The 55,047-nt window shown below is 36.4% G+C and overlaps 4 protein-coding genes across 5 annotated transcripts; all 4 read left to right on the top strand.

Annotated features, from left to right (window-relative positions):
* Nucleotides 12,879-13,759, top strand: LOC109839713 (acyl carrier protein 1, mitochondrial-like). Its single transcript, XM_020408225.1, has 3 exons — nt 12,879-12,978; nt 13,016-13,201; nt 13,296-13,759. The coding sequence occupies exons 1-3, from the start codon at nt 12,973-12,975 to the stop codon at nt 13,470-13,472; spliced, it is 369 nt and encodes a 122-aa protein (XP_020263814.1). The 5' UTR covers nt 12,879-12,972; the 3' UTR covers nt 13,473-13,759.
* Nucleotides 28,458-29,634, top strand: LOC109838112. The gene is made up of 3 exons (XM_020406582.1): nt 28,458-28,809; nt 28,891-29,039; nt 29,478-29,634. Exons 1-3 carry the CDS (start codon nt 28,459-28,461, stop codon nt 29,632-29,634), a joined length of 657 nt encoding a protein of 218 aa, XP_020262171.1. The 5' UTR covers nt 28,458.
* Nucleotides 31,952-41,367, top strand: LOC109836457 (50S ribosomal protein L24). 2 transcript variants are annotated; one of them, XM_020404351.1, is made up of 6 exons: nt 31,952-32,098; nt 34,152-34,322; nt 34,405-34,500; nt 37,193-37,296; nt 37,401-37,537; nt 40,866-41,367. In XM_020404351.1, the coding sequence occupies exons 2-6, from the start codon at nt 34,263-34,265 to the stop codon at nt 40,946-40,948; spliced, it is 480 nt and encodes a 159-aa protein (XP_020259940.1). In that variant the 5' UTR covers nt 31,952-32,098; nt 34,152-34,262; the 3' UTR covers nt 40,949-41,367. The 2 variants fall into 2 exon arrangements, with proteins under 2 accessions (XP_020259940.1, XP_020259941.1); XM_020404352.1 differs by having other exon boundaries at nt 31,967-32,098; nt 34,226-34,322.
* LOC109836456 (piRNA biogenesis protein EXD1) lies at nt 45,647-54,064 on the top strand. Its single transcript, XM_020404350.1, has 10 exons — nt 45,647-45,782; nt 47,031-47,206; nt 47,823-47,954; nt 48,042-48,092; nt 48,441-48,537; nt 49,893-49,939; nt 50,421-50,637; nt 51,413-51,542; nt 51,647-51,689; nt 53,695-54,064. The coding sequence occupies exons 1-10, from the start codon at nt 45,764-45,766 to the stop codon at nt 53,767-53,769; spliced, it is 987 nt and encodes a 328-aa protein (XP_020259939.1). The 5' UTR covers nt 45,647-45,763; the 3' UTR covers nt 53,770-54,064.

Genomic DNA, 55,047 nt, shown 5'->3' with positions numbered 1-55,047 from the left:
TTATTTGGAGGAATCTGAGAAGGAAGGAAGAGATCCGCAATTTTCATACTTTACTCTAACAACTCGAAAGCTTATGAAGAATATGTGATATGATTTTATTCATAAACAGGGCTTAAACTTCGGCAGAGGGATCCGGACACCGATACGATCTGCGTATGTCCTGGAAGGAAAGTCAGAAGATTATTAGCATAAAACTCGTAGTGGATTGGGTTATGAATCTCCACCATTTATGTTGCGTTTCAGGACTAAAGGAGAGTCAGATGATGATTCTTTCACCTCATCTTCCGAATCCAGTTGCTGGGAATCTGATACCAGTATAGGAGCTATATTCAAAGTACTCATGTCTAACATGACCTCAGTGTCTTTGATAGAGAATCAGAAAATGATCAATTACTTTTGTTTGACAATCCATTAAGTCGACAACTTGGTATACAGTGGGAACACCATTTTGAATAACGCGAACCTCCTACTGATGACAAGGTGATTTAGGTGAACACGGGAGATGAGATTAATCCAAAACCCATATTCATAAGTGATAGTTTATCACCAGAAGAGAAAGAAGACCTCATTACCCTAATCCGAGAGTATATTAATGTCTTCGCTTGGAACTACGAGGATATGCCTAGGCTTGATCCCTAAGTGGCTATGCATCAATTAAATATCAAACCAGACATCAAGCCTGTTAAACAGCAGCAAAGGCGATTTCGGACCCAAATCATGGAAGCAATTGAAGCTGAAGTCAAGAAGCTCATCGAATCAGGATTTATCCATGAAGAGCAACATCTTATTTGGGTGGCCAACATTGTCCCCATCCTAAAAAAGAACGGGAAGATTCGAGTGTGTATCGACTTCCGTGACTTGAATTCGGCTTGTCCTAAAGATGATTTTTCGTTACCTATCACGGACGTCATTATTGATAATACATGTGGGTTTGAGAGGATGTCCTTTATGGATGGATTCTCAGGGTACAACCAAATCAAAATGTATCCTGATGATAAAAAGCATACATCCTTTCGAACACCTTCAGGGATATACTGTTATACAGTAATGCCCTTTGGGTTGAAAAATACGGGTGCCACCTATCAACACGCTATGACCTCTATCTTCCAAAAACATCTACGAAAGATGATGGAATGTTACATTAATGATCTGGTTGTCAAAAGTTGTGACAAGGGAAACCATTTACACGACTTGAAAACAATGTTCGATCTTATACGGACGCACCATCTCAAGATGAATCCAACTAAGTCATTCTTAGGAATGGCTAGTGGTAAATTTCTCGGGTTCGTGGTCACGACTAATGGAATTCATTTGGACCCAGATAAAGTCAAGGCCATCCAAGAGCTACCACCTCCCAGGAATCTGAAGGAGCTTCGAGGCTTACAAGGACGATTGGCGTATATTCGCAGATTCATCTCTAACCTGTCCGGGAAATGCCAACCATTCTCAAAACTAATGAAGAAGGGAGTATCCTTTACGTGGGACGAGGCTTGTCAGAAAGCATTCGAGGAGATTAAGCAATATCTCTCCAATCCACCGATATTGGTCGCACCAAAGTCAGGTAAACCTTTCTTGATATATATTCGGGCTACAGATCATGCATTAGCAGGACTCTTGGCACAAGATGATAAAAATGGCCATGAATAAGCCGTCTACTATCTCAGTAGGACACTATCAGGTGCTGAACCTCGTTATCCTCTCATTGAGAAGGAATGTTTGGTGCTGGTCTTCATAATTCAGAAAATGTGACATTATTTGGTTGGGCAAACCATACATGTCATTTCTCAGGTTAATCCTATTCGGGTATTCATGACACAGCCTAGTGCATTAAACTAGCGACTAGCCAAGTGGGCATTGCTACTTTCCCAATATGACATTTACTTCAAACCTCAAAAAGCAGTGAAAGGTCAGGCTATTTGTGACCTTATGGCTAATCATCCGCTAAAAGAAAAGACCGAATTATACCAGGACATACCTGATGAGACATATGAAGCAAACATCGTCTCTAGAGAACAAGTATGGCAGTTGTACTTCGATGGTGCAGCAATGACAAGTTCTACTGGTCAGGTTATAGCTGGAGTGGGGGTTGTCTTTATCTCTCCCCAAAACTACATACTCCCACGCGCCGTTTTTTTAACAGAGCCGTGTTCTAATAATGTGGCAGAATACAATGCTTTGTTGGTTGGCTTAGATATAGCCAAACAATTAGGGGTGAAACACTTGGAAGCATACGGTGATTCCCAACTCATTGTTAATCAAATGAAGGAAGAATATGAGGTTAGGAATGAAGACCTCGTTCCTTACCATACCACAGCAATCACATTGGCTGATTCCTTTGAAGGCTTCTACATCGACCATATACCCCGTCTCAAGAATACCTATACTGATGCATTAGCGTCACTTGCGGCTACCCTAGCTCTACCTGAAGGAATTACCTAGCAAGTCGCAGTGACAAGCAGATAATTATTTAAATCAAAGTATGCACTGCAGATCAATGCAGTTGAAGCGAAACCTTCAACACTCGAACCTAAAGATTGGCGATTTCCGATCATTGATTATGTCTTATACGGCTTATTACCGGAAGACATCAAAGAAAGAGAATCTATTTGTAGACGAGCACCTAGATTCTACTATGATTCTCAATCCCAGATTTTGTATCGAAAGTCGTACGATGGACTTTTTCTTCGTTGTTTGTCGAATAGAGAAGCAAAAGAAGCCCTTAAAGAGGCTCATGGTGGTATTTGTGGAGCTCATCAGCCCAGTCCTAAGTTGTGGGACCGACTACGTAGATTTGGTTATTATTGGCCTAACATGGTACAAGATGTTGTTACTTATGCCAAACAATGCCACGCCTGTCAGATACATGCTAATTACATGCATCGACCATCCGAGCATCTTCATCCTTCAACCACTTCATGGTCTTTCGAAATGTGGAGAATGGACATTGTTGGCCTAGTGACACCACCCTCTTCCAAAGGACATCGCTTTATTTTGGCGATAACTGATTACTTTTCTAAATGGGCAGAAGCAATCCCGTTGAGAGAAGTCAAAACAAGTGATGTTGTTAAATTCTTAAAACATCACATCGTATATAGGTACGGCGTTCCGAGACGTATCATTCATGATAATGGGCCCCAATTCGTTAGCCAAGCTTTCACCCGATTCTGTGACAAATTCAGGATCAAGAATTTGGCTTCAACAGCTTATAATCCTGCTGCTAACGGGCTAGCAGAAGCATTTAACAAGACCATCGTCAGAATTCTCACTAAAGTGGTTTCAACGAACAAAAGAGATTAGAACGAGAAATTGGGTCAGAGTTTGTGGGCTTATCGCACAACAGTTCAAACGCCGACAGGAGCGACACCATATTCCTTGGTATACAGATGTGAAGCCGTATTACCATTAGAGATCCAAATTCCTTCTTTGTGGATAGCACTCGCAATTGGTATGATGACGGAAGAGAGTCATCGCCGACGTCTTGACGAATTGGAAGTGCTTGATGAAAAGCGACTATTGGCTCAGCAACACATTGAGCTTTATCAAGCTCGGATCTCCAAGGTATTTGATAAGAAGGTTAAATACCGCACATTTAAAGAAGGCGACTTGGTTCTTACAGCTCGGCGCCTGATTATTTTGAACTCTAAAAAAAAGGAAAGTTTGAGCCAAAGTGGGAAGGGCCATTTGTAGTAGAAACTGACTACTCAATTAGAGCCTATCATCTTATCACCAAAGACGGCGACAAACTTATGATGTCTATCAACGGTAAATTTTTGAAAAAATATTACCCGTAGACTTCATCATCAAATGTACCTTCATGCGGGAGAAGAAGCAAATAAAGGTAATGATTTCTTTATTTCATCTCCTCCAAATTTTCCTCACTAATCCTCTTCAAATAGGATAGTGGGACTATTATCGTGTTAATTCTATCTCTGATTACTGGTTGTCTTCTAATAGTAACCTACTATGTGATATGTTGCTCTCCTAAAACGTCGTTATTTTTCCAAATGACGTTCGTTTTCCTAACTTAGGCCTACCAAGTGATGTGCCTTCGTTTCCACCATCGTCATACTTCTAAAGTCACTGAATGATGTGATTTTCCTAACGTCGTTATTTTCCCAAATGACGTTTGTTTTTCTAACTTAGGCCTACAAAGTGATGTGCCTTTGTTTCTAACATCGTCATACTTCTAAAGTCACTGAACGATGTGATTTTCCTAACGTCGTCATTCTCCCAAATGACTTTCGTTTTCCTAACTTAGGCCTACCAAGTGATGTGCCTTCGTTTCCAACATCGTCATTGTAGGCGTATAAAACTGCTTATAGGTCCCTTGACACAGCTCGGCGCGATGATTCGACAAATCGACGAACGTTCAAGCAACGAAACGAACTAAAGAGGAACGAACTGCATGTGAACAACGTTATTGGTTCGGGGAGTCGACGGGTCTTCCAACAAAGTGGATTTGAACTCAAACACCGACTGAGTTTACTGCCAAATCCGGAATCAAGTCAACAAATCAACAAAACAACCGAACAACGGACAAAACAACCGGAAACAACGGAAAACGACAAAACCAGCGCACCTGGGGGAACTCGGCCCGAACCGAACCACCCTAAGGTGGCTCGGCCCAAGCCGAGCCACCCTAGGGTGGCTCGGTGGCCGAGCCACCCCAGGGTGGCTCGGCCAAGGCCGAGCCACCCTGAGGTGGCTCGGCCAAAGCCGAGCCACCTCAGGGTGGCTCGGCATGAGCCGAGCCACCCTCAGGTGGCCCGACTCCCCCCCCTCTCTCTCTTGTGCACAAAGGCACAGTTCAGAGAGGCTATAAATAGGCCTGGTACTCGTTCATTTGGAGGACTTCTTCTGAAACTTTGGAGAGAGCCGAAACTCTGCCGGATTGTCACCTCAACTCGGAGATCTGAAGGCTTGAAGACTTGGAGACCCGGATTTGATTCTTAGCGAGCACCCGCACCGAAAAAGGCAGGAGTTCGAGAGAGTATATCACATATAAAGGGTAATGATCACAGATAAGGTGCAAATGTCACATATAAATCTCAAATATCACATATAAAGGGTAATGATCACAGATAAGGTGCAAATGTCACATATAAATCTCAAATATCACATATAAAGGGTAATGATCACAGATAAGGTGCAAATGTCACATATAAATCTCAAATATCACATATAAAGGGTAATGATCACAGATAAGGTGCAAATGTCACATATAAATCTCAAATATCACATATAAAGGGTAATGATCACAGATAAGGTGCAAATGTCACATATAAATCTCAAATATCACATATAAAGGGTAATGATCACAGATAAGGTGCAAATGTCACATATAAATCTCAAATATCACATATAAAGGGTAATGATCACAGATAAGGTGCAAATGTCACATATAAATCTCAAATATCACATATAAAGGGTAATGATCACAGATAAGGTGCAAATGTCACATATAAATCTCAAATATCACATATAAAGGGTAATGATCACAGATAAGGTGCAAATGTCACATATAAATCTCAAATATCACATATAAAGGGTAATGATCACAGATAAGGTGCAAATGTCACATATAAATCTCAAATATCACATATAAAGGGTAATGATCACAGATAAGGTGCAAATGTCACATATAAATCTCAAATATCACATATAAAGGGTAATGATCACAGATAAGGTGCAAATGTCACATATAAATCTCAAATATCACATATAAAGGGTAATGATCACAGATAAGGTGCAAATGTCACATATAAATCTCAAATATCACATATAAAGGGTAATGATCACAGATAAGGTGCAAATGTCACATATAAATCTCAAATATCACATATAAAGGGTAATGATCACAGATAAGGTGCAAATGTCACATATAAATCTCAAATATCACATATAAAGGGTAATGATCACAGATAAGGTGCAAATGTCACATATAAATCTCAAATATCACATATAAAGGGTAATGATCACAGATAAGGTGCAAATGTCACATATAAATCTCAAATATCACATATAAAGGGTAATGATCACAGATAAGGTGAAATGTCACATATAAATCTCAAATATCACATATAAAGGGTAATGATCACAGATAAGGTGAAATGTCACATATAAATCTCAAATATCACATATAAAGGGTAATGATCACAGATAAGGTGCAAATGTCACATATAAATCTCAAATATCACATATAAAGGGTAATGATCACAGATAAGGTGAAATGTCACATATAAATCTCAAATATCACATATAAAGGGTAATGATCACAGATAAGGTGCAAATGTCACATATAAATCTCAAATATCACATATAAAGGGTAATGATCACAGATAAGGTGCAAATGTCACATATAAATCTCAAATATCACATATAAAGGGTAATGATCACAGATAAGGTGAAATGTCACATATAAATCTCAAATATCACATATAAAGGGTAATGATCACAGATAAGGTGAAATGTCACATATAAATCTCAAATATCACATATAAAGGGTAATGATCACAGATAAGGTGAAATGTCACATATAAATCTCAAATATCACATATAAAGGGTAATGATCACAGATAAGGTGAAATGTCACATATAAATCTCAAATATCACATATAAAGGGTAATGATCACATATAAGGTGCAAATGTAACATATAAATCTCAAATATCACATATAAAGGGTAATGATCACATATAAGGTGCAAATGTAACATATAAATCTCAAATATCACAGTTAACTCACCGATAGCAAGGGAGCGCAGCCGCTAAGATATGTCAGCCCCTTCGTCGCTTTCTTCACAGCCTTGAAGGAGTCCCACAATTCCTTATAGATGATTGTCGCCCATGGGAAATGATCAACCGCATCTACTCGAGCCACATATTTGAACATATGCCGCGGTGCATTCATTCTCGCGGTCGGGGTCCATATCATTGTCAATTGATAGAGGATTTGAAGCATAACAAAATCCGAAACATCGGATTTCTTTTTGGACCGAACCAATTTCTCCAATAGGGCCTCAAGGTAGCCTCGGCCACTCTTGTATTGTGATTGTTGCTTGTTGCTGAAGTATGTGGTCCATATTCTATTATCCATGTCGCGATTGCCTTCGGGTTTCTCCCCTTCATCATTAAACCGAGTATGTTTGCGCACCCAATTTAGATCAAACGTGTACGCTTGTTTAGTCCCGGTTTGGCTATCATTGAAGAAAAACTTCCCCGTGGCTAAATCCACATTATCCAGCAGCAGCATGATGGTGGCCTTGTCGGATGGAATCATACCAAAACTAACATAGTTCTTGAAATTGGAGGATCCATAAGCCCTCCAATGTTCAGACCTCATTTGTGGGACAATGCCATCCATAAATTGACAATATCCACGGATATTGCAACAAATTCTTATATCATGTTTACTGTAAAAGACAACACAACAGATACTAAATCAACTGTCTGAGATGATGAATTCACAATGCCGAAACTGACTTAGGGTTCTAATGCGTATAAATTCACAATGCCAAACAAATTAAATGAACAGATGTGAACAATTGGGTAGATACTTACATCTCAGGCTTTATTGTAGCTGATTCAGATGATGAATTCGACATCTGTATTTTCAGCAGCGTCACTGTGGGGTTCGGTGAGGATGAGAGATTCTGGCGGTCGACGAGCTTGCGGTCGTCGGTGGGGGGGTCCTTGTCGGCGGACGAGAGTCGACGAAGTAAAGGAGAGTCACCGAAGAGGAATACGACGAGCGGCGACGGATTTCAGAAGAACAGGGTTTCGAAGTTGGCGACGAGCGGGTTTCGAAGAAGACGAGTCGTGGCGGCGGTCTTCGACGAAGACGACGAAGTCGAAGAGTCGAGGATGAAGTCGAGGATGACGATCTAAAGGGTTCGCCAAAGAAGAAGGCGACGAGCACGAAGTCGAAGAAGTCGAGGATGCAGCGGTCTTCGATTGTGACGACGAAGACGAACACGAAGTCGACGAACGAGACGGCTGAAGCGTTGTCGTCGGCGGCGGAGGAAGAGGGTTCCGGAAGGGGGAGAGATTCAAACTCTTTGACGGAGGTTTGAGGGTTTTGGTAACAGCGCTGCTCAGAAAATGACGGTGGGGATGTGACTTTTTCAGTTTTAAATTACCAAGGGTAATTTGGGGATTTATTTTTGGGTTATGGGTCTGTATACTATTTGGGGGCTTTGTTGCATTTTTTCTGTATAAGGGTTTTCCAGTTATGATTCTTAGGCTGGGGGTGGAGATGCATAGCCGAATTTTATTTGGTTCCCCCAAGCAATTTTCCCTTTTTTCAAACACGTACAATATTACATTTTTCAACATCTGTTGGTGGAACATCGTTGGATTTGAGCATTACAATGACTTTCCTATGTTTTAGTCCATTTTGTTTTTGCAATAGCTTTAATTATGAGAGATTTTTGTAAACTCTAAAGTTATAGGAAACTTAGTTTTACAAAGTGAATTAAAAAATACGGCCTTAAATTAACAAATATGGTTTTATGTTTGTGTGTGGATTCGGATTCTCTCCAATGATAATTAGAGAGGGTCCAATTATTCCATCTCTAACAAAAGTTGATCATCTTGCTCTTTTAACACCATCAACAATAGGATTCTAATAATTTTTGTTAGCAGCCACTAGTTCTTCATTGAATAACATATCCACCTGTCTTCTGAGCTCACATGCATTGTAGTATTGAGATTCAGTTTTTTTCTTTTAAGTCTATCATGTCATTAAGTGGCACAAAATCTCCATAGACAAGGCATTCACAACTCTCCATAAAGTTTTTCTCTTTGGTGATATATAGCATAGGAATGCATTTAGTAAATGTGGTTTATAAGTTCACATTGAAGGGGCTGATTAAACTTGATAGGTTTGGATATGTTTGCCTTTTAATTTGAATTGTCACTCCTTTTAATATGATAGGTTAATTAAAAATGATAAATGATGGAAGGGATTCAAGGATCCAACATAAATGTATAAGGGAAGAATTTGAGAGGAGAGAGGAGGAAATTATTATGGTAGTAGTCAGCTTTATAGTTGCTACCATTGGTGCTTGGTACTATACAAAGCACGTGTTAAATGATAGTTCAACAACACACAAAGAAGAGGATGAAAGGACATACCTTAGAAAGTCTTGGATTCGAACTCTTATTTGCAATGCAAATAACTATGTTGAACAACTAAGAATGAATCCTCAAGCTTTTAAAAAGTTATGTGATGTTCTATGTACTAGAGGGGGATTTGTAGCATCAAGAAATGTCACGATTGAAGAAATTGTCGCTATGTTTTTGCATATTTTAACTCATAATAAAAAATAGGACGAGCAAAATAGATTTTTATCGTATTTATCTGACTTATCTTGGATCTATCAATACCCAATATTTATTCCATAATATAGCATTATAATTTACAAGTATATTTTTGTGCTCGATCACTTTTGTTCTACTTCAGCATCCATAGAGGTTTATGAGCAAGATACCTCAGGACACATCATTTTGCTTTTATCCTCTTGATTGTTGAACCCCATGCTCCATTGTCTGATGTAATTTGAAAATACTTTCATATGCCACTTCAGCTTATTTGAATTAGTGACTAACCATATATTAAACATTATCAAAACTGACGATGTGGTCAATTGAAATCATTGGGAGTACTCTTGCATGACATGAAATCAATTTAATTGTTCTCCTACCAATTTGAGAAAGATCAATTTGGGTTTAATGCTAAACATTTTTCTTTGTGAAATTCTGTTCGTACTGCAAAGTTACTCCAATGAGTTTTATTTTCATCGCTGTCCTTTTGATATGAGCTGGCTGCATAACCCATGGATCATCTCTAGGAGTGTTAATATGAGAAACTTTAAAGATCTTGGCAAAAATCTTTGGTTTGTTCATTTAAATTTAGTATGTGTGAGCAGCAAATAGGGTGAAGTCTTCAATGACTCTTTATCTGGAGTAAGTCATTGGAATAAAACATGATTCCACATAAGCCCTTTGCAAGATTGTCTCCTTGAAATCCAGAAGATTTAATTCTTATCCACGTCACTTTTATGAATTCAAATTGATGACCTCAGATGTTCAACTATAGTCTTCTTATACATAAAGATGTCTCTCCATACTTTGTGACGAAATGGTGATACTTTGTTTCATATCTGGGAGATTCTGTCATTAGGATGGAACAATGGCAATGTTGATTTCTCAAAATCTTTTACAACCACAAGTTTTGATATCTTTAACATTATGTGGTTGAGGTTATACTCCAGTTTGATGCTAAATTAGTTGATTTGATTCTTGAATCTACACAGTGAACACTAATTTCAGTGATCATGGGTGCCTTCTGTGACTTTTGTGCGGAGCCAAGGTCTATGGTCTACTACAGTTATTTCTAATGTTGTATTGCGTCAACTTAACCTTTGCAAAGCCACTAGAGAACAAAGAACGGTAAGAACCAAACCAATATATGTTTTAGTAGCTTGTTTCTGACACTATTATTTGTTTGTCATGCATGAAGATCCTAAGAACTAGACAGCTATTTCTAAGTAATCCTTCGTGCATGATTTGCTAATTTTTTATTACTCATTCTGTGTCATTCACTTTGGTATGTATTAGGATGACAAAGAAAGGGAAACAAATTATATCTCAGTCGAGATCATATGTTGTTTGGAATCGTGATATGAACTCAACTTTAGTTAATTTGTTGTACAATCAAATGAACCAAGGATTAAAAGTCGACGGTACGTGAAAGCCTTGAGTGTATCAAGCTGCGGTGATGCACTAAAATCATTTAATAGCAACTTGAATAAAGATGACGTGAAGAATCGACTCAAATTTGGAAAACACATTAAATGTTATTTATGACATTAAAAATAAGTGGTTTGACGTGGTGGGATGATGAGAAGAAAATGGTGATTATACCCGCTAGTGAGCAAAAAGCATGGAGCGACTGTTACAGACTTACGGTAATATTGCACTTTATATTTATTAATTTGAATTATTAGTTTGTTGCATATATCTAAAACTATTTGTGAATGTTCTTATATTGCAGGCTATTCCAGATGCAAAAGGTTACCAGAATCGTTTGATTGAAATTTAGGATGACATTATGGTGTTATGTGCAAAAGATAGAGCCAATGGTGAAGGTGCAGAAACCTTTGAAGAGGCTGCTAACGCAATGCAATATGAGCAATTTGGGGGCACAATCTGAAACAAACGAAGGTGGAAGCTCTTCAAGGAAACATCTTCCTGGAGCATCAACTAGTGGTGAGACAAGTTCAAAGAAATAAAAGAAGAGGGATAAAATGGTTGATTCACTTACAGTGATGACAGCTTCTGTGAGTGAGTATTTTAATGAGAGAAAGAAGGAAGTAGTAAGAAAACCACCAACCGGAGAGGAGATTCATCAAGTGGTCTCAAAAATACTCAACTTAAGTCGTATTCAAATGTTCAATGCATTTGAGAAGATAATGGATAGCAACCCGGAAAAGTTTTATTTGTTGAAGTCACTTCTTGATAATGAAAAAAGATATTTTATTCTCTTTATTCTTAAGCAGTAGTGTCTAGTTGGATGACAAGAACCCCTAAATCTTTGAACTCATTCGAGTAAGTTATCTCTTGAATTTTTTCCTTTTTTAGGGCATATTTAACTCCCATTATTTTGTGTTTTATGTTAGGATGCACACTTATAGTTGTGATTTGCCTTTGTAGTAGATATTATTTCTGTTTTAGAGCGTATTTTGTTTCATGAACTAATTGATGCTAAATTTTTTAATGTAGGATTCAATAAGTTCTCCGAGACATGAGTTAGAAGCATAGGAGAAAAAAGAGAAGACTTTGAAGGATAAATAGACGATTCTTATTATGGTTTCTTTTAGTAGTTTATGCTGTGCTAATTTAGCTTGTTGTAGAAAATCATGGTTATCTACCATCTATAGTACGTTGTGTTTTAAATGAAGACTTATTGTGTAGCCTAAAGCTTCTTATGTGGATTGTTCGCTATACTCTTTTGTGTCGTCAAGTCTTATATCATGGCTAATTTTTAAAGTAGTACTCTTGTTATTTTGGAGATTGAAGGTCAAGGTGGTAGTGGATAAAACCATGAAAAAAGCTATTATAATGAATATTTTGGAGATGGAATGGTTAGATGCTTCTCTTGCTGATATATGTTTAGTATTATGGTGGCTTACGACTGCGAGCCTGTTAGTTGATGAATGTTGCTATTTTGATGGGGGCTTATTAGCACTCAAGAGTACCATATAGTTTGCCTACTTTGCACATTATGTATCTGGCGTGCTGTCCCGTGTTGAGGATGGATTGAGTTGCTGTAATCAATAGAAGGCTAGGAAGAAGAAAGAAACTAAAGATCTCTAGTGGGTGTTGTTGTAGCCCTTCTTCGAGTTCATTAGGAAGCTCTAGCTGAATCTTTCTTTACTTATTTTTTGTGCTAGTCGCAGGTAGTACACTCTTGCAAAAAGTTTTGCAGACTTTTTGACTGTTTTGCTGTTCTTCCGCTATTATATGTTACTAATCTTGTAATTTGATGTGAAATTTTATTAATAAATAAGCTACTAGAAAATTCGAAGATATTTTGTCAAACTTCTCAAGGGGTTTTGTGAAATTTATACTAACTTTTACCTTAACATAAATCTTAATGTACGCATAAAGTTTGAGGAGTTTAAATCCAAGTTTATGTAGAATAAAGTGTATCCAAACATTATATTTCAAATATTTGATTATAAATCCTTACATTTTGTAAAGACATCCAAACAAAAGATTCTATCCAATCATGGATTTTAAATCCTAGATTTAAATTGCTTTGATTTTAAATCTAACACTCCAAATTCAAAAATAATTGTTGTTTAAGAAATATACTCCTTTTTCTTCATAATTTCCCTTCTCACCCTCAAAACATCAGCGAAGCTTATATTTTCAAACCCTCTCGCAGTGACTGCAGCAGAAAGGGATCAATGGCGGCCGCCCTCAGACAATCGATCCTCCGCCACATCCGAGGCCGCCCTCAGACAATCGATCCTCCGCCACATCCGAGCCCCAATCCGAACCCTAACCCTAGAAAATTCCCGCCATATACCCTCACTCCGATCCTTCTCCTCCCACGACGACCACCTGACGAAAGAAGAAGTCATCGAGCGAGTGCTCGACGTCGTCAAGAGCTTCCCCAAGCTCGATCCCTCAAAGGTACAAAAACCCCAACCCAAATTTCCGAAAAAAAAATTCTCATGATCCGAACTTCAAAACCCTAACCCTAACCCTAATTTTTTTTTTGTTTTAGGTGACGCCTGAGGCCCACTTTCAGAAGGATCTGGGGCTAGACAGCTTGGACAAAGTGGAGATTGTGATGGCGTTGGAGGAGGAGTTCAAGCTCGAGATCCCGGATAAAGAGGCGGATAAGATTGATTCGACTGCGCTTGCGATCGAGTACATTGCGAATCACCCGATGGCAGGTTAATTTGGGGGTAAAAAGGTTGTTTTTTTTTGCAATTTTAGTAGTCTTTTTATTTTCAAAGGGTTAAGCTGCCGAATTGGTGGAAAGTGGAAACTAATGTTGCTTTGACCTGGAATTGTTGGATAGCTGTTTAAATGCAGTTTGAATATGAATATCGCACCCAGATCGCATTATTAAATGCAGTTTGAATATGAATATTGCACCCAGATCGCATTACTTTTACACGTATTCTGATCAATAACTGTTTCGAATTATGCTGCAGCTTTTTCAAGGTTTGTGCTTGTTGGCTTGCTTTTGTTTGATTGAGGAGAAATTATCACTTTGAACACATTTGGTGAATAATTCAAAGATTACAAACTGTGTTTATACACCTGAAATTTGCTGATCGAGTTTATAATTCAACGCGGCTGGCTTATGAATGTTAAAAATAATTAGTCCGTGCAGTAACTTCTTCTGGCTTTAATTCTACAAGATATATTATATATCTCTAGAAAAATCTGAGTGCATGCCGTCAGAGTTCAACATAGGCTGATAGACTTATGTTATTGTTCAGTGTTATGTCGATCCCTCTCTGATCAGAATCTCCTTGGCCAAGTGATTTCCAGGTCTTAGGTTTATTTCAAGGTCATAACAGGCTGTATAATATTTGGTCAATACCGTAGCCTACTCGTCATCCCGTGGAAGAAGACAGTGAGTAGATTGTATATAACTATAAAGAAATTATGAGGAAACATATTTGTCAGATGCTTGTCCATATTCTCTTGATCATTGGAGAAGACGAGAAAAAATCGTAAACGAACCTACCCCACCTTCCCTCCGGCCGCCACCTGAAAACAAAAAATAAAAAGAAAATTGATGACTTTGATTGACTAACCTTCCCCTTGTCTGGATATAGATACTTAGGGATTGTTGTTATTTTGCATGGATTTAATAGTTCTGCAGTGAAGACGAGCTCTCAGACTATTGCCTCTGGCATGAGCTTTATGAACTGGAGAGGTTGATGGGACTCTCAATTATTTTCTTCTATGATGTTGTTTTGCGCGACTGAGTTTGACATAAAAGAACATGGCAGTTGATCATAAGTCGCTGAATGTCCTTAGTAGGAACTGGATTAGTTTACATTGTTATGTTTTGATTCTTCGAGCTTATTGTTGTATGTTTAGTGCATGAGACTCTTATACGCTACTTTCATTCAGTGCCTTTAAACCAAGGATCCAACTACCTGACCTTTTATACATTCTCTTTAATTTCCTTTAAGCTTATCTTGCTTTATCCAAATTTAGTACCTACTTACTGCCTGTTGTGCACTCATGCAAATATTTGTACCTAATGAATCAGGTGCAGTGTATAAGAAGACGATCCCCTCTTCTATATATCATTTTTCACTTTTTCTTTTATTAACTTTATTCTCCATTTAGTCCCTTTATCGAGCTAGATTATGGTAGCATTATATTCAGGCAGTGGGATTCAAGAAGATCAATTGTTGTTAACCCCATTTATATTTATCCATATGTGAAGAATCAAGAAGAAACTTGTAGCAGTTTAGTATACATTATATTCAGGCTTCTGGATTAAGGTGGTTTTCCATAGGATACTCATTTTGTAGAGTTTGTTGTGTTGTATTTGAGTTGGCATTTACTTCCTACATGGCTGCAACTCCATCAATATGAGATCTTTATAGGTAAGGTTGACTCACCTGATAGGGACCTAAGATATACAACAGTTGATGGATTATCGCATCGTTGAAGAGAGGAATTTTTGTTGGAAGAGGATCTGATATATACATGTATTTATCCGGATGTGTACTCAATTATATAATATATGTTCTAATTTTAGTACACTTGTTATAACACTTCTTGGATGTTTATCCTACACTTAACATCTACTTCTTGAAGCTCATTGGACACGTGTCCGGTTCATTTCAGTCCATGTCCATGCCTAGTTCAGATCTATGATTAGAGGTTTGCGTATCTAGTTCAAAAACAAGCGGTTCAATCTATCATCTACATAATAAACGAAACATAAAAATGTTATAGGAATTTTTGTTCTTGTAACACGCGAATGAAAAAAAATAATAATGGACTTGTGTAAATTATTAGTTTTGATACTTGTATATAGCCGTGCTCCCATACACCACCTTTTACAAATATCCACGTGTCCGATATCCGAACAGTACCCATGAAAAAAATGATGTTGCTTGGTTCGATGCTCCCAAGTGGTCTTGTTTTCATCAACACTGTACCCAAATATTTTTCTCCAAGCATGCTCCCAGGCCCCAGCCCTTGTAGCTGTGGCTGAATTTGTGTTGGAGGCCACAAAACTGAAATCTAGGAAATCTATACATTACCGAAACCACCCACTCCCCCAGAGAAAATCCCAGAAAAATTACACTATGTATAGAAGGATGCTCTCCACGCATGCTCACACTTCTGGGATGCGTAGAGCTTCATTTGTGCGACACTGGTGCTAGAAAATGTGTCGTGCGTTACACCCTTTATTAATGTAGTGTATTTTGTATACCGAAAATCGTATTGCTAGCACGAGGCATTCTGCATTCATGTGCAGAACATGGACAGCTTAGCGGTGAATCGTTGGAAAAACTGGGGCCTCGTCAAATGGAGGTAAAGAGAGATGTAATTTTAAGAGTATGGAGCAAGAGAGAGAAGTTTAAGATGCAACAAGTTAGCATAGAGTAGAAGGATGTAGCCCCTGTATTTTATAGGCAAGAGGGGTGTGTGTGTGTGTGCTTTTTTTTTTTTTCTAGTGAGCAACATGATAATTTAGAGCGATGTTACATTTTCGTTGCGAAGAAAAACTTTGCGGTTGTAATTCTTTGCAGTAAATAAAAATTTAAAAGGTAATCTCATCTTAACAAGTCAGTGAAAATCAACTTAAAAGAAGGAATTTTTACCTTCTTCTTTTTGTCATGTGCATACCACTGACATGTTAGAGTTGGTGTAGCCAATTTGATGATTAAATGTTTTTATGTGAAATTAAGTAAAACAGATCATGAGCAATTTTTCCGTCTTCTCTTTTTGTCATGTGCTTACCACTAACACGTTGGAGCTGATGTTGCCAATTTGAAGATTAAATGTTTTATGTAAAATTTAGTGAAACAAAATAGTTCTTGGGGTTATGTACAACTCACCAAAAGTTCATGGGACTTAGTGTAATAAAAAAAAGTTGATGAGAGGTTTACTGCAACTCCCCAGAGGTATTACATGATGCTATTCAGGAATTTTCAAATGTATTATTTGATGCTATTTGCATCACATTTTCGGGTGTGTTTGGACTGAATAAAAGCAACAAGGCTACGGCCATTTCAAGAGGAAAAAAAAACCAAAAAAAATATCTATAAAATGGGAGAAGAATGTAGACTCTTAATGTTTGGGAAAAATGATTGTTCCCCAATCCCTCCCACAAAAGTACGTTCTATTTGGAGTTAATACTTTAAAATCTATCTGATGAAGAGACCAATAATTTGGAGTTAATACTTCAATATCTCTCTGATGAAGAGACCAAGGGGGTGTCATTTAAAACAGCTTGATATAGGTTTAAGATTGCAAATTAGAATGACATAAAATTAAGAAAAGTTTTAGGGCCTAATATGAACAAAAAACTTAAAAATTTTATGTAGATTGCTAGTAAATGATAGAACTTCTCATTGAATCAGCCATTCCTCATAAGAAGCTTATACATTTCAAATCTGTATGTTGAAATTTTAGTCTTTGCGCTCGGGAAAAAAAAAGGAGAATACGTTTTAGATTTTATTTTGGGAACTCCTTGTTTTGTGATGCATATTTTTTATGAGGATTTAAAAAAAAAAAGAATTTATATTCAATAGGATGGTCTATTTAGAATATGGTAAAGCATAACTAGCCTCCATATAAGCCTCTCACAATTTCATCCGATCTGTATACGTCATCTTAGTATGGGGGCTCATTGATCGCCCATGGGTACCATGGGATCCAATTCTTTTTTTTCTTTTTTTGAGATGAGCTAGTTGTTTTTCTCTAACTTTATTATCTTTAAATTAAGGATAATGCAATATCATTGCATGATCTAGTCTAAGTTGAGCATGATTAGGACTTTTTTATTCCGTCACAGGTGTAAATCGACTCTATTTTGACTACGCCCGTACGGATAGTTGACCTACCAGAGGACCCGAATCTATAAAAATGAAATTAAAAAAATACATTAAAAACCATGTATGAGAAATAATATATATGAAAGAAGAAGAAATTACATGCTTCAGCATATCGATTTGAACCAATTTATTATATTTTATTTTAATAATATAGTGATTTATTATTTTATACGCATTAAAATAGTTCAAGAGGATTCCTGGGAAAACCCCAATAATTTGGTGGGGTTTTTTGAAATTGACCCTTCTTTCCCTTTGGAAGAGGTAAAGAGAACATACCAACAACAAACATGGTGCAGCGAAAAAAAAAACGTATTGAAGAGGGCTACAATCATAATTTGAAGGATAAATCAGCAACTGTGATTGCTATTACAATATAGCTACAATTTTCGAAATACATATCAAATAAACCCTTAATGTTCAGTTTTAAATTAATTGAAGAGAGCTACAATCATAAAAAAAAAATTAGTATGCGGTATTACATTATAATTTACAAATTGCTAACTTTATTTAGACTAGTGTTGATGATTTTGATATACCCAAACAAACTCATTAGTTTTGAAGGAAAATAGGGCAGAAAGCCCTACCTATGATAAATATATAAAACTTGAATAGAACGTCTTACAAAAGTAGTTATCTACCGATGATTTAGTCACCAGCTCCGAGGTGGAGAAAAAGCTAAATCACAAGTAGAAAACTAAAATATATATACAAAAAACCAAAACAAAGCTTAAAAACCAGAAGATGGAGAAAACCGAAAATAAAGATAGAATGTTTGTTACAAAAGGCCATCTCAGTCAACAAACATAAACTCCCCGATCAGGTGATCATATTACTATCTTCACTTGATTCCATAATCTCCGGCAGCCCAGAGGAGCGGATTAGCCGCTACAGCTTGATTGTCTTCTTGGAGGAGGAGACACCTGACCAGAAAATGAGAAAATTAACTGCTTTGGAGATGATTTGCTGAGGAGAGTAAATCAGGTTAGAGAAGATGCGATCATTCCTAGCTTTCCAAATGACCCAACATATAGCCGGGAAGCAGATGCCCCAAAGAAGACGAACGGATGGCTGGATGGACATGTCAGAGCAAATGGCAAGGCATAGGTTGATGTTGGTAGGGAGGGAGTCAATACCAATCTTGGAGAGAACATGAGTCCATATTTGATTAGCATGAGAGCACTGCAGGAATAAATGGTCATGAGTTTCCTCATCATTGCAAAAAGGGCATGAGGAGTCTGTACGTCATCCTTGGATAACTAATCTATCCTTTGTCTTTAATCTTTGAAGGCTCAAGAGCCAGAAGAAAATTTGGACAAAGGTTGCCCAAGCAAACTCATTATTATTTAAAGGAAGAACTTAAAAAAGAAATAAACACTGGACAGTGTAAACCCATATTGGAACAAGAAGAATTTACAAAGCTTATCAAGCTTCACATGGCGAATGAAAAATCAATCATCCAAACTTTTAACATATATAAGTCAACCCGCTCCCACTTCTTCCTTGGCAAAAAAAATTTAAGTTTCACAGAAGTCAACCCACTCCCACTTCTTCTGGCAAAAAGAGAAAAAAAGTTTACATCGATTCAGTGGAAAGAAAAGCGATGACATCCAACTCTTGCTACAACTCTTGCTACAGCGTAGCCACTGTTTCTATTCCATTTGGGGATTTGCATTAAACCCTGTCAACTTTTTGATTATACTAAAACCCCAATGGATTTTTGTGGAGTTGCAGGTAACTCCATTAATTAATTGTTTTATTTCACTAAAACTTTACATGAAAATTTCTAATTTAATCTTCAAATTAGTATCATCAATTCTGATATCTCGTGTGGCACACGTGTGCCAGAAAAAAAGATGAAAATAGTTCCTTAGTCCTTAAAAATTACCTCTTTGTCTTTTTAATAAAAGTATTTTTTTGGGGGATCAAAGAATGAAATTTTTTTTCTTTTATTGTTTTGTCATGTGCTTATCGGTGACACATTGGAATTAATTGTACTACATTGAAGATTAGATAAGAAATTTTCATGTAAAATTTAGTGAAACAAAGTAGTTTATGAGGGTTATATGCAACTCACCAAAAAGTTCATGTATTTAATTGTACTAACAATAAAGTGTTTTTTTTTTGTTCATCTTTTTCTTCTTCTTCTTGTGTTTGTGTGTGTGACTCCCCAAAAGTTCATGGGAGTTTTCTATAATTAACCCTAAAACCAACTTAATAGATTTGAGCTTGCAAACGGTGACGGAGCTAGGATTTTTTCTAAGGGGGGCCAACGTATAACAATCATACATCAACCAAAAATTGATCAAGTATGACAATACCGACTGATCGAGTCACATGGATGGATTGCAAGCCTATTGACACTCCTATTGAACAGAATCATTGCTTAGCAGAGTATCCAGACCAAATACCGACTGATCGAGCCCGCTATCAGAGATTGGTTGGGCGTTTAATCTATTTGGCTCATACTAGACAAGATGTAGCTTATGTCGTCAGCGTGGTGAGTCAGTTCATGCATAATCCAAGTGCGAGTCACATGGATGTAGTAATCAGAATTTTGAGATACTTGAAGTCATCCCTAGGAAGAGGAGTGATGTTTTCTAAACACAATGATTGTCTCGAAGTTTGTGGTTTTACCGATGCAAATTGGGCCGGGAGTGTTACTGATAGAAGGTCGACTTCAGGGTACTTTACCTTTGTAGGAGGTAATCTTGTTACATGGAAGAGCAAGAAGATAAAAGTTGTGGCTAAATCGAGTGCTGAGTCCGAGTACAAGGGGATGGCTCATGGAGTATGCGAATGTTATGGTTGCAAGCTTTATTGTGTGATCTGGGTTTTGAACCTAAAAACGCTATGCGGCTGTACTGTGACAACCAGACAACCATTGATATATCGCAGAATCCAATCCAGCATGATCGTACTAAGCATGTGGAGGTTGATCGTCATTTCATAAAGGAAAAGCTAGATGTCAACCTTATTAGCTTTCCTTTCGTCTCCATCAAAGAGCAGGTTGCAGATATCCTCACAAAAGGGATTTCGAAAAAAGCATTCTACGACTCACTTAGCAAGTTGGGCATGGTTGATGTGTATGCCCCAACTTGAGGGGGAGTGTTAGCGTGAGTCGATATTAGGAAGTAAATAATATTGTAATTATAGATATTAATTACGTAGTTGATTAGAGGAAGTTTCCTTGTGTAATTAGGTAATTAGTTTCCTTCCTAAATTCCTTTCAAGCCCAATATAAAGGGTCCTTTGTATTATGTTAATTTATTGAATTCAATTCATTCTCTCAAATATCTCTCTCTAATATTTAACTCTTTACAACGTAAAGTCATATGATATTAAGAATCATTGTCATTACACTACAAGAAATCATGTCTTTAACGACCAAAATTAGCAAAGGGACTATTTGACTGTCATTAATGTGTGTAAAATAACGAAGATTTTAAAAACCTTCATCAAGTGATCACAAATATTAGAGTAATGATGTGAGATGAGATAACGGTTTTTAAATCCATTCATTGATTTGGTTCTAATATTGTTGTTATTGGGTCTCCTGAAAGGCGAAGGAGTCTATTACCTACATTAATCATAACAGGAGTATTAATCAAAATAATATAAAGAACCCGAAACCCAAACTTCCCTCTAACCGTAACTAATAAACTAACAAACCCTAGATAACAAAATCTATCTTATAAGCTTATCTAAATAAATTAGGTTTAATCAAGTAAATGATTTTTCTATACATATAAATTTCATAAAAAATTTACAAAATTCAAGAGATGTCAAAAAGATAACTTATAAGCTAAAAGAAATAAATCCTCCAAAACCAAAGCAAGAAAACATACATGGAACAATGTATGCATATCAATTGCTAGCATAATTGATGCAGAAAGGAAAGTTAAGAAACTCAGCATGTTAAGAAAGTACTCATGTTTGGCAAAATATTACATGTATAAAACTTACATGTATAAAAACTTAAAAGGCAGAAAAGAAACTCACAAGTTTTCTTTTTGTAAAGCATGAAATAAAGATGAACCCCTAACCAGGGACAAAAATATTTAATCCACCTTGCAGAAATCATTCATGCGGATGTTGAAGATTGTTACAGATAATATTCACCCACCTGAGCAATATCCTATAGAACATATTCGGGAATAATATTTCACTAATGAAAAAATTCCATACCAAATGAGAAAATTATCTCAGTTCACTTGAATGACTTATTGAAGCAGGCGGAAATTTTTTTTCGATCCCCCCAATCAAGATGGACTGGAATTTCCAATCTCCAACACTATCAGGTTATTTAATCTAACATTGACAGATATAGGCAGTATGCATTAAGGAGTAGCCGTATCAGAAAAATACAGTGAAAATTGGGGAGAAAAACTACTAATGGTTGGAATATATTCACTACCTAAATAGCTGTGAGTTTTACCTTCCAAACTTTACTTTTTTGTCAATATCTTCCGTGTTATACTGAAAGTTTCTTCAATAGAAGTTGACATACGTGGTGATCATAAATTCATTTGCAACGTGTCTACATAGGATCTAAGTTAACAAAAAATATTTATTTAATTTATTTCTTCTACTTGTTATGATGATTGTAGGAAGTTCCTAGGTGATAAGAAACAAAAAACATGACCGCGTATGCATGATACATTTAACACAAGGAACATCTTCAGTCTAAAATCGTCATAACTATCACCCTATATGAATGAAGCTCTTCAACTCTGTAAACTGGATCAATGATTTTACATAAGATTTGATTAGCGCGCATAGTTTATATTCATAAAACATGAAATATTTAGCTGTTCGCAAATCATAAACATAAAAGAAACGTGTCTTATTAATTGGTGCCAAACTTCTTAGGGGGGCAAATGCAATTGGATCGAAATGTTAATCTTAGATTATATTTGCAAAGCATAGAATAATCGAAGAACCGCTCAAACATCTGCAAAGAAACTGTCAGAAGGCTGATCCTTACATGGTCTATATATTTCTTGCTCAGGCTCGTAGATCCCATTTTTCAATGCAAAACCCAGAAAATACATGAGAACAAACAGCCCCTAAATGTAATTGAGGTGGCAGAGGAAAGACCTCATATTTTGATACAACATTCCACGATGTTGTTTTCACTATGATCGCATATGAGAATTATCAAGTTATTACCATGCACTGTAGATAATGTTAGCCCTTATGTTTTGATGATGTTTTACAATCACCATTATCAGTACTAATGGCTTGTTGAGTGAAAATGTAGTGAATACATATATCAAGCATGTTAGTGCCATGCATGGAGGATTGGATAGAATAAGCGCTACAACGATGATATCCAAAGGAGGAGGAGGCATAGTGATGAAGCAACGTTCATTCAAGAACACTAAATGCAATAAGAAGCTTCATCAAACTCAAGTTATATCAAGACTCAAAGAATTGTATTCTATGTGAGGATATTAGCTAGTTTTATTTTCTCTCTAGTGCTAAAATATAGGCAAGTTGTCTAGATTTCATCTGAAGCTATTGGGATATCACACACACGTTTTTATACTTATAGTTTTGAGCGTTTTCACAAAATACTATTTTTTCACAAGTATGATGACCTATTAGCAAAATTCTTTTTTCAAACAATTTGTTTTTAGTGTTAAAAATATTTTACAAAGTTTCACAATTTTTAGAAGTCAAATGAATATTTTACAGATTTTTTAAGAAAGTCAAAAACAGTGTTTTTGTATGTATCAGTTCGCGGTCGACCGCCACGGTCGACCGCGCCTGAGTTCATTCGTCAGTGGGCAGCAGAAACTTTCACGGTCGGTCGACCGTGAGCTTGAGCCCGCCACGGTCGACCGCAGAAGTCTTTGGACCTTTTTTCAGTTTCTGAGCTGTCTCGCGGTCAACCGCGAAAATAGCACGGTCGACCGCCGCTTTATTCAAACGGTCTTCTGTACACAATCTCAGCGCCGATTGTACACAATCTCAGCGTTGATTGTTTCCAGATTTTGGGGGATTAGGGTATGGATTTCAAACAGCTGTCTCTCTTCTATTTAAACTCATACACTCCTTCTTCCTCATTGTCCCAAGCTTTTAAAAAACCAGAGATTTTGTTTACAAACTTGTTTTCTGTGTTTTCTCAAGTTCACATCCCAGCTTCAGTTTAATCTTTCTCTTTGCCATAAGGACTTGTAAAGAGAGAGCTTTTACACCATTGCTACTGTTTGAGAGCTTGATCTTGTGAAGGTCAATTGTGTGGGAGTATGATCTAGTGGAGATCAACTGTGTAGTTGTGAGATCGTGAGGAGATCGTTGTGTAGAAGAAGTTCCGGCTTCCAAACCGGATTGTGTAGTGGATTTCTCCTCGAGAGTGGGGAGCGGGGATGTAGGTCAGCGGACCGAACCTCATTAACACTTCGCGCGTCACAAGGATAACGATTCCTAATTCTATCTCTATTTCTACTGTTGTTCATTTTGTGGTTTGTTGCTTGTCTCAATTTTTATTGCACTATTTTGACCTTGAGACCCTAATCAGTAATTCACCCCCCGCCCCCCACCCCAAGGGTGCCAAAAACTATTGCCAAAATTAGGGCAGAAGACTTGCAATTTTCAGGCACTAGCAAATTTTCCAGTTAACAGCAGAAGCCACGATTAATTCATTTTCTCCCTTTTAGCAAATGCCACCATTTTGATAGGAACACCACAAAAACCAATAATATGCATATATGTACTGTTCAAAACACTTTATTTGAAGTGAAAAACGCCTTATTTGGAGTGCAACTTGCTGGAATTAGTGTGCACCAACAAGACTTGATTTATCAGATACTTCGAGATCAAAGAGCTGTCGGGCTCGAGTCGCCGCTAATTTGTTTCGTCTTAGAAATATAAGAATATTATATTTCCATCCCGAGAAAATGAAATTAGGTCATAACATAACATACTGGGCAAAAGATCTATTTTTAGGTAGCCTACTTTGACTGTGTGTAGAGGAAATGATCGTAATGCCAAAGTTTTAGAGAAAGTTATGTAATACATGATGTCTATGGCTGTTTGGTTCATTTCCCAGAGAGAGTGTGGGGAAATCTAACAAAGAAACCATCTAAAATAGGTTTTCAAATGACTTCCTACAAAAACCTCTGAATTGGGTTCTCAAAAAATTGAGTCAAATCAACCAATGGGAGGGCCATCAACACCCCCTCCCACCCCCACCCCACCCCACCCCCCACGCACCACAACACCACACCCCACCCCACCTGCGGGGCGGATTTCAAAGTGGGAAGCAAACAAGAGTAAAGGAAAATTTATATGAAATATGTTCTATAATGTGATTTCTTGGTTTTTTTGCGCAAACCATACTGGCCGGAGATAACTTTGGCATACCTACAACGGATGGGAATCCTCATATGCTTATACATTCTTATCATTAGAGGTATACTATACCTTTATAGGCTTTGATTACCCCGAAACACAAAAGTACGATTTATTAAAACCTCTTACTTTGCGATAACAATTGACAAGAAAGAACTATACATCTCTGCATCTTATTTATGGCATATAATTTGTAGTGTAGTTGGCATTACTCAATATTATCAAACTTAAGCAAATAGACAACTAAAAGCTGCAGGCAAGAAATGTAATTAAGCAACAAGGTGGACAAATCAAATTACTGAAAGATATAAATTGAATTCATTGCATTGTGACAGTGTCATGAAACACATCATCTTGTCTGTGCACTATTCTTGCTTAATCTGATCCCTCTCAAAAACAAATCTTTGGAGATTGGGATTGGCTAATGAAGGAATGGCTTTGATAAGACAAGTACTTTGGTCCAGTGGGCAGTGGATGAGCACTTTCAAGAACAAGAAAGCCACTCTTAAGAGTGTCAGAAAAAGTTAAACATGTGCCCAAACTCAAATATTTTTGCTAGGATAAATCTGCGCAGGAGCTAATCCAGAGTTTACCAGGATCTGCTTTAAAATGAAAGCTCAAACACATGAAAGATGTGCATCTAGCATGCGTATCTGATGATCTCATGAATTTGTTCGTAATATACTACTAATTTATATCCACAAAACCTTGCCATGCTATTAAATTTCACAAACCCTGAATAAAATCTCAAGAGAAGATATTATCAATAAGACCTAATTCTCCAACGGTATAAAATATGAAGTAAAGAACTGACCCGGCTCCTCAAGATCCAGTCTTGGACTAACCAGAGCCATTGGATCCCGAACCCGAAGCGGATTCCTCAGCCTCGACGAGCTTCCGGAGCCTCTCTTGAAGGATCCGAACCCGACTCTCAGTTCGCCGGAGCTTCGTCCACCTGTAGGCTGATGTTACGCGCCGAGCCGCCGGTAGACTAAGATGTACGAGCCCCAAACGTACGGGTACGTCTCAGCGTGCTCCTTGATCTTCAGCCATCGATTCTCTACTCTCTCCTTCAATCCCCCGTTGGATTTGTCGGGCTCGAGTCGCCGCCGTCGGCTGCCGCCATTGATCGAGGATTGAAAAGTTACAATTTCTGTCCGTTTGGGGTTTTAGGGCACAAGGAGTGAGAAATGTTTGCTGCTCCACAGTGTGTTTGGGAGGAGGTAGAGAGGGGGGGGAGGTGCAAACTTTAACCTTTCCCCCCCCCCCCCCCCCCGGGGGTAGATGGAGGGGAACGGTGGAAAGTGTAAGTAAAATGTAATTACAATCTTGTCCTCCATCAAAATAAATAGAAGGACAAGTTTTCAAAACAAACACTTTTTGGAACTTATTTTTAAAAAACGATATGTTTCAACTTTAATTATCAAAACCGACCTAGTTTCAGCCCTGAGGCTGAAACTGGGTCGGTTTTGACGAAAAAAGTTCTCAAATTTCACGGGAGTTAAACTCTCATGAAGTTTTTTACATAACAAAACTTCACGGGAGTTGAGGCTGAAACTAGGTCGGTTTTGATAATTAAAGTTGAAACAGGTCGTTTTTTGGGGAATATTTTTGCAAAATGGTTGGTTTTGAAAATTTGTCCTAAATAAAAGGGTTGTGATCTACCCATTTTTTGCAGTCGCCTTCCTCTCTCCGCGCTCTCTCCCTCCCGTGCTCTCCCGGCGGTCTCACTCCCTACGCGGTCTCTCTCCCAGTGAGAGAGACCGCGCAGGGAGTGAGACCACCGGGAGAGCACGGGAGGGAGAGAGCGCGGAGAGAGGAAGGCGACTGCAAAAAATGGGTAGATCACAACCCTTTTATTTAGGACAAATTTTCAAAACCAACCCTTTTGCAAAAATATTCCCAAAAACGACATGTTTTAACTTTAATTATCAAAACCGACCTAGTTTTAGCCTCAACTTCCGTGAAGTTTTGTTATGTAAAAAACTTCATGGGAGTTCAACTCCCGTGAAGTTTTGGAACTTATTTTTAAAAAACAATCTATTTCAACTTTAATTATCAAAACCGACCTAGTTTCAGCCCTGAGGCTGAAACTGGGTCGGTTTTAGCGAAAAAGGTTTCCAAACTTCACGGGAGTTAAAGTTTTTTACATAACAAAATTTCATGGGAGTTGAGGCTGAAACTAGGTCGGTTTTGATAATTAAATTTAAAACAGGTCGTTTTTGGGGAATATTTTTGCAAAAGGATTGGTTTTGAAACTTTGTCCTAAATAAAAGAGTTGTGATCTACCCATTTTTTGCAGTCGCCTTCCTCTCTTCGCACTCTCTCCCTCCCGTGCTCTCTCGGCGGTCTCACTCCCTACGCGGTCTCTCTCCCCGTGCCCCCCCCATCACCCAGCGCCATCCCGCATCATTCAGCCTCGTCGACGTTGATTCTTTAGGTTTGAGCTTTATCTCTATTTCTCTTCGATTGCACACAATTTTGCTTCTGAACTTTTTTAGATAGATTCTGCTTGATTTAGGATAAAGATACAACACTTCTTAGAGTGTAATTTCTCATTTTGGTATAGTCCCGTGTCCATGCTTCAAAAAAATTTCATTAATTCAAGTCATATATGTAGGAAAAGTGTATAGCTTAATCATTGGAAGTTGTCATGTATGATATTGGCCAAAGTTGTTGTAGATACACCTTGTTCGGTCAGTACTCTTTTTAAGTGATAGACCAGATCATTAGGAACTACAATTCTAAGATCTGACAACAATTTGTCATGATCCCAATCAAATTAAAGATTGAGAGTAAATGACTAAAAAACTTTCTAGAAAAGAATTCGACATTGAGACAGCTACAACCGAATATAATCCATTGTCGATCTTACATCGAAGCTTCATACTGTCCAATAAATTTTTCTGGTATTCAAAATCCAGTAGAAGTCATCCATGGGAATTGTTCAACTTGTATATCAGTTACCATTAGCTTTCAAATAATTCCAGCCTGTAGGATGAATTTAGATCATTGATATTTCCAAGTTTAAATCACTTTGCCACGCCTTAAAATTTGTAAGTTGTTCAGGTTGTTATGCCATTTGTAATTACCATTTTATGTTGTTCTACTGGATTAGTGGTTATGATGTCGGAAAGGAATTTACAACGATTAGTTGACGAGACAATCACTAAACCATTCGCTAGTGGAAATTTCCGGGGCGTTTAAAAAAAACAATTACATGATAAGCTAATTCGTGTATTGTAATAAGAGCTTCTAAATTTATCATTAGTTTGTGTATAATTAAGGATTCTTAATTTTCTATTCTAATTGTGTTATTTTCATATCCTCACATAGATAATGGATGAAGCATGAGTCAAATTTCAACATGCATGCCATTGTGCAATTGGATATGCTCTTCGTGTGATTGCTTATTGGTTCATACAACAAAGAGAAAATAGAAGGAGATTAAATAGTGAACCCCAAGAGCCTAGAAAAGTAACTAATATGGTGCGAAAAATATTATCACAAAGGGTTGTATGTAGAGAAATGATCCGAATGAATCCACCGGCTTTTCATCAATTATGTGGAATATTGGAGAGAGATGGCGGGCTTAAACGAACTCAAAGAGTTACTATTGAGGAACAAGTTGCAAAATTTTTGTATATGTTGGGACACAACGTAACTACTCGTGAGGTTAGTAAGATATTTGGACGATCTGGAGAGAGTGTGAGTCGTCATTTTTATAATGTTTTAAGAGCTATGATAGAGTTGGAAGAGATATTTTTAGTGCAACCCAATGGAGCACAAATTCCTCCAGAGATACTGAACAATCCAAAGTTTGATCCATATTTCAAGGTGATGATAAATTTCACAAATTCTTATCTTTGTATAGGTTGTTAAAATTAGAATTTAACTAATTACTCCCTATATTGTCAGGATTGTGTTGGAGCAATAGATGGAACACACATCCGATTAAAGGTTTCTCCTACTGACGCTCCTAAATATCGTGGTAGGAAAGATCACCCGACACAAAATGTATTGGCTGCCTGCACATTTGACTTGAAATTCACTTATGTCTTACTCGGGTGAGAAGATACTGCATCTGATTCCAGAATTTTAAAAAACGCTTTACAACAACGATTTCCACTTAAAATCCCTCAAGGTAATCATTAATCCTGAATAATCTACTAAGCACAATGAAACCCTTTTTTTATAAGTTATTAATCACAATGAATTTTTTTAGGAAAATATTATCTCTCTAATGGTGGATACAAGTTAAGAAGTAGAATAATTCCACCCTATAGAGGGGAACACTACCATTTGAATGAGTATTCAAGAAATCCACCAAGGACTCAACATGAGCTGTTTAACCTAAGACACGCGTCATTTCGTAATGCCATTGAAAGAGCATTTGACATATTAAAAAAAATTCCCATCATAGTGAGCTCAACTGAACCGAATTATGGTGTTAAAGTACAAAATCAAATTATCCTAGCTTGTTGTATTTTGCATAATTTTTTAAGGGGTACCGACCCAAAAGATGATTTCCTTGAAGGGGAAGAAGATGATAATGAAAACTCATCGGTTGAAGATGATGTGAACGAGGATGAAGATGAACAAAGAGGGAAGTGTTTAAGAGATTCCATTGCAGCTTCTATGTGGCAATATTTTAATGCATGATTACGGTTTTGCCATCGGTTTTGTACTTTGTTACATTTTTGCCTGGATTGCAGGTATGGATGCAAACGAATGCCGTGTAATTATTAGTGGAGAAACTTTTAAAATAGATCAACTTTGTCTCAATATTTTCTTTTTATTATACTAGTATGTAATACGTGCGATGCATGTGAGTCACATTAGTAGATTATAAGGGTTGTAATATTTCAATGCCAAATAATATTGTTCACTTTGCAATCTTCAATTTTTTTTAAACAGCTTGTTTTCTTGTATGTAAAAGAAATTGTAAAAAGAATTTTCATCTGAAAACGTTAAATCTAAATTACATTAGATTGTAATAAAAATATTAGAAATAATTACTGAATTATATGCATATAGTAAACAGCATGCTCTTTGTGCAAAATTTAAGATGACAAGTTACAAAAATAAATGTGATTAGCATACTTCGGTTTCAGCAACAAGTTATAGTCCTATTCACCCATCAGTTAAAGGTTTCTTTCCCTCAGTGTCAATTGTTGAAGCCTTACATGGTTTATTTGATGTTTACATTTATTAATTACAGAAACACCATAACAACAGTCACTACAACATAATGAAATTATAACCCTAGGTTGCACAACAGAAAATGGAAGTTAATTATATCAAACACAACATCGTGTGCACGCCCACAAGAACCTATGAACTCTTAACGATGATATAGAGTTACAAAGCTTAGTTTAAACTTTAAAGCTCAATTAACCATCAACGTAAACGACAAGATCATTTTTTGAGCTGCAATCGACGGATTTTATTAAAAAAAAAATTAAAAATGGTTTTTTTTCATGAACCTGACTTCTCCTTTTATTCTAATTACTTGACCTTCAAGAAGAAGTCGACTGCCCCATTAAGTCATTCACGTCAGGGCCCTGATGCGGAGAACTCCCATCAAAGATATAACAAGTTCAGTCCATTTACAGATAACTCGGCAAATGTTTGGAAATATCACTTAATTCCCAAACTATCTTTTTTAGAATAGTCTTAAAAAGGTGGGAGATATCTTAAAATATATTCAGGTGGGATCTCCAAAGAAATATCACGCGTAGTGTGAGACTGACGAGACTGGATGGTGCAACATGTGCTATGTCGATATATGATGGTACCTGCAAAATTTTGTTTCATCAGAAATGGGCAATAATATATACAAAAATGTCCTCATTGTGTTGCAAGATGAATATAATAGAGTATCACTACACTGTCAAAGACATAGTGAGAAGGAATTTATAAATGATTTTTTTGATTATTCACCAATTCATTAGCTAAAGTCAGACTATCTAAAAAGATAGTGCATTAGATAGTACAGGTTGTTTGTTGAAATGGTTGTTCTCGGTTTGATTGAGGGGGGAAAAGGTTAGACATTCTTACCTTTTTTTTCTTTTTTATTTTATCCCTGCCTTTTCTATTTTATGAGGAACTTAGCATTAATTTTATGTAAAAATCCGACGGGGCAACCCATTTTTTCAGATTTTTCTTCAGCATTTCTATGTTGTTTTATCGTCCAGGCATATACACTCACACGTTTTCTGGTGAGCATTTGCATGGTTTATTTTCTGAAACTCGTCTGACGAGGCAAATTTTTTAACAGGTCAAGTTTGTACAAATAGATTTACTGCAATTTTGTTCTGAGTTGTTTTTAACTATAAACATGTAACATCTTGTTCGGTTGAACTGTTTTTGGTCCATTTCTGTTTCTTATAAGTAGAAGTTAGTGTTTCTTTTATGTCTGATTATTACGTATAAATGAGATGTAAATTGTTGTTATCTTTTGAAAATCTACTGCGGTATTTGTTCTGGTAGCGTTTAAGCACCAATGACAACTAAATTTTCACAATGATACTCTAGTACCAAACAAACTGTTGCAAGGGGTATGCATGCATTTGATGAGTGATAGAAATTAGGTTGCATACTGAAAATTTTTCACAATGGGCGCGCAACACGGCTTTTTAGTCACGTTGTCCAAACCTATGCAGTTGAAAATGATACATTACAACTAAATAAAATCAACTCAGAGAGCACAAGACAAGGTAATCAGACATAATATCTAAACTAATACTATGGAGTGCAGAAAGCCCAAAGAATACCAAAGTTACAATTCCTTTGGGCTGTGTTTGGCAATGCAGGCTGTGGTTGGAAATGCTGATTCGGGCTTGGATTTGAAATTCTGAGCATTTCAAATCCAAATATCATTTTTGGGCCCAACTTTTGACCATGATCGTAAATCATAATCATTTTATGGAGTGAACTTGAAAAGCCCAAAGGTGTGTATTTCAAATTTCACCACAATTGTTGGTTTTTGTCAAATCCTCACCCCCACAAAACCCGTAACCCCTCGAAACCCCGACTACTCTCTTTTTTTTCCCTCTCTCACGCTCGTGTCGAAGTCCTGACTCCTCAAAATCTCGATCTCGATCTCGATCTCGATCCATCGCAGGTAGTCTCTTCCTCCTCTCCTCTACTCTCTCTCTCTCTCTCTCTACTGTCTCCTCTCTCTTCCCCTCCATTTGAAACCCTAGATCTGAGCTTGGGTTTTGGTCGTGATCGTCGCGGCTAAAACCCTAGATCAGAGCTAGTACTGTCGACGTGGACCCCATTTATGGTGGTTTATGTCATCAGAAAATTATCTTACCAAAAAAAATCTAATTTTTTGATGATTTCATTATGGATATGTATTAGGGTGTGGTGATTTTGATGGGTTATTAGCTAATTCGGTTTTGATGAGAAGTGGGATAAATATAAATCCTAGAATAGGCTAAAATTTTTCAATTCAAATAATCAGCACAGTTGGTAAGTAATCAATGTAATTGCTAATTGAAAAACAAAAAGGTTACTGTTTAGTGAATACTCAGCACAGTTGGTAAGTAATCAATGTAATTGCTAATTGAAAAACAAAAAGGTTACTGTTTAGTGAATACCTTTGATATATGAACTCCAAGAAATGTAATTGCTAATTGAAAAACAAAAAGGTTACTGTTTAGTGAATACCTTTGATATATGAACTCCAAGATTTCTATGAACACCTGAACACTTGATACGAATGAATACTCCCAGACTCGATGACCTAATTTTAGCCATTTGATTATTTGATGTGGAGTATAAACACCAACTTACAAATAAATTGTGTTCGCTGACATGATTTTGGATTTCTAAATTCTCAAGTATAATGGAAAAAAATTGACATCATATCAAGTACATGAATAGTGAAATATTATCATATTCAAAGTAGATATACTTTGCTTTTTATGTATATTTATTATCTTCTGTATACTGATACTAATGCAAAAGGTTCACTAGTAGCAATGTTTCACTGCATGTTTACATACATATTTGCACAGTGAAATTCACCACAAGTAGAAAATATGGAACTTTGCAACATCGTAAATTGTTGCTTGTTATGGGTTTTGCTTTCCTGAACTGGTGAAATCTATATGCAAAATGCTTATGTTAGTGTTGGATATATCATGATTGACGGAATCCATATCGAAACGTTCTCTAGATCTTTGGTTGCTGAACTGATCATATTTATATGTCAAACTCCTGGAAGAGCCTTTTCCTGTGGATATGATCATCAGCGAAGGCCAGCAAGCCTCCCTTAAGACTAGTGTTCAACATTGTAAGCTCCATGATGTAATTTGGTGAAATACATGTTACTGAAGTGAATGCCATTGCCAAGTATTTTCCACCTTGGATATGATTTGTTAGGGATTCAATATTTCTGTGTGAACTTCGACTTTTGTGCTCAGGTCCCCTTTTTATTGATTAGATATGTCTGAATGTTAAATTAATGAAACGAAATCAGTAAAACATCAGCTAAAATGTCCTTTTTCAAATTAAGGCTTCCTTATTATTTTATACTTCTTTTTTATTGGGTTTATTATGATATGAAGGAAGGCTTTTACATTTTATTCGCATATGTTTTCTTTTTTGGGTGGATTACCAGAGTATCGCCCAAGAGAGCCTTCACCATTGGTGAATATATATAAAAACCTTTCTTATATTTTCCCCCTTCTACATTCTTTTCCTTTCCTTTTTTTTTTGGTTTTGTTTTGTTTTGTTTTGTTTTGGAAATGATGATGAAGTGGAGCTGTAAATATTTTACATAAATGAGGGACAAGTTTCATTGTGGTGCATTATTTTACTGTTGTTGGCTGAACATACACACGTGTGTCCCGTTGTAGCATAATGCCCTATGAAAAGTGTTCATTTTTCAAACTATGTTGGATTTAGATAGCTCATCATCCTGAAGTTCAGTGATAGTGAGTATACATTTGGTAGCAGCTTGGTTTATCTTGTTTAGGGAAAGGGGTAATTGTTCATGTGCTAGCTCCTTTGATTGCTTCTAGCATGGTTGCACATATTCTTGGTTTTTTTTATCAAGTTGGCATGTATGTAAATTTTCTTATGCAGTTTTTGCTGTAAGCTAAATTGAGATTGCACTAGGTAACTAAACTATCAGGCTAATAAAAATTCTCTATGGGCTGGTCAAGGACCATTTTCATCAATTAAACAGGGGTCCAATTTTGAAAGAATAGGGCCCATTTGCTCTTTGCTTCACTTCCAGGGGAGAAGAAAAGAAGCGAGGGCGAGAGAGAGGGGGAATGGGTTGGAAGGCGGCTCAAAAACTCATCCCAAAATGGAAAATTTTGAGGGGCGATAATGTTAGTTGCTAATTTCTCTCTCCATTTCTCTCTTCAAATTTTTAAATTTTTTGATTTTTTTATGATTTTGTTTTGATTGCAGGTGATGATTATAAGAGGAAAAGACAAAGGCGAGACCGGGATGATAAAGAAAGTAATCCGCTCCCAGAACCGCGTCGTTGTCGAAGGAAAGAATTTGGTAATTACGGTTTTTTTCTTTATTATTCTTTAAATATAAGAATATAGAACTAAAGATTGGGTTTAGCAACAAGCGACGTTGAAATAGATATTTGCTCAAATTTGTAGTCATGCCAGTAATTTTATTGAATATCGTAGGATAATCATAAAACAAGGGTTCTTTGGGGGATGAAGTACTATGTGCTTGAGTTCACAGTACAAATGAGAATAGATAATATCAATATAACCTGGGTTTTAGATGAACTGAATTACCCATGAACTGATTTTGAAACTTTTCATTTAAGTTTTTATGCTGGAAAGATTAAAATCATGAAATGATTTAGTTGTCAATGGCAAATTATCATATATTCCTTTATTCTGGATTCTTTCAAAGGCTAGGAGAACTTTAGAGTGTTGTTTCTTCGTAAGGAGCTTAAACTGCATGACCAATAAGGCAGTTTGTAATTTTCACAGGTTGCTTGGCCTATCAGGTTTATTGGGATTTGGAATTTGGCAATTGTTTAGGTTAAAACCTTAAATGCGCATTGATCTATCAGAAATAAGGATCAAATTTAATTTAAATAAAGTAAAAGGAAGTTTAAAAGCCCGCATTTGATGGAGAGATGAGCAAGACTAACCTTGCTGCCACCTACTCACCTTATGCAACATTCCAAGGAGATAATATTCTTTAATGCTATATCTTCTTGTTGTACTTGTCATCCAAGCTGTAGAAGAGGAGATTTTGGTAGATTAATGTTCTGGAGATTAGTCTAGAGAGAAGATGATAGTAACAATTCTTATCTAAAATTTTCCAACTGCACACTAATATATAAGAATAAGGTGTGCTTGTTTTAGGAATCACACATTCCATGCATTCCCAAATATTCTCAGGTCTACGTGTTGGTGGTAATAACTAGATAGATCTTAAAACTATCAAAACAAGCAGGTAAGTAAAAAGTGTAATACAAGTATTCTATATAAGCACACTAATCATGAATATTTTGTTTAATCCAAAATATTTAGTTGTCTCATATGATCAATCAGACCATATTATTCCTTAATTTGGACCTTTATTTTATTTCCTTTGGGGAATAAACTTAACATTCACTCCTGAAAGATGAATTTCCAAAGAGAAAATAAGAGAGAGACATGTGGACATGTTTCATGTGCAATAGGTATAAGTGGATTATGATCTTGAATCTATAGAGATTTATCACATTTCTGAGAATGCATTTTAGGCACTAGACTCTACTAGAAATTGGCAAATGTGAACATGGATAGGTCTACAATATTGGTCAAGCAGTTTGACATGCTACTATTGCCCTGTATATAGTAGCAGCTCTTGATTCTAACGAGGAAACGAGGTAGGTCTAATGGCAATTCTCATGCAGTTGGATCCTTTAGGGGGTTTAAGAGTTAGAAGAACCCTCTCCAAGTCTTATATTCATTGAGTTTTATAACTCATTCTTCAACTGATTTAGACATAGATTTTGCCTTGTAGGAGTTTCAAGGTTAATTAGACATGTATTGTTGCACATGTCTGACTTGTTTATAGCTTGAGCAACCACATTAGCTCAATGATATGTTTTAGTAACCATACTTTCATGATTATGCCTCCTATGGAAATTCATATTTAATTTTTTAGTTTTCTTTTGTTTGGCATTTGTTTTGACTGCACTGCTATCTCGTTAGTTGTTACCTATGTTGCACAAACACATAAATAAGGGAGGCATACCCATATTAGATACGTATCTGATATTTGGATATTTGATCGATACTCTGTAACTTCCAAAAATATGTACTATATCTCAAACATATCAAAGATGTCTTAGAAATTAACCTATAAGACCAAAGAGTTAAATATACAATGCACGAATGTTAGATCACAATTTAATTTAACTTATGGAGCATTCTATAGAACTTAGCCGCTTTTTTTAGCGTGGTAATCTTTTATATACTACCCAAGTTATCCCATCTTTTTCAAGCACTAGAACTTTTAAAATCTATGTTGCAAATATGTACCGTTTGTTTTCACATTTTTTTTAAGCTAAAAAAATTTTATTCGTGCATCCATTTCTTGGATTTCAAGATTTGTCAAATCTGCATACTTGTGCGGCTGTGCCACGTTTATCCATATTCCATGCTTATATTACTACAACCTATCCAACTGCTAGACGGACATAGCAGAGGTCAGATAAATGTCCCATTATCTTCTGCTTCTTTAAACTACTTTCTTTAACATTAAAATTTCCAAAATATCTTCTCTTCCTATACTATCTGCGGGCAATTACAGCAATCTCATCTCAGATCGTGCACCTGTAGTGATTCTAGAAACAGGAGAGTACTTCTAAAGGAACATACTCTTGGGTCATTGCATGAGGCTGTGACTGATTTTTTAGGGTGGAGCTCGCTCCTCTCCAACACATACTGGATTCTAATTTTTCCAACATATACTGGATTCTAAAATTTTCCTCTTGCTATTTATTAAATTAATCTTGATTACTTTTTTGATAGTCTATTGCCTACTGATATTTGAATCCAAGCATCTTGTCCCTCTCTTATCTATGGATTGCTTGGTCGGTTGATACCAACTTAAAAAGTTGGTGTCAGGATCATAGCTGGCCCCGAGAATTTCTGAGGAAGAGGATTATGTGATGATAATGATAATGATAATGAAAGATATGCATTTGACCAATGAAAATTTTCCCTTGCAGGTTAAGAAGCACATTAAACAAGGACAAGGACATGAAGGAGGAATCTTCAGCGTTGAAGCTCCTCTTCATGTGTCAAACGTGCAAGTTCTGGACCCAGTTTCTGGGTATGATTTTAAGATTTTTTATTGATATTCATCACAATGCAAAGTACTTGCAATTTTCACCACCATAAGTTCCATGTGCTTAATTTGTATATTTTCTCAATCAGGAAACCTTGTAAGATTGGGTTTCGCTTTATGGAAGATGGAGCCAAAGTGAGAATTGCTCGCGGGCAGGAAGCTTCTGGTGCCATAATCCCTCGCCCAGAGATCTTAAAAATGAGGAGAAAGCCGCGGCCTACAGAAGGTACTCTCAGAATTGAAAATTTATGCTGAAGTTGGCATTATGTTGTGCTTTTGCTTACTTTCCAGTCATGATCATTGCGTTTAGCATATACAAGCTACGAGTTTCATGACAATGCATGTATACAGCATCTAAAGGGTCACTTCATTATGGGTAGATTACCATGGGAACTGTTTTTAAGATATGAAGAGGGTCCTGTAGTTGTTGTTTGCTGTTTCTCATTTTAATTTTAAATTTGTGTGTGTGTGTGTGTGCGCGCGTGATACCTGCATGTTATGTCAAAATTAATGTTTTGTTGTCTGTAAGAAGCTAAGAGTGATAGGGATGAAGACCATAATGCCACCCCTAACATTAATTGTACGTTTCCTAGTGCTTTAGAGGTTGTGCTGCTAGAATTAAAAGTTTGAAGAGAAATCTAGCGTTTAAATTTAAAGGCATATAGATGAATACATCCTAATTCCTAAATGTTAAGGTACTTGATATTACTTGTGGCCTGGTGATCAAAGTGCATAAATTCACACATGTTGAAATTTTTGGGAACAATTTGGCTGCCGATAACAGTGAATTCCCCACAAGCAGATTTTCTGACCACATTTGAGCAATGTTTTAAATATCGGCCGCCATTTGATACCCTAGCCGTCACGATATCCTTCATTTCAATGCGTATTACGTTTCTGAGGTCATGTCGGGGACATGTCGGAAAATAGTTGGTATGTCGGGCGCCATTGCGGCCAAGAAATATCGGCCAAATTTCAGAAAAAGCGGTTTTAAGCTTATTGGGTCAAGTTTGAAAAACCCGACTCGGGAATCAGGTGTCTACAATTGGTTAGTGATCTTAACATTAATAAGTTATGTACTTTTTCATAAGTTTAGACAATATAATTATCAAGTATGTGAAGATTCCATTTATGATATTATATCAACCTATCCGATATGGCAATCCGATATTTTTTTCATGTCCCCCGATATATCCCCGATTTCCGCTATCCGACATGAATTTTGGCCGACCAACATGAACCCGACATCCGACATTTAAAACATTGCATTTGAGGTTATTGCATAGACATGGATTATTTGATATAAACAACTGACAAACCTAAACAAGAGACTCTGATGTGGATTTTCTATGGACAGTTGAGCAACTACTGGATTCTTCATAAACTAGTAGTTCAAAAGTGATCAACTACCATGTCTGTGTATAAGTTGTCATCTATTGCGTCTGTAGTCTATTATAAACTTATTGTATTATTATATGACTTTAATCAATGTGTAAAAGAAATAGTATATGTTGATATGCAATTTGCTTGCTGATACCGTATAAACCACATATGTGTTGGCATCAGTTTATAAGGAAAATTAATATAAATTTCAGAAAAATATGAAAAGCCATGAACTTCCAGGAACTGTTTTGAAATAAGTCTAAATTGCGCATGTTATGCATAGTAAATGCATATTACATGCTGCCACTTATTACTTTCGGCTGTGTAATCCATATACCTACGCATGAGCATGTGGCTGCTAATGCAACTGCATGATTTGTTTTCTGCTATATAATGATTGTCATTGTTTAATTAATAATTATCCTATGGGTTTATAACTTTCAGTCTAAAGTATGTCCATGAGAAATAGCAAATTATCTGACTAAACAAGTTGAGCAAAAATCCTAGCTAAACCCATACATCCAACAAGAACCCAATTGCTATCAATTTTGTATCCAAAAGTGGTTTAGAAAGGATATGATGCTGATAATGCAAGATGTATCATGACACCGTTCTTAGCATTTCGCCATGTACATGCATATCAAATTCAGGTAGAGGGGTCCTTTAAAGGACCAATGTATCAAAGATTTCAAGTCACGTGTAAATAGTTGCATTGGGCTCTATATAAGAGAAGTCACTTTTCTGATTGAGAATTGACATTTTGAGAATTGACATTTTGAGATAACAGTTATGAGGTAAATCATAATGTTTCAATAGAATTTATCTACTTTCAATATCCAATATCCACGCATTGAATTCCACAAAATAAGGGAGACTGAAAAAATGTATGTACCTCTCAGCATCCAATTTCAGGCTATCCAATTCTTTTAAAAGTAACTTTAATGATACGCTTTATAGGCTGTATGGTTCATGATTGACCGGGTCTATGAAGAAGATGAGGGATTTGGATTAGCATCTTATTAAGGAGACTAAAAGTCAACGGATAATAAGTTCAGAATAAATTAGACTCAATCATATTGCCTTGTCGTTTTAGAGCCAGAACCCATCTCAAACAGGTTGCAAACTTCTATGAAATGAAAAATGAGGGGGGATGGCTGGGGAAAAAAGATGACGGCACACAAGATCCACCAGTTAACCTCATGTTAGCCTAGGTTTACTTGATTACAGGATTGGTGATTATAGAGCTTGGATAGTGCTTCGTGGCTTAATCTAGAATTTGGTTCATGATTGACCGGGTCTATGAAGGAGATGATGGATTTGGATTAGCATCTTATTAAGGAGACTTAAAGTCATGGACAATAAGTTCAGAATAAATCAGAGTCATCAATATTGCCTTGTCAATGTAGTGCCGGACCCCATCTCAAACAGGTTGCAAATTTCTATGAAATGAAAAACGAGGGGATGGCTGGAGAGAAAACATGATGGCACACGAGGATCCACGCAGTTAACCTCATGTTAGCCTAGGTTTACTTGATTATAGGATTGGTGATTATAGAATTGGATAGTGCTTCTTGGCTTAATGTAGTGTGTATGGAACTACTTCAAAGGTTTTTTGTTTTTGCTGTTTTAATTTGGAAAATAGCATGGAGAAGAAATAAAAGGAAAAAAAGGCAAAGGAAAGTAGGAAAACGGATATACATGACCCCAGTCAATGACAGGATAAACTTCTGACAGCTCATGTGCATTGGTCTTGGATATGCTAGCCATTGTGTGCATTGTGATCCATAAGCTTATTGAGGCATTCAAAAAATTTCGGAGTCGATTCATGTGGGAGCTGTGGAAGAAAGGTTGAGAAAACTGATTGTGACAACTACTCACTGAGTAGGAGAGTGCGGATCATTATATGGGATTCCTGATTCCAACAAATTTTAAATGCTTTTGCTCATATATTTTCAGTTTGATCTAGAATATTGAAGAAATATGTAAATGTTCAACTATTTGCTGAAACACATGCCAGCTCTTGTCACATGAGTTTCTTTAGTCATTTCTGATTTCATTATATGGTTATTGCTTCTTAATCAGCAACTGCTACTGCAAACTGATTTTCTCTTTTAGTTCATGAACTGTGCTTCGCTTAATCAAGTTGCTGGTTTTATTTCATTATTGTGCAGTTGGCCCCAAAGATACACCTATCGAGGTGGTATTGGAGAAGACTTACGATGTTAAAGCTGGGATTGGTATGCCGGAGCTTTAGAGAACTAAAGAGTGCAATTCAGCAGTTTGGCTAGTGTCATAATCATGATCTCAACTTCAGATGCATCAATAGACCAATCTTCATTTGCAAGAAATAGTCTAGTTTTTTGTGGGTTTTTTTACACCATCTGTTCAGCTTGAAGAATTAGTTTAGCCCGCAGTTGCGGTTTGCAGTCAACTCTATAATAATCTAGGTGTTTGTTCCTCGTAATTGCTCCCTCGATGCAATGAAATTTGCCACATTATCTGTTTCTGATGCCCAGGAGGAGTTGTATACCCGCTGATCTATGTTTGTATCTGGGTATTGAGACCCAGATAGGAGTTTCTGTCTTTGTTCCCGTCTCTTACGATTGAATGTTTTTTGGAGAACAATAACGTCTTGTGGGATCGAAGTATTAATGAACTGTTTCTTTTTTTTTTATGAAAAGATGAACCGTCTCTTTTGTGTTAAATTTTAAATTGCATAGTAAGAATCCAACAATCGAGCTTGCGGTTTTCACAAATCACTCGTGGTTTTTTGCGTATACCGTGGTAGATTTTGCTTGTGGTTCTCGCATGTCATGGTAGATTTGGTGAATATAATTTTATGATAATATTAAAGTTTTTTTTTTAAAAAACTAATTAAATTGGAAATAAATGTATTCTTATCTCTCCAATTAGGCAATAATCCTCAAACTAAGAGACAGCTAAGTTACTATTTGATAATAGTCTAATAAATTGATTTATTATATGAGGAGGTAGTCATACTGTTATTAAACAATATAATTTTGGTTTAGAGATTACGTTTTCAAGTTTTTGTGTTTGTTTTGAGTAAATGTTATTTGAGGAGATAGCTATATTTGTGTTGGATTTTAGGTTATGTTTTTAATTGGAAAGTTGTTTCCTATTGTTTTAATTGGTTTTTTTTTTGGAAACATTTGATTTAATCATAAATAAAAGTATAGTGGTACTTGGAAAACTATTACCTTGGTTGTTGAAACCATATGCTGCGATATCTATCCTTTTGACATTGAAATTGAAGTTGATTATTGAAGGAATTAGATTCTCTGTAAATACAATTGAAAATAATACGAATCCTAGTCTGTGTGAACATCTATGAAATCCATAGTTGACTTGAATGGATAAAAATATGTTTGTTTTGGATTTTGGGGCTATTTGGTATCATGCAACATGACTGATTGCAACTATAATTGTATATAATTGATCATTTATTTCGATTATAAGTGTTTTTTTATTGCGATTCGCTAACTTCAGTTGCAACCACATTTTCTAACCCTCATTTCTAATGTGTGACTTACTAGGAAATTGGATGCAAGTTACACTTGCAACTAAAATTAACTTTTAATCCTACTGTAATAGTGGTTTGAGCTGCTTGGTTCTACTTGCAACTTCCTTTTGGCACCCAAAAAAAAGGTTTATAAAGAAAAAGTGGATCTTTAAAGTTTTCTAAAATGGATTTTTTTTATTGTAAGTTTTTCTTAAATGTTTTCGAACTTGTTTTTTCAAATTATTTGAAAATTCAAAGAATTCTTGTAGTTTTTCTATTTAAAAAAAAAATTCTTAAAACTTTTGAAAAAAAATATGACATGTTTTAAAAAAAATTAGAAATTTATATTTAAGTAAAATAATATTTTATTGGTAAGCTTTTTTTAGATTTAGATTTATTTTTTGAATTTTCATATTTTTGAATTTTCACGGTTTATAAAAATTTAATACATGTTTTTTTGGAAAGTTTTTGAACTTTCCTATTTAAAAAAATATAAATTTTATTATTGTTTTTTTTTAGATTTATATTTTCCCATTTTGGGAGGTTTGTTGCTCTTTAAAATATTTTTTAGATTTTATTGATGTTAAAAGTATATTTTTGCATGAATTTTTATTTATATCTTTTACAAGGTAATGTTTCTTTAAAGTTTAGAATTTTGACAAACTTTAAATTTTTATTGAAAATAAAAAAATCTCTTCATTTTCTCTTTTCTGTTCCATGTGTCTCACAAATTAGATTGATATTAATCGAAAATAATATAGTGTTCTCTACGCTTTATCATACTTTTCTTTTTTGATAAGTAAAAAATTAAATTTGTCATGAAAATCACCTGTGGATTCATTTTTCTGCTTTGCCACTTGCTGCCCGCTTTCTCCACCTGTCGTTTTGTTCTTGACAAGTGTTATCCAATTCCGGTTACTCTCTTCGTTTGTAACGTCTATTTAGTTCTCTCACGTTTCCATAAAGAGATTATAACCCTTGAGGGTCAGATCCATGGCCTCCGACCATCCACCTGATCGTCCCCGAGTTCTTCTTTCAGGTGCTCCTTTATCTACATCTAAATACCCTCAATTCAAATTTTCTATTGTATTTTGTATATTGAAGCATTATAACTTTCAATTGTTTTGGATAAATTTCCATCTATTATTAGAGCTAGTTAGGACAACTCATAGTTCAAAATCTTAGTCTTTACTATTTTGCCTCCCAATAAAGGCTAGCCCTCCTCTTGTAATTGTAATCAAAGAGTAAGGATTCGATCAGAACATCCTATTGAAAAATGTGATCTATACCATTCATGGATGGTTAGAGGGTCAGTTAAGAAATTATAATTTCTCCATTTATGGTATAGATCACTCCACTCTTATTTGAAAAATGTGATCTATACCATTCATGGATGGTTAGAGGGTCAGTTAAGAAATTATAATTTCTCCATTTATGGTATAGATCACTCCACTCTTATTTGAAAAATGTGATCTATACCATTCATGGATGGTTAGAGGGTCAGTTTAGAAATTATAATTTCTCCATTTATGGCATAGATCACTCCACTCTTATTATAGGGATGATTCTGATAGATCTCTATTGGTTATCATGTTATGGTAAAAAAAAATTAGATGATGAGCATATACGGTTATTCTTTTGCTTAAAATTGATTTGTTGTTCTATTATAGATTTTTAATTTTTTTAAGAGGTGATTGGGATTGGTTTACTTAAATTGATTTGTTTTCCGCCATAATTTCACATTATCACGCAGTACAAAAAAACATTGATGTAAACTAAATTAAGAACCAGAACATTTTGTATTCTTGTGTCAAAGTAAATAATGATGTACACCGGTGAGTGTAAAAGATTATTTAGCAAAAGTAAATTAGAACCTTCGACCCATTTTCAGAAAGAGAACAAAATCATATCCAAAATATCTACCTCCAAACATTGGGGCCCACTAGTTCTCTCCATTCGTATCCCCGCTGACCTCTTTCATTCGTCCTCTGCTAATTTTTCTTTCACGTCTAAATACCAATATCCAAAGTCTATTTTGCGTTCCTATCCAAAAAAAAAAAATTGTTTCAAGGCTCCAAATCCCAACTTTGAATGTGTCTCAGCCCCCCCCAACTTTCATACACGTGCTGCAGCCCAATTTTTTTGAAAAAATTGTGTCCAAGCCTCTCTCCCCAAATTCCCATGCAAACTCCATACACAATCCTCATTTTACCATTCTCCCCCCACCTCCCTCCCCCACCCCAAGTTCTGGTCCCCTTTGCCGCCTCCCTCCCCGCTCCGCCTCCCTCACCTGCTCCGCTCTCTAAGCATTTACAGGCGATGGGGGCTTGGCGGAGATGTTGGACGCAGCCTTTGTGCCAATGGGGTAGAAGGATGTGCCAAATGTTTTTGTTTGAGTTCAATGTATGAACTGTAACAGTTAGCATGTTATCTATAACAGTTAACATCTGCTGGCATGAGAAAGAGAAGAGGGTAAAATCGGGATTTTAGGAGCTGACATGTCTAATCATGAGCTGACATATCTAATCACGAGCTGGAATCATGATGGAGGGGCCTGGACACAATTTTTTCAAAAAAGAAAGGGCTGAAGCACATTAAAAAAAATAGGAGGCCTTAGGGTACATTGAAAGTTCGAATTTGGGGCCTAGAAGCAATTTTTCCAAAAAAAAAAAAAATCTATTTTGTGTTTTGTGTAAAAAATATATAAATGTGACTTCGTCTATGTAAAGGATATTTTTTTCCTAGAATAAGCTCCAGAGAATTTTCGGCCCATCATCCACGAGCCGGGGATCATCTCTCAAATGAAAATCCACACTTTTGGGCCCCCTCACCCTCACCCTCTCTCCGCCTTTAGATATTGGTTCTTTAAAACTTCCCAAAATTTCAACCCAGTCCCTCACATATTGAAATTGATATCCAGTCCCTGAATTCCTATAAGCTACACTAAATTAACTATTATTATCGTTTCCCCCTCCAATTCCTTAATTCCAACTGCATTACCGACCGATCAAACATAGAAAATTACCTCTACACGCTCTCTCCTCTATTTCTTGACTAGAGGGACGAATAAGTAGAGTTTCAAGAACTAATCTACTACTCTATACAAATGAGAGAACACAAGATTTACTATTCATGCTACAGCTAAGTTTGGTGTAACATTTATTACTACAGCAAACATAAAATGGGATACTGTAGTAATCAAAAAATTGCTGTAGCGGTTAAACCCCCGGGATTACTGTAGCGTAGGAAAAAATATGCCGGGCTTTGCTAGTTGTTCTCACTAATTTATTTAAAAATACAAAATATTTAATGGACCAATACGCAATTTTAACTTTCACCTTCCAACACTTTTGGACCCCAAGGCCCACGCCGCTTCCCTCGTCCCCAAGCGCAGCGTTTTTTTTTATGCTAAATAAACAAATAAATAAATACTTTAGTAGCTATTAATAGTTTCCTTCTCTCTCTTCGTTTCTTTTTTTTTATTTTACCTTTTTTTTCCCTCTCCCGCCGAAGGATTTAATAAATTTATGAGAGGCCGATCTCGTAGCCATGGCCTCTGATCCCCCAGGTTCTTTCTTTCCCGCCCTCTCCGATCGCTAACCTAATTTTTTCCCCCTTAATTGATTTTAGTTTTTGTTCGATTTTTGTCTTTATCAATTTCTCTTTCTCTATTGTTTTGACCGTGGTATAAGTAACTTTTGAGTCGTTCTTGTTGTGTGGCCGTAAAAAAATTGGCTTTGTCTGTTATTCGTGTGAAATTTTGGATTTTTAATATTCATCAACTGTTGTAGGTACTGTAGGAGCTAGGGTTTTTATGGGGTTACGGGGGAGTGAATTTAGGGCATACAATTAGTAGTGTCAAACTTCCTCCTGTTTGAATGATAGAATGATGTAATGTAATTTGCTGGTTGGCTGATTTATCTTTAATATTGTTGCCCCTTTGTTGATTACTAAATATAAGAAATAGGTATGTACGAATATGCCCACCTTTAAGGTCAAGAACACAAAAGTACGAATCAAGTGCAAATGAAAAGAGCTCTACAGTGATAAGGTGAAGCTTATAAACATCTCTGTGATGATGATTATAAGTGTTTTGGAGGGTAAGAACTCTTTCATTGAAAGCTTGTATGGGCAACATCTACTCGAGGATTTTTACATTACTTGTTTCAAGTTTGCTATAGGGATTCAATTTTAGACGATTTTTTGGGTTTATTGATATATTATATTCGACAGAGATGGTTGGTATTTTAAGTAGAAGTACAGTGTCCATGTCTCCATGGCTTTTATGTGAAGCCTCGTGTTTCCTCGAAGGAATTCTGTAATTAGGATTGATGTCAAAATGCGGATATTGTTGAAATTTAATCAATTGGGAAACTTTTGGCATCATAAGCAAGTAATTCCATTTGAGCGCTGCTTATGCACAATTATACTATTTACGGTTCTTTCTTGATTTTAACTATTTTGCAATTTCTCCTAAGGTACTAGTTTTCTTGAAACTATTTGTTGGGGGCACCAAGCTTTTCTAATTATATCTGTTTGATATAATCTCTCTTAACTATATGTGGTGTTCCGATTATATACCTATATATTTTTTAATAACCATACAGTTTATTGATTTTCTTGATTTTGACCATCTTGCGAATTTCAAATCTAGAAAACACCTTCTTCTTTAATATGAAAATAACTGCAACTAGTATAAATTTTGAGGCCTATTGTTGTTCTATTAGGTTGTTATATTTGTTCAAAGTTGGATTATTTCACTATCTCATCTTTTATTTCAGTCCCTATTTATGATGGTTTTGTTCGTGTCATGCAGGAGGAACTCTCTTGGATAACAATGCTGATATTTCAGCAGTTCCTATCCATATTGTGAACCATGCTTCTCAACTTCCAGCAGAATTTCTTGATCCTTCATCTGAAAAGCTGCTGGTCATTGGTTTTGATTGTGAAGGCATTGACCTTTGTCGACATGGATCTCTCTGTATAATGCAGGTAACTTGTTTTACATTAATTTTCTCGACCAAAAAGATGGATCCCCACATACTATTGGGAACATATTGTCATTATTCTTTTGTTTAAGTTTGTAGCATGCTACTAATATTTGGGAAACCAATTCAGCTTGGCTGAATATGTTTCCAGACAGTGAAAGTAGCTCAAGTGGATGAGTGTGAATGCAGCTGTATGGTATTCAATCATAAATGCCTTTGCTCAAGAGGCCGAACTTCTATAACCTTCATTCAATGAAAGTTTGTATCCTCTGTGTATTTACAAGGTTAGCACAGCCAGTAAAGTTGGTGTGTCTAGCACACAAACGTTGAACGCAATATCTTTTGTGCATTGGTATTGTTTAAGATCTAGCACCATGATCTTCTCAACAGATTGTTATTTGTGGTAATACAAAGAATGTCTTACAGAAGACGACAACTTATATCCCCTTTTTTTTTGGAGGAATCTATTAATGCTTGGTATGGGTGTTAGACATAATAAATATTATCGGGCATAATAATCTTTTTTTTTCCTTCTCTAAATTATTTCCCTTGGATAAGAATAGAACTAAATTCTAAACCTGTTTGCATTTCTGGAGTGCTTAACTTTCTCTCATCTTTAGCTTGCATTTCCGGATGCTATATACTTGGTTGATGCTGTTGATGGTGGGGAAGAAGTTGTGCAAGCCTGTAAGCCCGCACTTGAATCTAGTTACATAACAAAAGTCATTCATGATTGCAAGCGGGACAGTGAGGTCTCTTGACTTTTTTTTTTTGTTATGCATTCTTGTCAAAACAAACAGGATCACATCGATAGCTCTTATAATCCTGTTTATTTACAGGCTTTATATTATCAGTTTGGCATCAAATTACACAATGTTGTGGATACCCAGGTAAGTCCTCTATCTTTAATTTTTTTTCTTGAAGGGGTACTCTTATTGGACAACCTAAAGGAACACATATGGCATGGTAGAATTATGTTGTATTCACAATTTGTGACATACTTGACACATTTCAGCTTCCAAATGGTCATATTTGCTTGATGTTGGTGTTAATGCTGTAATTGTTTCAATGTTATTTTGCACAAATTCCAGCTTCAATCACCAACTTTTAAAAGTTAATGTAAAAGCTATCATTTGATTAAGCAGTTCAATTTTATATTGCCAACAGAAAGAAAACTGAGCATGAAGAATTAAAATGGAAATGCTTGTGGAGAGGATGATATATTGTTGCTCATGCAGATTGCATATTCTTTGATAGAGGAGCAAGAGGGAAGAAAACGAGCACCTGATGACTACATTTCTTTTGTTGGTCTTCTCGCTGATCCTCGCTATTGTGGTACATCATCACAGAAAACTGTTCCAGTTTCCATGTCAATTTATTCGAGTAAACAGATTTGATTTGTTTATGTTGATATATTAGGAGGCTCTCAGTCTGCAAATCGGCAAATTAAATAATTTAAATGATATAAACTGTCCGGTTAACATTTTCTTGGCTGTGGTTATTCTGTCTTTTTTCGTCCATAGCATTTAATAGGAACCATATTTATATCCTGAAGAACAAATGCTATCTGCGGTCATCATCAGAAAATGAGTAGTATATGCGTGGGCTTCTGCTGGGTTTCCTGATATCTTGTAGATCTAGGTATATGTATCCCTAGAAGGAAATGCATGCTTGTTTATTTTTTCTTTAATCCTGAATTCCTGATTACTGGATCTTCTTAAGTCGTTGATTTTCCATTCCTCTTATAGAATGTGGTCTTGTATTCCGCAGCCATTTTTATTCTTGCATGAACTCCTTTTAGGGAGTAATCTCGGAGGTAATAACCCCATATGCTGGCAAAATAAACCAAGACGTGTATACAGAATTCATTGATGATGTGGTACACAGGTTTTGGTGACTGTCTTGTAACTAGGTTGGAAGCCGGTTGGATACTCTTATTTGATATATATAGATTCTTGGGAAAAATGTGTTCAGGCCCCAAAAACAGAAACTTCATATGCTGCAGCCCCTCCTAGTTTCCCCCATGTGATTCAGCCCCTTGAAGTGTGACATTTTGTGCTGCACCCCATTTTTAACAATTATTACATGTCAACTAAGCTAAAATCCCCAAAATAACCTTATCCCCTCTCTTGGGGGGGGGGGGGGGTTTGGAGGCCGCGGTGGGTTGTAAAAAGAAATCTGGGAGAAAAAAAAAAGGAGAAAAAATAAAAAAGAAACTACCCAACCCAACTTTCAAAAAGTTGTGGGAGTTGGTTGGGTTGGCTTCTCACATGATCCATCAAAGTTGTATGCTCAATCAATTTTTAACTTGTGAGTGCAATGTATTGGCTGCAGTATCAGTCCTCATCTCACGAGGACAGATCTAAATATTCTCATGTTCTCATTAAAATGCAGGTTCTTATTGTGTTGGGGAACCTAAACTCGATCTATTATGAACCATATACTAAGTTCAGTGTGCTTCTGATGCGGCCCCTTAAGAACCACCTTCTCCGTTATGCTAAATATATCAAATCCAAGTTCTGATTGATCGACATGTCACCACCTTCTTGTCAATTTGCAGTACTAGAACAGATAATTAGGACAGTTCATGCATGATTCACATCAGTTATTGACTTTTGCAGTTCCCTAATTTATTTGATGCTATAATTGATGATTCGATCTGATATTTCCAGTGTAATTATTTGATGTAGGCGTCTCTTATCTTGAAAAAGAGGAAGTGCGTATCCTTCTGAGGCAGGTTAGTATAATTTGGTGGTTATTGTGTAGAAAGGATTATATGTCAAGTATTTTTTAATCTGTATTATTAATTATATTTACTCTGAAAGATCATTCAGGTTCATATGTGATGTTTTAGTTATATCCATGTTTGCAGCAAGTTAGTTTCATAGTTCAGCCCTTCTTCCACTGCTGCTTACTACCAAAGATCATTCAGGCCTTCTTTCTTATCATTACCAAGTCGATAAAACCAAAATTTCACTGCTATTTACTACCAAAGATCGTCCAGGCCTTCTTTCCTATCCTTGCAGGTTTATTTTTGGTATAGCTTATGAGCACTTAGTGGTCAGCCTTTCATGGTGCTCCGAGTATAAAAGTTCCTTTCATGATGTTGTTGATGATACAACTATTCCTGCCTTCATGCTACTGTTGCCTGACTATCCTAGTTTTGCAACGTTGGGAGGTTAAACTAATGTATGTTGTTTACTATTCTTGTTTTACAGGACCCTAAATTTTGGACTTACAGACCAATGTCCGAAATGATGATCCGTGCAGCTGCTGATGATGTTCGTTTTCTGCTATCAATTTATGACAAAATGATGGAGAAGTTGAATGAAAAATCCTTATGGCATCTTGCAGTTCGTGGATCCCTCAACTGTAGATGTTTCTGCTTAAGTGATAATAGCTATGCAGATTGGCCATCTTTGCCCCCTTTGCCAGGTCTGCTTTCAATTAAATTTCAAATTTGCAATGTTAATATATCATCAGCACTATGCTATTAAAGTCACGACGTTTTCTTTCTTTAAAAAGCTAAAACATTAGAACAGATAAAACTTGACAGAGTCATGATTTTTGGTGCATTATCTGCCACTTATCTAAATACCACTTATACGTGTGTGTGAGCATGTGCGTGCGAGGTGGGTGTGGGTGGGAGGGTGTCGATCGGTGTGTGCATTTTGTTTGACATATGTATAGCAGCAAGAAGATAACGAGCATGACTTACTTGTGAAGACCATCTTAAAATATTGGTCATCTATAATTAGCATTTCATGTTTCCTTACTGTGAATTGATATTAAGATGCTTGGGAGGTGATGCTTGACAAGACATGTAACAAGTTGCCATAAAACGTTAAGATTAGTATAAGGATATAATTTGCAGATCAGGCCCACTCAACTGCCAAAGGCCTTCATTTTTTTGGATGGGTAAGGATTTAAATAGAAGATGTAAGATATTGGGTTTTTCATAAGGATATAATATCACAATTATCTCTGGTACAGGATACTTAATCAGCCAATGGAATCATATTATCATTTATGTAGTGTATAGCTAAGTTCTTAAAGTGAAATAATCATGGGAAGAAAAAGGAAGTCATGTCTATTACACATTAATGTCTTGACTTCATCAAAAGACATGATTTTTTAAGCATTTGCGATCAAATTCTGAGATATCGAGTAGATCAATATTCCTTTCTATTGAATGATGATGTTTTTACAGACAGCCTGGTCTCTGAAGGTTATGTTCCTGAAGAGGAGATACTGTCTGTGTTGGATGTTCCTCCTGGCAAAATGGGACGAGTTATTGGAAGGAAAGGAGCTTCTATATTGGCAATAAAGGAATCTTGCAAGTAAATTCTTGTGTTACAGTTTAAATTTTTAGTATATAATGGCCTTGTATGTTTACTTATAGTATTGAGATGTGAAAATTTTCTGTATGTCTTTTATGATGCAGTGCTAAGATTCTACTTGGTGGTTCCAAGGGTCCACCTGACAAGGTATCAAAATTTTTAACATATTTCTCTTTTGATATTATGAGTGCAAGTCTCAAACACAAACGTGCATGATTTAATGTTTATAGTGTCTTTATTTGGTATGGGAGTGTCATTAAACAGCTGACTTGACGGACTTCGCTTGGTTGTCGCACTTGAAGAGTTCTCCTTAGTCCAGCAAAACTTGTAATGAATTTGAATATATGATAACAACAACAAGAAAGCCTTTATTCCAATTCCACGGTTGGCTACATAATCCTGCAGTCCTCCATTCAATCCAGTCGAGGGTTATCTCCTCAACTAAGTTAATGACCATCATTCTGGATGTTCTCTGAGGTTTATCTTAGTCCTTTCTCCATTAATTATAATCTTATCAGTTCTCCTATTCGGTGCATTTAATGACATCCATTGCACATGATCAAATCATTTCCAACGTTTTTCTCTTGTTTCATCCTCAATAAGAAGCAACCTCTAACTTCCTTCCAATGCATTCATTTTGTAGCCTCTCTTACTGTATTTCCGCCTGTCTGTTGTAGCATATGAAGTGTCAATTAATAAATTGTAAGTACTTGTGTTATAAACATGATATATCTTGTACCACAATACTCATGAATGGAAAAGACATCTTTTAGATTTCATGGTAGTTTTGATTGGCTCGCTTCTTAGTTTCGGGATGATTTGTTCCCTCTTTGCTTTTCCAAATCCCTTCCTAATGGCCCATGGGTAGAGATCCTCTGCATCTTTGATTGTAGGAAATCTCTTTAACTCATCAATCAAATCATCTCACTCAATCATTCTCTACAATCAAGATTGTACGGAATCTGGGCCCCTTCCTAATTCACTTTAGTTTCCACAGGATGGGATGACTTGTACCCTCTTTCCTTATCTAGAAATCTTCCTGGTCACCTCTTGGGTCATGTACCCATCTTTGTTGACAGCAATTTTCTAACACTCTCCTCGATCTTTCTGGTTTGAAAAAAGGGCAGATCTAGCAGACTTTTGGCCCATGGTTCACATTTTTTAGATTGTCTTCACTGTCCAGGCACTGTACCAGGTGCTTTCTGATGTGTTCTTTAATGCTACTATTAGTATTTGAATGGATCCCATGGTTCACATTTTTTAGATTGTCTTCACTATCCAGGCACTGTACCAGGTGCTTTCTGATGTGTTCTTTAATGCTACTATTAGTATTTGAATGGATCCCAGTTTGGCAATGTCAACAACTGCAAGTGCAAGTCTTGAATGCTATCCACAATATTGACACGAACTAATGAATATCATGGATACAACTTGATTGCTCTATTGAGCATGATGTCATAGACCTCACTGAGTTCTTGGCTCGTAGCTTGCTTGCCCTATCCATCTTTCAGGTTTAAGTAGATGAGCCATAGTTATTTTCAATTTGACCAGGCCTTATAATAGTGTCATTTGCAATATCCTATCTGGGTGTAGGTTGCAGTGATTTATAAGAAATCTCCCTTAAGAAGCCTGCAAATATTCTGATATAACTGCTTTGACAACGTGTACTAGATGCAACTTTGTCCCTTTTCTTTCTTAGGGTAGAAATCCTTGGTACCAATCTGAGTTATTGCAGGAAAACTTTCGTTTAATTGACAGAATGCCAGGTGTAAGGAATTATGCAGTTTCACATGCCTTTTCTGACCTGCAGAAAAAGAATGAGATTTATGGTCATCATATGGTTCTTTCAGGCACCTGTATGTTATATCATGCTATTTCAGTATTTCAGTGGTTGGCAAAATTTGTGTAGCTTTTCTAGTTTCTTTGGCCGAACAAACTCTGTTTCAGGAAACTTTAATCATTACCAAGTTTGCTTTAACTTCTGAGTTCCATCTGCAGATCAACCCGTGTTTTTAGGACATTTGTTTAGATCCATGCACATAAACATAAGATTCTGAACTATCAGTAACATCTACCTGTTACACAATGAGAGACTACCATGCATACGTACGTTTCTGAATTATTTATACAACTTTTTGTTTGCGACGTGTAGGTTTTCATCATTGGACCTGTGAAGCAGGTGAGGAAAGCGGAGGCCATCATCAGAGGACGGATGCTGGATATCTAGTTAGCCCTGCAAACAAATAAAAGAGCGCAAAACATTCAAAAATCTCCTTTCATGCTTCTCCTTGATGTTAAATATTAAAATGTCATGGATCGAGTAGGGTTATGTACCGAGTCAAAATCCTTTCTGACTATGTAGTTTGCTGGTAATATGTCATGTTTTAACTTTGTTGAGGGATAACTTGTGAAAACCAAAAATAATTCCCATCAGACATGTTTCTCAGAGTTTTATCGCATGGTTTATGAGATAAACCGATACAAAGAGCTAAACATGATTGGCTAGGTGCAGTTTGTTGAAAGGATGATGAGCAAATGGGGAAATCTAGTTGAATTTTGTTTGCTGCGGTGCTGGAATTCGCTGTTAATGGGAAAGTCTGCCACCTCCATTGTGGCCTCTGAGCACTGGAAGCCAACATGAGATCTCCATATTTGATTTCTAGAAATTATTGGATGCTGGTTCAATTCATGGTCGCAGAATTCCCGTACAAAGGAGAAAATTAATTTGGATCCACCTTCTCAAAAACGGGTCACAAATTACCCTGCCCGAATCCGATTATTGGAACACGTGCATATTTTTTTCCATGGGACAAATTTTCAAAACTGATCTGTTTTCTATATAACAAAACTTTACGGGACTTCAACTCTAGTGAAGTTTTGTTATGTAAAAAATTTTACGGGACTGCAACTCTTGTAAAGTTTAGGAATTTTTTTTTTAAACCGACCTAGTTTCAGTCTTGAGGCTAAAACTAGGTCGGTTTTTAAAATTAAATCTGAAACGGTTTTTTTTTTTTTTTTTTTTTTTTTTTTTAACAAACAAGTCGGTTTTGAAAATTTGTACTTTTTCCACGCAATGAATCTGGCATTGCCTAGTTTTCATGTGCGTGTCACAAGTGCCACGTCACCGTTTTCTGGATCCGCCGATCCGGCTACCTTTTCAAAGGCTGGCCCGCGCTGCCTGTTTTATTCGAGAACACTTTTTTAATACAAACCCCACCCTTGAGGTATTAACGGGAGCCCAGGCTTATTTTCGGTGAATTATCGTATTGGTATCTTCGGTGCATCTCTCTCATCTTGATAGTTTTTCTAGCTCTGATAATATTTTTAATATTTCTTTCTGAGCCAATTGTACAGTTAGACTCGTAACTCCGTTGCTGACGAAGAAAAAAAAATGAAATATCTTTCTTCGTTATAGTTTTTTACCTCCCAAGTTTTTTCTTCTGTATATTTGGAGATAATATCATTCGATCCTTTTTTTTTTCCCCAAATTTTACTTCCTTCTATC

This window comes from Asparagus officinalis, chromosome 4 (genome assembly GCF_001876935.1).
Source record: "Asparagus officinalis chromosome 4, Aspof.V1, whole genome shotgun sequence".
NCBI lineage: Eukaryota > Viridiplantae > Streptophyta > Magnoliopsida > Asparagales > Asparagaceae > Asparagus > Asparagus officinalis.
This window is presented reverse-complemented; position numbering and strand designations above follow the sequence as displayed.

Coding starts and splice junctions, on each gene's coding strand:
- LOC109838112 (XM_020406582.1), top strand. CDS start 28,459: ATGGTGCGAAAAATATTATCACAAAGGGTTGTATGTAGAGAAATGATC. Junction 28,810..28,890: donor AGTTTGATCCATATTTCAAG/GTGATGATAAAT, acceptor CTATATTGTCAG/GATTGTGTTGGAGCAATAGA. Junction 29,040..29,477: donor TTCACTTATGTCTTACTCGG/GTGAGAAGATAC, acceptor TAATTTTTTAAG/GGGTACCGACCCAAAAGATG.
- LOC109836457 (XM_020404351.1), top strand. CDS start 34,263: ATGGGTTGGAAGGCGGCTCAAAAACTCATCCCAAAATGGAAAATTTTG. Junction 34,501..37,192: donor TTGTCGAAGGAAAGAATTTG/GTAATTACGGTT, acceptor TTTCCCTTGCAG/GTTAAGAAGCACATTAAACA. Junction 37,297..37,400: donor GTTCTGGACCCAGTTTCTGG/GTATGATTTTAA, acceptor TTTCTCAATCAG/GAAACCTTGTAAGATTGGGT.
- LOC109839713 (XM_020408225.1), top strand. Junction 13,202..13,295: donor CCAAGCTCGATCCCTCAAAG/GTACAAAAACCC, acceptor TTTTTGTTTTAG/GTGACGCCTGAGGCCCACTT.
- LOC109836456 (XM_020404350.1), top strand. Junction 51,543..51,646: donor GCAATAAAGGAATCTTGCAA/GTAAATTCTTGT, acceptor TTTATGATGCAG/TGCTAAGATTCTACTTGGTG. Junction 51,690..53,694: donor CCAAGGGTCCACCTGACAAG/GTATCAAAATTT, acceptor TGCGACGTGTAG/GTTTTCATCATTGGACCTGT.